Source organism: Sorex araneus, chromosome 5 (assembly GCF_027595985.1).
Source record: "Sorex araneus isolate mSorAra2 chromosome 5, mSorAra2.pri, whole genome shotgun sequence".
Classification (NCBI taxonomy): domain Eukaryota; kingdom Metazoa; phylum Chordata; class Mammalia; order Eulipotyphla; family Soricidae; genus Sorex; species Sorex araneus.
Genome location: NC_073306.1, coordinates 49789101 through 49860538, shown reverse-complemented (window position 1 = coordinate 49860538; position 71438 = coordinate 49789101).

The following is a 71438-nucleotide window of genomic DNA, read 5'->3' as shown; positions in this document are numbered from 1 at the left end:
GGGGGGATTCCCAGAGGATGAACCACTCTCTTTGAGGCCCCTTGGAGATCTTAGCTCAGAGGAGCACAGCCAGAAGAGCACTGTCTTGAGAGTTGATAGGAGCAGACCTCTGTTCTTCCTAGTTGCTGCAAGAACTCCCAGAAGTGGCTGAGACAGCTCAAAGCCTGGGGGCATTTGCCTGGCATGTATAGGGCCCAGGTTCCATCCCTGGCACCTAAAGACCTCCTGAGCACCTCCAGGTGTAACTCCAAGGGCCCCCAGCACTGCTGAGGAGGCCCCACTCCAAAATAACAAAAATACGTGTGACAGATTGAGAAGAGGCCCAAAGTCTTTGCCATTTGTGACACTAGGAGGTGGATTTTGAATCCTTTCCTGAGGGTCCTATGTGGACTGCTACCAACAGAGTCTGACATGAATGACCATTCGTGTCAGTCACAGAAGTCTTGGGAGAGTCAGGTTTAGAGGTAAGGTGTTTCGCCTCTCCAAGGCCCTGCCCTAGCAGGCCACATGTAGGTATGCAGGTGCCATGGTCTCCAGCCCCACTGAGTAGGGCAAAGCCACCTGGGACTTCAGTCCCTCAGCCCTGCCCTAGAAGGCCTAGCCCTTCCTGGATGCCTGCCAGTAATAGCAGAAGCGAAAGCTGGGTTGGGGGCAAATTGTTATGCAGCAATAGTAGCTGGGACCATTAGTGACAAATTCATGGGGTTCAAAATTGAAAAGTGTGAGACTGCTTGGGACCAGTGGTGGGTCGGGCTGCCCAGATCTGCAGCCTCTCCCCGTGACTTGCCACTCATCAAACATGCCACGCCTTGTGGGCACTGTGGACATTTCTTTTTTTTTTTAATTAATTTATTTTCCTTATAAGTTGGTTAACAATATTTGATTACAGTTAATATTCAAACACCAATCCCACCACCATTATACTTTCCCACCACCAAATTTGGGATGGTTCCATCCCAAGCCCCAATCCCTGTCCCAAGGCAAAACAAATAATATATTTTGTACTGTCTGTTATGGAAAACCTCTGAAAATGCAACAAAAGTCTCCATAGAGGAGATAGTGTGAGGATTGTTCTACTCTGGCAGGGGCCATTAAGATATTCTTTAGAATATCACTAACATGTTATTAAAGGTTGAGTGATGTGAGCTTTCATATATATATATATATGTAACTATATATATTTATATAGTTATATATATATTTCCCTCTATGATTTGTTGCTTATTATTTGAACCCCATCAACTGCAGTGTGGTATTTATGGAGAATGGGTAGGGAGTATCTTATGAAGTGTTGTGTGGCCACGAGTGCGGCTGTATCGTTCAGGAATACCATCACTCGTATGTGAGGCTCGGCCCGAGCCTGTGGGGAATGGCTTTAAGCATGACAGCGGTTGGGTTCTGGAGGTTTTCGGCTGCCGGGACTGGGTCTCTTGGGGTGGAGAGGGCTCTTACCTGCCCCCCTCAGAGGCACCCCGAGTGAAACAGTCTGTCGCAGAGTCCCGTGGCATGGCTATGGCGAGCGTCATGCTGCTCCCTTCTGGGGAAAAAGTGCTGTGTGATCTGGATGCTGGTCGATGAGGAGATTATTCTGTGCTGGCAGGAGGTGGCTTATGGGCGTGACCCTTAGGTCTCCAGAGACTGGGAGGGAAACGGGCAGAGGATCTCCCAGAGACACTGTGGGCATTGGGGGTGGAGTGGGAGGGGAGGGTGGTGGTGGGCTCGGGGTGGGGGGTTATGGATAAAGTGACAGAACTCAGTAGGTGTCTGCAGCACAAGACCCAGAGCCAGGGCAACCATGCAGAGTATTGATTCATTCATTCACTAACCCTCCTGTGCAGGACTGGACTCTGCATGCCCAATGAGTGAGAGACCTATTCCTGCCCCGGGACTTACACCCCAGTGCCCTGTGGAGGGTTGGTCCTGCCCAGGTTGGCCAGGGTAGGTGGGAGCCTCGTGGGCTGAGTAGTCAGCAAAGGTTGGTAGTTCGAGAAGCACTGATGAGCCTTATCTTCAGTGAATGGTGCCTCCAGCCCTTGCCGCCATAGACTGCAGACCCCATTCAGCCCCTATTCCTGAGCACTGAAGTCTGCATCCTATTGATGGGTATTACCACACACTCCAGGGTCATCCAGAAGACTGAGGCTCAGCCAGCTGAAGTCTCACACAGGAAGGGCACAGAGCAACGGCTGGGATTGGGCTCTTTCTGGATTCCACCGTCTCTGGTACCCACCACCCCTTCCTGTGTCCCTCAGGAACTGTGAACCTGAACCAGCAGAGATACCCCTCCGTGAAAGAAACCACGGGATCCACAGCTTGGAAGCTGAAGGCTGCTCCTGGAGCAAGAGGAGCAAGAGGACGACAGAGAGGAGGAGGCCAGCAGGGCTGTACTGCCCGGGCAGACTCGGAGAGTGGCTGTGACGTTCGTGGATAGGCCCAAATCCTTGGTTTTGTCCCCTCCCTGCTTTCTTCCCCCTCCTCCCCCCATGACACACTTTGTCATTCTTGTGGAGCCTCCTTTCTCAAAGGAATGTGTTTTCACAACACAACTCACTCTCTCTCCTTTGCTTCTTTCTTTCTTTCTCTCTCTCCCCCTTCCTCCCTCCCTTCCTCCCTCTCTCCTCTTCCTTCCCTCACCATAGTTATGTATTTTTTAATAAAAACAAGGTCAGTGCCTGTTCCAAGCTGCTCCTCTAAGGTACTTCAGTTGGACCAAGGGGCGGTGATACTGCAGCTACCTCTGCTTCCCAGCTCATGGAGGGGATCGCTTTGGTGACATGGGGTTGATGAGAAGCGCCTCTGGCAGCCAGAGACACACAGCTCAGGAGCAGGAGTGTGGGTACCTGCTCCAGGCCTTCAGGACAGTGTGCAATGGGGTCTCTCCTCCGCCTCCCACCTCCCGGTCCCTGGCCACTGGCTCTTCTGGAGGCTCAAGTGAAATTTTCCTTGTTAGAATTGGGTGTCCTTAGGTGTCTTCTGCAGGTAAGGCTCAGGGAGGGGAAGGGACTAACTCAAGGCCCAACAGCCAGGGGTTCCGCTTAGATTCCCCCAAACCTTGGATTCTTTCTCCCAGCTGAGCTCACTCATGCGAAGAGATGAAAGATCCTCAGAGCCCCCTACCTCGTTGCTCTTTCCTCAGGCAGGATTACATATGAGTAGAGAGAAATTTCCTGAGCCCAAGGGCTGGGAAAAATGGTGAGGTAACAGGCTGCTTCCATTTTTCAGTGGTTCAGATCAAACCAGTTCTGAAGTGGGGTCCTCCTGGTAACTCTGAGGCATCAGGCATGGTAGGGTGTGAAGCAGGCTGGGGGATGAAGGTTTCTTTGGCTCTGGGAAGGCTGTGGGAGGGCTGATGAGGATGAGGAGGACTTTCCCAGGGACATCTGGCCTCCAGGAGGAGCACTGTGCAGAGAGCAGAAGCCCAGAGAGCGGCTACTCAGCTCTGCAGTTGAGGCCCTGTGTGCCTGGCGTTAGAAAAGGGGAAAGGGAAGGTGAAGGCAGCCCACCAGGTCCAGGAGCTCACTGCCCCCTGGGGAGAGAAAACAAAGGCATCCCATTAGAATATGAAGTTTGACTGGGAGCAAGAAGGTGGTGAGGGGAAAGAGGAAAAAGACATAGAGACAGGAGTGAGAGCACTGAGGAGTTGGTCTAGCACTGGTGGGACAAAAAGCTTATTGGGTGAAAGGGTCCCAGTCCCAGGACAAGGACAAAGGCGTGGAGACAGGGATCAGTCCCACTGGCTGGAACACAATTCCAGGGAGCAAATTAGCATTTGCAAAGCGTGCTTGGAATCCGGGTGGAATGGGTCTTGCATGGCAAGGTTTGGGGCTCCCTCTGTAGACAACCATGGAAGGGTTTCAAGTGAGAACAGGCCAATAAGCACGCCAAGGAGGCACCTTTTGAAAGATGAATACCCCTTTGCTCCCTCGGGCACAGCCAGATCAAGAGAGCTGGCCTCTATTACAGACAGCAAACACTTAGCACACAAATCATTCCTTCCCTGGCTGCATCCACTACAGGCATCACTGGTTGATCCCTGCACTTTCTCTCTGTGGGTCCCATTTTGGGGGTTGGTTTTTGTTCTGGGGCCACATCCGGGATGCTGAGGGCTTACTCCTGCCTCTACATTCAGGGATCATTACTGGGGGCCTCAGAGGACCATATGAGGCTCTGGAGCTCAAACTCAAGTTGGGAGCATGCAAGGCGAGCATCCTACATGCGGTGCCATTGCTCAGCCCTTTTGGGGCTCTGCTGTGTGCATCCCAACGAGGCTGTAGCATCACATGGACCTGAAGGATGGTGCTGAAGCGGCCCTAGATGACTAGGGCGATGCTGTTCCTGAAGAGACAGCAACACCTTACAGAGTGCGTGCTTTCATCTTGCCTCTGACCAGCTCACCCCTTGGGACACCATGACTGGCTTCAGAGAGATGGAGAAGCTTCCACAAGACCACTCCGTCTTCTGCAAAAACCTCTCCCAGACTTAATCCCAGAACCAACGTCCTGACCCCACTCTCCTCCCAGCCCAGACGAAGGCGGGCTCACTGGGACGGGGCCACCTCGTGCCTCACCACTGTCGCTGAGCTGCTGGGCGCTCTCTCTGCTACAGCCCTGGTGGTCCCAGACCCAGTGTCAGGAGCTCCTGGAATTGCTGGCACAGGACAGACGCCCAGTTAGTTAGAAAAACATGTGGCTTACTCTTCCCTCTCTGTGCGCCACCCCCTCCCCCGCGCCCCCAGCTGCCACCACCTTCTAATTCAATTTCCCTTGAAAAACAATGGTTTCAATGAAGGGGGAAACAAGATTTTCCGAAACTTCATAAAGTTTTGCAAAATAATTACCCCCCAAACTGGCAGAGTCTTTCCCCCTTCCTCCTCAAATAAACGCCTCTAGGACGTTTTCACAGACCGCAAATCCCAGATGGACGTACCCCTCGCCGCCACCCCCCCACCCCCAAGGTTGCCCACCCCAGCTCAGATCCTGGGCGTCAGCTGGGCAGGGGGCCTCTGGGGTCTTTGTTGAGGGCTGGCCTGGAAAGAGAGGAGGGAGAAGGGGTCTGGCTGTGCCTCTGGCTGGCCGAGGCAGAGCAAAAAGCCCTGTGGATGCTGCCAAGCTAGCTTCCCTGTTGGGGTGCCTGGTGGCTCCCCGGAGAGGGAGGGCAAAGAGCTTCAGAGGAGCAATGGCCAAGGCTGGGCATGAGACAGCAGAGGACAGAGCGCAGTCTGGGCCCACGACCCCGGGCTCCCTATCTCAGCTGCCCTTGGCTTCAAGTGGCCCCTGTGGCTGGGGCCTCCAGTGGGTCCAGAGGCCTCCCAGTGGGTCCCCTTATGTGGACAGACGAGGATCTCCTTTCTGTCCACTCCCCTCGGGGAATATTTCAGAAGGTCCTGGGGATGAGGGGCGCCCGCTGCTACCTGGTTCTGCTGGCTGTGTTCGTGCCCTGCCTCCCACCCCGTCGGATCCCTGAGCTCCAGCCAGGAGCAGAGCAGCAGGGCCAGACGCCTGTGCTCGCGGCAGCCTTTCATGTTTCGCATGTCCTGCCCTTCCTGGGCACCCAGGGATGCTCCAGATGACCCTGGATGGGAAGCAGTCAAGTCCCACCCTGAGTTCACCTTCAGAGGCCCACACATGTGCTCTCTGGGGTGGCCCTCACTTTTGTTTGTTACGGTTACACATCAAGGGGGTGAGGCATTGCTCCCTGCCTGGTGCTTGAGGGCTGCTCCTGGCAGTGCTCAGGGGACCATGCTCCCCTAGGGATGAAGCTCAGTCCTCATGCATGCAAGGCATGTGCTCACCCTTGAGCTCTCTCCCGGCCCTTAGAGGGATTTTCTTCTTCTGATGGAACCCAGGGCCTCATACATGCAAGGCAGGTGACTACCCAGAAACCACAGACCTTGGGCTGTGCCCAGCTGAAGGCCGGACGATAGTACAGTGGGTAGGGCACTTGTCTCACTCCTGGTCAACTCGGGTTTGATCTCTGGCATCCCATATGGTCCCCCAAGCCCACCCGCATTGATTCCTGAGTGCAGAGCCAGGACTAGCCCCTGAGCATCACCAGGTGTGGCTCCAAAACCAAACCAAAGCAAAACAACAAAAACCAAAAAGGGGCCCTTCTAGTCCCCCCTCTGTAAGGCTGCTTCCTGCTGCTAGTGACTCGAGGACTCCCCAGCAGCCCTGCTTGGCTGACCACCCCCTAACCTCACCCTGCTCCTCGTCTGCTCGCACCCTCAGCCCACTTTTCTGCTGTAAGAGGTGAAGGCAAATGGATACTCTCCTGCCAGGTCCCGTACCCCAGAGAGGTGCCAGGACTAGATTGGGGTGGAAAGAACCTTTGCCTCAAAGGTCAGCGCAGAGCTGCGGTGTGAGGCTGGAGCAGCGTCGCCTGCCCCTGCCCTTTGCTGAGCTCTAATCCAGGCAGGAAGGGTTCTGGGCAGTGGGAAGGCAGTGGGAAGTTGGTGGCAATTTCTGTCTTCAGTTAGCACAGAAGTGGCTTTATTTCTGCGCTAGTGGGTTCTCAAAAATTGTATGATTTATACGCAGAATTCAAATGCGTAACCAGTGAGTCTGTTATGCAGTTTAAGATGCGTCCGGGTCCCTCCTGTTCTCCAGGCCTCTCCTGTTACCCATGTACAACACCACTTGTCCCATCCCTGGCTGCACTAGCCAGATTATGACATCACATGTCCTGTCCCTCGACCTCAGCGTAGATGGCCTGGTCTTGACCCTACCCTGTTCTCAAGCTGGTGAGTCTTTTCCTAGTCTGGACCCCGTCACCTGTGTCCCCTTGCTGGGGTCAGCTCCTCTGTAATCTATTGCTGGGTCTCTCAGGAATGTACCCCATCGGGTCTCTGTCCCTTAGGCTTTTCTTAGCCTCTGGCCACAAACATGTCCCCGTGGCTGCTGTCCTGCAGCCTCTCTGGGTCTAGGTGAGGGAGAAAGAGGAAGCTGCTGGCTGAGGCTTCCTTTTTCTTACTGGATACCTTTTTCGCAATTAAGTTAACCAGTTAAATGAACTAGTTTACCTAACACCCTACCCTTCCACTCCCACTATAATAAATATTCCGTCCCAGCTACATCTAAAAGGACCCCTGAAGTGTCCAGTTGTGGATCTGTCTCAAGATGGTCCCAACGACCTTTGCCTTCTGGTATCACATCCTTGTGTGGCTCTGCCCACCTCGGGCAGAGTGGATGGAGTTTGGCTTCTGAGCCCCGGAGGTGTGTCGCTACTTCCGCCCTCTCTCCTCCCTGCGGTCCTGAGAGGAGCCAGCTGCTGTGTTGTGCGAACACGCAAGCGGCCTGTGGAGAGCCACATGGCAAGTGCTGCCTGCACCACTGCCAGCCGTGGGGTGACCACCCTGTGGTGGGTCCCCAGCCCCAGGCAGCCTTCAGGCCAGTGCAGCCCAAGCTGACACACCACCACAACCTTAGAGAGACCCTGGGCTAGAAATGCTCAGCTAAGCTGCTCCCTCGTTCCTGGCCCACAGAAATTGCAGCATCATAAATGTTTACTGTTTGAGGCCACTGTTTTAGACATTTCTGCAGTTCAATGCCAAGATTTTTTTCTAGAATCACCCCAAGTGTTTTGTCTGGTGGAATTCTTCAGTTTGTATGTGATTTTTGCAGTCTTTTAACAGTAGATGGAAATAGGGTAACACTATATGGAAGTACTTAAGGTCTGCCTGACAAAACAAAACAAAACATAAAACCTTAAAAAAAAAGTAATATATCAGCCAATTTTTCTGCTTCTAGAAATTTCCTGCAGCCTCTCACTGGAGCTATCTGTCCAGTTTCATAAAGAAAGATTGTAACTAGACAGATCACACTTAATTTTTTTGGGGGGGTCACACCCAGCGATACACAGGGGTTACACCTGGCTCATGTACTCAGGAATTACTCCTGGCGGTGCTAGGGAGACCATATGAGATGCCGGGGAACGAACCCAGGTCAGCCGCGTGCAAGGCAAACGCCCTACCTGCTGTGCTATCGCTCCAGCCCAAGATCACACTTCTTTTCAATAAAGTATCAGAGTATTGCTACCAGGCTGAACCAAGGTGTCTATCAGTGACACAATGGAAGCTAAGAGCTAAGTTATGGGGTCACAGTTCCCAGAGCTCCCCCTGAGGCCCTGAGTCTGCAGTTGGGGCAAAACAGTTTTGGCTCCTGGATGGAAATGTCCTGATCTTTCACACACCCATGTGCTGTGACTCAGGTTATATGAAGTACAATCAAATACTCCCTCTCCTTTTCTCTAAAGAGAGCACTCACTAGCCACAAGAGACCTCTAGACGCCTACTCACACCTCAGCTCAGCCGAGGGTTTTCTTTATTTGAAAATAGATGTATGTCGCAGAAGGGAGTGATCTTTGACAAACATGCAGTGTTTTTGAAGTCTGCTAAGGACCAGGCTGAGCTCTGCCTGTGCACCCCCCAACCCCCGCCCCACACTCCAGATGGAACCATTGCCAGCTAACATAAATAAGAAATAATCAGAATTGATTATCATTATAATTAATGATAAAATCAAAAGAATTAAAACAGTGTGCTAGTAATATTATCACAACAGTGTGATCTAACATTTTTTGGGGGATAAGTCTTCACCAGGCTACTTTATATACTAAATCCTACAGTGGATCCAGATGGTAGGTAGTTGTGTGTGTGTGTGTGTGTGTGTGTGTGTGTGTGTGTGTGTGTGTGTGTGTAATGTTGGGAATCAAACCCAAGGCTTCACCCATGCAAAACAAGTGTCTTGCTGCTGATCTGCATCCCAGGTGTTGTGGCAGTTCATTTTGATCTCCATCTTGTTGGTGGTAAACTGAAACGCAGAGAGGTCGAGTAAGTTGCCCAAACTCAGGCAGCGCATAAGCAGAGCCGTAGCATGTAGGTGCTGGCTTTAGAAAACGCTTGGTTTTCTGTAGGTGTCTGGCCTGGAAATTTCATGGTGCAGATGTTTTAGTGTGGAGCCTGACTCGAATTGTAACATCGTTCCTCCTTGGCTCTGTGATCTGAGAGACTTATACACCTCTCTGTGCCTTGGTTTCCTCATCTACAAAATAGGAACTGTGACAATTGTACTTAGATGGCCCGTGCACAAAGCAGAACTCAGTACAGAGCCAGGTTCAGGCCATGCTGCAGGTCTCGCTGTTGCCCCTCCCAGGCTGGAGATATTCTTGGGAGAGGGACACTACTCCTTCTCCTCCACAAATCTCCGTCGGGCATAGGCAGTGCTGCCCCACTTCCTTCTCTTGACTACAAGCTCAGGGCCAGAGCCTGGCTTTGTGAATTCTGTCAGCTGTCAACTAAAAACACCCCGACTTCTAGCCCTGCAGGGCAGTCACCAAGGCCAAGAGTCCCACTGGTGTCATCTGCCCATGTCAGTGGAGCAGACTGTGACAGTTCTGAGCCAGGTCCACTGAGCCTGGGAACAGTCCTGAGCTCAGAGCTGGGCTCTGGCTCTTGCCACCCATTTGGGCAAGAGGCTTTACCATTCTGAGTTTACAGCAAGTACCACGCAGGTACAGTGAAGGTACAGGCTTTGCATTCTCATCTGTAATAGGCCAGAGGTGAGCATGAGGCTCACCAGACTTACAAGTTATAAGTCTGTTATAAGTCTGGTGCTTACAATTTAACTGTACAAGCATCCCAGGTTTTATGCCAATTTATTTTTTGTTTAGAAAAAAAATGGGGTGCAACCATTATGTGAAGCTTTATATATATATATATATATATATATATATATATATATATATATTTGCTTTTTTGGGTCACACCTGGCGATGCACAGGGGTTACTCCTGGCTCTGCACTCAGGAATTATCCCTGGCCGTGCTCAGGGGACCATATGGGATGCTGGGATTTGAACCCGGGTCGGCGGTGTGCAAGGCAAACACCCTACCCGTTGTGCTATCTCTCCAGCCCCTATGTGAAGCTTTTTTAAGTTGTGTTGGTATTACTGGACAAAATAAGGACACAATAATTATGTGGCAAAATATAGTACACACTTTGTCACCAAGAGGATATGGAGAAATATAGCAAGGGAGCAGCAAAAGGCCAAAGGCATCAGAACCTGAGAACTGGTCTACAGAGCTGAGCTGAGCAGACCATGGTGAGGGTACCGTGTGGGGTGGGTTGTGGAGGACACTCTGGGGAGGGTGTGCTGTTGGAATACTGTATGCATAAAAACCTGTCACTAGAAGCATGGAATATCCTGGAGCCTCAAGTGAAAGAATAAAATGAATGAATGGGATGAGCTGGATGCTGCTTGTTGGATGCTCTAGCTGTATCTCCAGACGTCAGTAGGATGGCGTTTCCTGCAGCAGCAGGAGCCCTAGTCTACACTGAGGACACTGAAGCTTTCCAAAGGCAGAGAACTCACTGTCCCAAGTCACCATCTGGCTGTAATGATTCCCAGGAGGAACATGGGGTTGCTGGCTCTGAGCTGGTCTTCTAACACCTACTCTGGAGAGGGTAGCCTCTTCAGCACCCCTCGGCCAGCTCCTGCCCTCCCTCCCACCAACCCAGATCACCTGCGTTCCTACACCCTGACCCACAGGGGTGCTGGGGGTTGGGGGGAGCAGAGAGGTGCAACTGAAAGAGAGGCCTAGAACTCACCTAAGGGGTTCTGGACTTTGGGATCTTGGAACTACAGATTAGACTTTTTTTTTTTTGCCATGGACTGGAATGATAGCACACCAGGTAGGGCGTTTGCCTTGCACACGGCCGACCTGGGTTCGATTCCTCCATCCCTCTCAGAGAGCCCGGTAAGCTACCGAGAGTATCCCGCCCACATGGCAGAGCCTGGCAAGTTCCCCGTGGCGCATTTGATATGCCACAAACAGTAACAAGTCTCACAATGGAGACGTTACTGGTGCCCGCTTGAGCAAATTGATGAACAATGGGTGTTCATGGAACTGCAGTGCAGTTCAGTGCTTTTTTGGGGGGCCACATCCCATGGTGATCAGGGCTTACTTCTGGCTCTGCACTCAGGGATCACTCCTGGCAGTCTTGGGAGACCATGTGGAAGGCTGGGAATCAAACTTGGGTCAGCTGCTAAAGGCAAGTCCTACCCACCAGACTATCTCTCCAGCCCTAGGAGCAGACATTCTAGAGAAGACTGGGTCCCATCTCTGCTCAAACCCCTTCTCATGTGGTGGATCCAGAGATAGCCCCCATCCCCACCCCCCTGTCTTCCTGGCAGGTTCCAACTCAACAGCTCAGGTACAGGGGTGCGCTGCTGGGCCTGGCATGGGAACAAGCTGGAGAAAAAACATCAGTACCCAGGATGGGCTTAGGGTAAGACCCTCTGTACCCTGCGCTGGTGCCCAGGGCCGTGGACCAGCTGAGGCCACTTCTCAGAACTGCCTCCCCTACTATCGCCACATGGCTTCTCAAGTCTTTCCTCAGCAAGGCCCTGATCTCTACCCAAGCTGGTTATTGAACCTTCCCAGTAACCATGTGGCAGACGCCATGGTGGCTACTGAGAGAGATGGAGGCACCAAATACTGAGAAGAGGTGCCCAAGCACACAGCTGATGTGGTGCCGGCATCAGAGGGCCCCTAACACAGGGCCTGGTTCAGGGCCCTCAACCCTAACTGCTCAGTTTGAGCTCATGGGTATCACCCCCAGGAACAAGGAGAGTTGACCCTCGAACAATCACCCGGCCTTGCTTGGAGTTGGGGCAGGGGGGCAGGGAAATCTCTGATCATAGGACCCTCATCCCACCCAAGCCAGGGAAACACACACACACACACACACACACACACACACACAGATGCGCACATGCATGCACACGCATGCACGCATACACATGAGTATGCAGACCCGTGAAATTCTAAGTCTGTGCTCTGAAAGGGGCCCCATGCAACCAACCAGTGTTGAGAATTACTGATGGAATCAAACTCTTTCTTGTATGAGAAAGGCCACAAGGGTCCAGAGATGCCAAGCCTCTTGCCCAAGGTTACACAGCAAGTACTGTGACCCCCACACTAGGACTGAGGTTTCACCCCTCAGCAGGACTCTCTGATATTTTTTTTGAGGTTGTGGCCAGATAAGTAGAGTGTCTTCAGATGGTTAACCTGTGGCTCACTCCCACCTTGGCCACTAGTCCCCTTGGGTTATAACCACCCCATACCCCCACCCCAAAGCTTCTCTGAATTGGTTGGCTCTTGCGCACACAGACCAGAGGGAAAATCCACCGGAGAAACGGGGGCAGGTGTGGGGTTGCCTCACCCGCATCTGCACCTTTTCCTTCTTCCTGTCTCTTGGTCATGGTAAAGAGACCAATGTTCCCTGTGGAGCAAGGAAGGGCCATCTGTTTGCAGGGAGGCAGGAGGTGGGAGTCCTGGGCCTGAGGCTATCACACAGGGTCCCGAGCACCCAACATGTCAGCTCTAGAGAAGCTGGTCCCGGGTCGGCCACGTGCAAGGCAAACACCCTACCCACTGTGCTATCACTCCAGCCCCCAGGGCTGGTGAGTTTTTTTCGAGAATGACAGTGCTGAGGGTTGGTGCAGGGGAGGGAGCGGCAACTTCCTGATGGAGAATCCTGACAGACCCTGCCTGACCAAGGCCAGCTTCCACAGCGAGAAGTTCTGAGCCCCGGGGAAATGGCACCTCATCTCCATGCTTTCCCCCAAACTCCTTCACTCCAATCTTCTCACGAGAGAGAGGTCCAAGAAACTCCACTACCTGGACATTCTATGAAGCGTCTGCCCAGTAATTCTCTACTGTGAAGGTGCTACAGGAAAAAAGTCTGAGAATCTGTTTAGCACCAAGAAAGAAGAGCTTAAGGTGACATAACAGCCACAGGCCCCGCTGACTCCTGGGGTGCAAGGGTAGGTAGCCCTAAAACAAAAGAAGAACATGGGGCAAAACTCTGGAAAGCTTTGAGGCTGGAGCAATAGCACGCAAGTAGGGCGTTTGCCTTGCACACGGCCGACCCAGGTTCGATTCCCAGCATCCCATATGGTCCCCTGAGCAAAGCCAGGGGTAATTCCTGAGTGCAGAGCCAGGAGTAACCCCTGTGCATCACCAGGTATGACCCAAAAAGCAAAAAAACAAAACAAAAACAAAAAACAAACTCTGGAAAACTGAATGAAGTATGGACACCAGTTAATAATGTAAAAGTGCGGCTGTCGTGCAGCTCTTATGGAATGTGGGAGCCCTGGGCTCTCCCCTATTTTTCTATAAATCTAAAGCGGTTCCGGACACTCTAACCTCTTCATCAGTGGGGGTATGAGGAACTCCCGCTTCAGGCTGGTTGCAGGAGAAACTGACAGGGCCCCGGAAGGATGACGTCCTCTTGGTCCTCTTGAAATGCTCCAGCTCCTTCTTCCCTCAGTCAAATATTGAGACACGCACTCAGGGCTGGGGACCTGCACATCTGTCACAGCCAAGGTTTTCCCCCTGCTGCCCTGGAAACCATTTCCCTAGCAATCCTGGGAGGGCAGGCTTGGGCTTTCCGGCCGGATCTGGGAGCTGGGGTGCAGTTCCTTCACCCTGTTCCTCCTGCTGAGTCACTCCCCTGTGGCTCAGGAGAAGCAGAGGGGCTGGAGGGAGCCATGTGGGAACGGGGCCATCCCAGCCTCAGAGCAGCAGGCCTGGGACCCCAGAGGGCTCTCTGCCCCCATAGGGAGCAAGTGCAGGAGGTGGGGGAGGATGTGACTCCCCGTTGCTTCTCCCCAAAAGAAAGAGGTGGGGCTCTTGGGGCTGGGGGCCGCAGGGATCCCACACACCTGGAGCCAGAAAGTGGTGGGTACAAAGTGAAGACCCCATTCTCCTGTCTCCAGAGACCTCAGAACCCCAGTTTCCTAATTCTGGCCACCCCATTGCCTGCTACACCAGCTGCCTTATTCCACTTGGCTTCTCGAGTCAATTCATTGCCTTGATGCCTTGGTTTTGACCCCAGCCACAGACCAAGGCCTGATTCCTGACACACAGCCCTGGCCACACACCAAGCCCTGACCCTGGTCTCCGATGGGCCTAAAGCCACAGCCACCGCGTCTTGACCCCAAGTGGCCATGTCAGAGACAGAGCTATGGGTCCTGGAGGAGTCAAGCTCCCTCCCCAGGGCTGGGCCAGGCCTCATCCCGACCGTGAAGGCCGTCCCCGCGTGACCGAGACACACGGCATAAAGCCCTGATCGTCCCTCAGGAGATGTGGCTAGCTGGGCCCTGTGCCACCCACAGTGTGACCCTGGGCATGTCTTACCCTCCCTGGCCTTGGTTTCCCCCTTTGCCCTCTGGTGGTGAACCGATGCTCTCTGAGGACCTTCCCAGCTCTGCCGGTCAGTGATCCGGAACCGTGAAATGCTGGCTGGGTCCCAGCTCTCGCCCCTCGCCTGAAGCCCCTCCACTCGGCTTTCCTGAAGCGTGGGACACACATGTGTTGAGTGCCTTGGCAGCAAAGGGTCAGAAAGTCAGAGAGAGTGCTCTGCCCAAACCACCCTCCTCCTCTGAGCTCCCTGGGAGCCACTCAAATCCACCTTAACGCTGAGCCTTGGTTTCCCCCTGGGTAAGGGTGGGCACCCCTGCCTTCCAGCTCCCGTGGCTTCTCCTGCCTCGCTACTGAGGGGGACAGGAGCGTGCTGGAGAAGGAGGTTCTGACTGGACGGAAGGCCTTGAGAAACCTCTGGAATGTGGGTTTGAAAGTTTGGGGCCCGTTTTTGCTGCAAGGGCCCCCCTTCTCCCCTCTTTTCTTTTCATGACTTTTCACCAACTGTTTCTTCCCTTAATCCAAACCATTGTTTTTCCAGGGTGAAATTTAAATCAAAGCCACATGGTTCCCCTGACACACATGTCCTTGCCAAATGGGAGCGTGTTCTGGGGAAACAATGAGGACCCCACTGAAGAGGCCCCTGGTCTCCTGGTGGGGGCACTGGGCAGGGGGAGGACTAGGGGAGTGCCAAAGACGTCCGGCTGGGGCTGGGATGGGCTCAGAAGTTTCTAGGCCCAAATGTGGCTCAAACTCGGGGGGGGGCAGGAGAATGAACCCCTTTTCTGAGTCTGGGGTCCCCAGAGCATTCCCATAGCATGATCTGCAAGGACCTCTGAGGGAAGACGCAGCAAGGTGAGCTCACTGAGGTTTGGGAAGGGGCAACTTGAAGCATGGCAGTACTGCGGTCTCGAGGGCAGCACAGCTGGACTGGAAACGGATGTATGTCTGACTCACTTGCTGTGCAATATTTGACAAGCCCCTTGACTTCTCTGAGCTTCAGGTTTCTCACCAGCAAAACTTGGCTCTTGTCAGACCCCCCCTTACGGGTCTGTGGAAAGGAGGATGCCAGTGAATGATGAACAGAAACTGTCAAGCACAAAGCCCCCGCCTCTGTGTGAATCTCAACCCACCAAACTGGGAAGGTTGTGCCGAAGCAGAGGAAGAGGCAGGCGGGCAGGAGGGAGCTAGCCAGGAAGCTTGATTTTGATGGAGGGAGAACGAGGGCCAGAAATGGGGAGCTGGTGGGTGAAGGTGCTGGCATGGAGGCACAGGCCTTGGGAAGGGATGGGCTGCCTGACCCTGGGGCCAGGGAAGCCTGGACAGACCCCAGTGACTGTGCTCTGGGGCTTCCCCAGATCTGACCTCCGCTTTGCATAGTCTGGCTTGCAGGTGGGGCCACAGGAGAAGAGACGGGTCAGGAGAGCAGGGGGCAGCTTCTCATGCCACCCACACACAGAGAATCATTCCCATCCCGAGAGGGATGTCCACATAAGAACCAGACACCCTCGGGCAGAGTCCACTAGCACACGCTGGTCCCCAGGTCCAGGCACGCAGAATGACCACAAACCGCACAGACACCCACCCACCAGCACTGCATGCAAACCTCAACCAGACACACGTCCTTCTGGGTCAGAACCACACCCAGGGGTGTGTGTGCCCAGACACACACGCACATTCACCCACGCGTGTGCACACGCTCAGCTGGACAGGGCCCACTGTCCATCCCTCCACGGCACAGGGCACCCTCAAGGGCCAGGCCCTGAGTCCAGACAGTCCCCACTCCCAGAACTCACATCCTAGGGAGGAAAAAAAGATAGTAGTGTTTGTCCAAATAATTCTGGGCCTCACAGAGTCACGCGCTGCTGTTCCTTTATGCTGTGCAGCGGCCTTCTGGGGCAAGGGTCCCTGGCCCTAGACCCTCTGGTGGGGCACTATGTCCTGTAGCACTGTAGCATCGGGGACAAGCCTGGTGACACCGCATGGCACTTTGTCTAACAGATTGCTTGGGAAACTGGGGGCCGCCCATAGACGTCAGGGATATCATGAAATGTACATTCCTGGACCCCCTCTCAGCCATTTGCATCACAGTCTCAGGGCCAGACCCTAGACGGTACTTTTCCAGGGCCTCAATATGTCAGGGACAAGGTTCCTTGAGAAGCCCGTGCCCAGGGTCCCAGTGACTGCTAATGGCCCTGCCTTTGACTCTACTAGGGGACACTGACTTGTTTAGTCCTGGCCCATTGAGAAACTCCACTAGATGCTCAATAAATGTTTGGGGTGGGGGATGGGTTGGCTAAGGTTGTGGACCCAATAAGGGCACTCCTAATAGATATTGGCATGCTATGTGACTTCAGGGCAAGGCAGTGCCCTCTCTGGGCCTTAGCTCACATGGTCTCTGAAGGCTGACAATCAGCTGCAACTGGGCTCTAAGTTCCACTGGAAAACCGAGTGGGCAATTGCCCATCCAGGCTGGGAGAGAACCAGACTGATGTCAGCATCTCTGGGATTCCCCCAATTTGCCTTCTGAGACTTGGGTCCAGGTCACGCCCTGAACTGGGCTGCTCGGGACGTGGGCCTTGAGTGCCCTTTCCCGCCCCCGGAGAGGCAGGGCCTGGCAAGGTGTGAGGACCCCCAGCCTGCTGGGGGAGCAGGTGCACAGGCTTCAGCTTCTCAGAATCCCTGTGCGGCGGGCCGGGTGGGTGAGCCCGTTTACGGGAAGAGGATGGGGGGCTCTCTCTTCTCACACAGCCTGCTAGGGGGGCGGCAAGTGCGTCAGCAGCCCCGGCGCCCGGCTTCTCTCCGGAAACGCCGCCCAGGGCTCTGTCACGAACCCAGGCAGGCGGGGGGGCAGTCAGAGCACTGAGGGGGAGTCAGGTGACCTGCGAGGAAGCTCAGCGGGGCCTGGAGGCTGCACCGGGGTGCAGAGTGAGGTCAACTTCCCCCTTCCCGGCTTGCACCCCCACACCAGGGCCCGGCTGGACGCTCCAGCTGCCGTCTGTCCATTCACTGGCCCTCGGCCCTTCATGGGCTCTGATGTCTGCTGGGTTCCCTCAGTACCCATAAAGCCCAAGTTCTATCAACAACCTGTCTTAAGGGGGTTTCAGGTCAGGGTGCTACAGGGCGGGTGGGGTGGAGACCCCAGGCAGAGCCTGGTGGGGAGGGCCTGCCCCCCACTCCCCCTCCCTCCTCCACTTCTCTGCATCTATTTAAAGCCAGTGGTGGCCGTGGGAAACTGCTTCAGATGTGTGGTTTCGGCTTCTTCAGCACAGGGACCGGGCGTCTGCTCTCTCGGTCTGGTGACTCATCCCGAGTGAGAAAAGCCTTTTTGTTGTTTGACGCTCGAGGCTCTGTGGTCTGACGACCTGGCCCAATGGGGCCTTCCCTCCCTGGAACTCCTGGAAGGCCTTGGAAGTGCCAGAGGGGCCCTTTGTCTCCATCTCCAGACCCAGGGAGCCGAAGAACTGAAATGGTGGGGGAGGGGGACACACCTCAAAACTGTCGCCACCCCCTCCTAGAAGCCACCCTTGATTTTTCCAAAGCCTCCACCAATCACCCATGTGTCTCATCCATAAAACAAGGCAGGGAGTCCAAACTGACAGGTTGAGCTGTGAAACGAGCGGGCTGGTGTCTGAGACACAGTGGGTGCTCAGGAAGGGTGGGGGTGGTAGCTTACTCGTGCCAAGCTCTGCATGGATGAGCCCACTTAGTCCTCCCCGTCACTCTGGAAGGCGACACTGGTGCCATCCCGTTTTACACACGAGGATGCTGAGGCAACGGGAGGCAAATACAGCCTACATGCTCTCACAGCAAGGAAGTGCAAAACGAGTTTGGAGATGCTAGGGCCAGGAGCCTTCGCCCACCATGCCAGCCTGTCCCGGGAGCTGGGCACCGATTATGAACCCCATCAAGATAACATCGCTTCTACTTTATTAATTTTGAGAGTTTGGGCTTCACCCAGGGGTGCTCAGAGGCTACTCCTGGCTCTGTGCTGGGGAGTCGCTCCCACTAGCACTCTGGGGACCAAGCGGTGCTGAAACAGGAGGCGGGTCTCCTGCAGGCAGATGTGTGTTCGGCCCCATCTGCCGTGCTGCGGGCCCTTCTGCTCAGAGTTTCGTACCTGCTGTTCCCCCTGCTCTGTGCCTCTGCCTATTTCCCCTTAGGCTCGGCACCTCCGGTACCAAGTCACATCCTCCTGAAACCTTCCTGGACGGAAGCTGCCTGGCGGGTCAGAGTGTGGTTCCACACGCTCCTGGGCACTGCAGCTGATGTAGGATCGGTGTGGGTTCCTGCCTGGGTGCCCACCTGACTGGCCTGTGCTCTCCTGTAGGGACTAGCCTGGCCCTCATCGCCAGCACCTGGAAGGTTCTCAAGCTTCTGGACTGAATAAATGAAGCCGAAGCAGCTAGAGGCCGGGAGAAATGTGGTGCAGTGGCCCCAGGGGACATTTTCCAAGAACTTGTCTCATAAAACGGAAGCTTCCCTGGCGACCTCCAGGAAAGCAGAGGGGCACAGCACCCCTTTGCCCTGGAGGGCAGGTGGACTTTCCTTCACGGACATGAGAACCCTGGGCCATTGTCTCAGGGCATTAAGCATTAGAGAATAGGTCGGAGGGGTGTGTCCTGAACCCCACCCCTCACGGTGACTGAAACCCCTGGAAAAGACGGTTTGCTTTCCTCTTCGGGGGCCCACAGTTCTCCAGACCAGGGCAGGACGGTGCTCAGTTTGGGGTGAACTGGGCTCAGACAGAAGATCCAGGGAAAAGATGACAACAGTGTCCCGGGTCTCTGGGTGGGCTCACTGGTCCCCCACCCCCGACTGAGTGAGGCTGGGCTTCTCCTGTGGAGGGTCCCTCAGTGCTGGGTCCTCCAGCTTTGTGGCCTCAGGGGAGCAGAGCCACGGGGAGAGCTGAATACTTCCCAGACCCTGCAGTGGGGGCACCGGAGCCGCTGGCCAGGCAGGACAGGTGTGAGTGACTCTGCCTGCAGAGAGAAGCCACTGGCCCGGCGCCAACACTGCCATCAGAGGGACAGAAATGTCCCGGTACATGCTGGCACCTTCCCAGAGGCCTGTGACAGGGAGCAGGCTCTGCATCTTCCCCAGAGCACAGGTGGGAACGTGGGGATCCAGAGGACCCTGAACTGGTGGGAAGGGGGCAGGGACTGAAGCCCCCATCAGCCTCTCCTCACGAGGGTCGTGACAGGTTGTGACCCTGGACTGACTCAGGGGACAGGTCGTGATAGGTCATGATGGATCATGACCCTGGACAGGCAGGGAGGGAGCAGGGACGGAAGCCCCCATCAGCCTCTCCTCACGAGGGTGCATGATGGGCCCCACCAGCAGATGCCCCGGGAAGGGAGGGTGGGGGCAGGTGGCAGTGGGCAGAGAGGAGAAACCTAGTGAAGGGGGGTGAGATGCAGGCCCTGAGCAGGCCTCAGTTTCCCCATGGGTGAGAGTGGGCCGGAGTCTCCCACCTGCCACTCCTCCAGGGCTCTCCTAGCTGGAGGCACTAGACAAGGGCTCGTAGGTGGTGACAGGGAAATGGGGGACCCAGGCATGGTCCTCAGAAGGCCTCTGTAATCCCCTCACCCCAGTGGAGCCACCTAGCCACTGCTGCACAGTGTCTGAGGAGGGTGGGCAGGGAGCATCTGAGGGACCCTTGCCCGGGCATGGACAGAGGCGTGTGCTGCTGAGGCCCCCACCCTGACCCCCGAGCCTGCTTGCACTCAGGAAGAGCCACCTGCACTGAGGCCACGGCTGCTGCCCTCAGACAGAAAGCAGGAGATCCACAGAGAACCGGGTTCCTGCCCTTCCGTGGCCAGCCCTGCGCTGCCTCCTTGCACAGCCGGGAAGGGCGAGGCCCAGTCGGGGCCCAGGACTTGTCCAACTTCCTCCCAAGGAGGCCATGCCAGGGCAGGAGCTATAATCAGAGGGTCTGACCTTATGGCCCTCGCCCTCCGCTGCTTCTGCTGCCACCATAAACAATACAAGCAAACAGACAGACACAGGCTGACTGTGGCCCAGACATCAGCTTCAGTTTTCAGGTTGCTCAGAACGGGGCCAGCCAGAGCTGATGCTGCTTCAGCCCAACCCAGCTTCACCCACCCAGGCATGCACAGTCGCCCCAGCTGCCTCCAGAGAGCCGGGAGCGCGTGGCCCTGCTCTGTTAGGCCCTGACAGGCCCTGGGCTGCCCCGACGGCCTTCAGCATGATAGTTCCTTCCCGCCGTTTACTATTCGGGCCCGATTTCTCCTCTGAGCGCTCCCTGTCTTTCACTGCGGCCTTGAGGGTAGACAGACACGAGGCCAGAGCAACCTGCTCTGTTGTCCAGCTATGTGACACCTCAATTTTGTTCAGTGCTGGAGGGTGCAAGGCTGGGTCCTTTAGAGGCTGATCAGTTTCCAAGAGCGTTTCCTGTGGGTCCATTAGGGAAGTGTGGCATGAGGTCGGAGAGAGCAGGGAACTGGGGCTTGAGGGGCAGGGAGACCCATCAATTCAGGGCCACAGAGCAAGGCTGGGCAGAAGGAGCCAGGGAGATCGGTGCTGTGTGCCCCAGTGTCCTGCTCTGACCAGAGGTCAGCATTGTGCGTGCCTGGCTGACACCTGTCCCCAGGATGGTCCGCATGGATGGGACCAGGCTCCGAGCCCCCCATCCACTCCACCCACCCACACAGAAGGGAAATCCCAACAAATGGCTGTGGTATGAAAGCCTGGCCCCGACCCCGGCCCCTTGCACACCCCCTGCTCTGTGCCTGAGAACGAGTGTCTGAACAGGCTCTGGCTGGATTCGAGGGCAGCCCAGACAGAAAAATTCCCCTGTGGTCTGGAAGAATTGTGGCCATCACTTCCTGGGCGCACTCATGGGGAGGGCCAGACAGGGGCCCCACTGTCAGGTTCTATGGAGCATGAGAATCTGGTTCCTGAGGTTCCTGGCGGGACCACAGACCCATGGTGTGAATTCCAGCAAATTTCTCTCTTCTCCATCCTCAAAATCAAATATGTGTTGTCCCGGGCCCTGTCTTTCGGGGCAGCTGTGGTTTGAGTGCTCAGAATCCCTGTCGGAACAGCAGGGGCACAGGAGAGAAGAGACAGGGGCTGCTGGCCTGGAGTAGGGCTTTGAGTCACCGGCCTGGAGATTGTATTCTCACTCTACCATTTAGTTGCTGTGTGACCGCTGGCAGCTCAGGCGGCCTCTCTGAGTCTCCATGGCTGCATGAGGAAGCCGGAAGCCCCTAACCATCACATGAGTTGAGCCTTTCCTCGGGATCCCATGCAGACACCTCCCACGCACCTGTGGGGTAGGGTTCCCTTCCGTCGTGAGAGACGGGTCTGAACCCCAGCCACCTGCCTGCAGAATCTAACAGCTGCCATCAGAGACAGATGATGGTGCAGCTTAAAGGATAGTTTCTCATCACGCCAAAGCCCCCATCCCTGAGCTCAGCACATGGGAGATGTGTTGTCGTCATCTTAGTACTGTCCCTCTGCTTCACTCCCTGGTTAATTGCTGGCCTCACTTCCTGTACCCATTGGATCCTCCGTAGTTCCCCCATGGGGTCCACACCACCCTCTATGGAGGCCTCCCTTTGGCCCCTCTGCCCTCCAGCCCTTGTTCTTATACCCACCCCAGGCAGGGGGCACCTTCTGAAGACACTTAGCTCAGCTCCTCATTCCACAGCTGGAAAAGAAACCACCCGCCCAGGGCCCCACACAGAAGCCATCAGGGCCCCCTGCACCCTCAGTCTTAGACATTTTCAGGGACAGTCATTTCCGACACTGGGAGACTGGACATTGTGTGCCATTGGGACCCCCACACTTCTGACATGCAGTTTGTAGGTGAAGGGTGGCCTGCCTACACGAGATATTCCAGAATGTCATCCCTCAAAATGTCCCTGTTAGAAATGGGGGCGGAGGTGCCAATCTGTTTAGGGTGCCTGGGGGATGGGGCAGGGATGCTCAGGAGAGCTTTGGTGCAGTCCCCGCCTCCACGGGATGGGCACTGAGGATGTGTGCGCTCTGTGGACCAGGGGCTCCGGCCCTTACTTGTTGGCACTGGACTCTGTGGCTTGACATTTCATCCCAGGTGGGTGGGTACGAAGCCAGCTCAGAGGGTCGTGGTTGTCACCAGGCGGAGGATGGCTGGTGGTCTTCAGCTGTGAAGATGGCTTTGGTTTTCGGTTGAGAATCACACCCACATCAGCGGCCAGCGGGAAGGAAGCCGACCTGGCCAGATTCGGTGTTTTCTGGAAACCCCACAGAGTGGTGAAAGGTTTTCCAGGCCCCAACCTCAAGCTGCACAGGCAAGATTTTAATCACTGAGCCGTCATTAGGGGTCTGCCATGACCTGGATCCCACCCTGAGCCCTGAAAAGGCTGGGAAGGAAAGCACTGTGGGCAGGAGTGGGGGGAGGGCGGGGGTCCAGCATCCCCAGGAAGTGGGACAGAATGTTCTGGGACTCTGACCCAGGCACACCTGCCCTCTGTGTTCGCCCCTTTGCTTCTCACAGCCTTCTGTGGCACTGCTGTGATTTCACCTCGCAGCTGGGAAAGCTGAGGCCGCTCGGCCCTGCCGCCACTCGAGACACGAATCTCTCAGGCCACAGACCTGCGCCCCCAGACTCCTTCCCCGACACCTACATGGTCTTGGAGCACTGCTTGGCAGGGCAGGGCCTGAATTGGAGCCCAGGGCCAGGAGGACCAACCTTGCCCCCACTCCTTCCAGTGTGGACTTAGGAAATGTCTATTGACAAACGAGGCTGTTTTGGTAAAAATAAAACTGGGTGTTTGTGCATAATATAAATACCAGAAAGAGATGTACCCTGAATATTAGTATTCTGGAGAAGAGGCTAGAATTTGACCTCTTTTTTTTCCTTTTCTTTTCTTTTTTTCTTCCTTCCTTCCTTCCTTCCTTCCTTCCTTCCTTCCTTCCTTCCTTCCTTCCTTCCTTCCCTCCCTCCCTCCCTCCCTCCCTCCCTTCTTTCTTTCTTTCTTTCTTTCTTTCTTTCTTTCTTTCTTTCTTTCTTTCTTTCTTTCTTTCTTTCTTTCTTTCTTTCTTTCTTTCTTTCTTTCTTTCTTTCTCTCTCTCTCTCTTTCTTTCTTTCTTTCTCTTTCCTTCTATCTTTCTCTTTCTCTCTTGTTTTTGGGGCCACACCCACCTGTGCTCAGGGCTTGTTCCTAGCTCTGTGCTTGGGGAACTATATGTTGTGGTTCTGGGGATTGAACCTGGGTCAGCTGCATGCAAGGCAAGCATGCTACAGGCTTCTATCTCTATCTCTCTAACCCTAGGATTAAATTTTCTTTTCCTGGTGGTTTGTGTTCTCTAGATTGCCTCTAAGAAGTTAGTAAACAGCCAAAGGGAAAAGCGATCCTATCAGAGCAGTCTGAGGCAGAGCACTGTGCTGGGGGTGACAGGTCCCCACACGGGGGCTCTCTGGAGCGCAGACACAGACACAGAGGGGAGAGGTGACTCAGGCAGGCCCAGAAGATACCACTTGAAACCTCTTGGGGTTCAGGGGTGCCACAGACATCACTGTTTTAGGTGCAAGTGACCCCAGATGAGGACTTTGGGGTCAGACAGTCCCAGGAAACTCAGTTCCCTGCTTTGACCCAAAGTCAGACCTGGGCAAATCTGACCTGTCTGGACTCTCTGAGCCTCAGTTTCCTCATTTGTAAAATGGGCCCCTGGAGGACCCTCGGGTCTGTTCTAAGGAACAAGTGAGAGTGTGCCTACAATCTGCCTGTCGCAGATATGCAATAGGTGCTCAAATCTTTCCTTCCAGGCCCCAGGGGCCTTAGTCAGGGCTAGCGGTGAGGCTGGGAGCTGGCTGGAGGGGACCGGTCTAACTAACTCTGTCTTGAGGTAAAGATTGTGTCATCCCAGGAGATGAGAGAGGTAAGCTGGGACAGGGCCTGTCCTTCAGCCACACCCACTGCCTCTTCCAGGCCAACCAAGGCCCCATGCAGGAAGTCAGGGGTTTCGGTGCTCCCAGAACTCCATGTCCCTGTGACATCTGTTGGTCTCCTGAGGTATGGCCCTAGCACCTTCTTTGACGGGTCTCTCCCTCCTCCACCCCCAGCCCCGGTTGGGACTGTGGAAACCAAGAAGACCTGTAAAGTTCTCCTTCTCACTCTCCTTCTGAGTCAACCCCCCTGGACTCTGAGGTGACTCAGAGGAGACAGGCCGAGGTGCACCGCCGTCCCTGGAGAGGAGCCCTCCCCCCAGCCTCAGCGCTGCCTCGGGAGCTCCTGAGGAAAACCAGAGCTGGAAGGGAGGGTGGGTGGAGGAAAAAAGGAGCAGGGAGGAGCTGGGCAGCAGGCCAAGCCTTAGTGGTCAGCTCAGGGCCATGGCTGTGACAGAGTGGCCTGGTGAGCCATAGCTGGTGCGAACCCCAAGACAGCTTGGGACCCTCCGATCCTGTCTCGCTAGAGGCCCGGCTAGGGAGACACTGAGAAATCGGGAACAGCCCATTATCCACATGAGTTCAGTGGTTCGGTGGTTCAACAGACCCTGGTGAGGGGCCCTCTCTGGGGCAGCTGCTGCATGGGGCGTGAGGTGACTCAGCCTTGGGGACCACTCCCAGGGGCTCCCACACTGGCAGCGCCAGCAGACGTGGAAACAAATAATTAAAGACATGAATGAAACTCTTTGAGATAAAAATACACAGAAGACAGAGGGGCCACTGAGTCCACAAACCTAGCGTTTTACGTAAATTTAACTAAAGGGAGATCTCATGTATCTCCACCCAGTGGGGAGGAGAGGGGAGGCAGGAAGGGGGGTAGGGGGTGATCTTGAGGGAGGCTGCAGGCTCCACCCGCTGCCCGGAACCTCCTGTCTGCCTCCCACGTTTCACTCTTCCTCTGACGAGCGCTCCCCTCTCCGGATGGGCCTCAGGGATCTCATCTGGATTCAGGATTCCATTTCTAAAACTTCAGCTGTGCACCTCCCCACCCCATTATAGGACCCTCTGCAAGTCACTCTGAGTCTCAGTTTTCTCATCCACCACGTGAAGGGCTGGATTTGAAGACCATTATGATAAGGAACCTTTGCAGACATTTGCTGTGAGCCCAGTGCTTTGCATATGTTACTTCATTCGGTCCTTACATCTGCCCTGGGAGGTAAGCACTATTAATAGAGGACGCCTTTTAGCCAGTGAGTGTACCCCCAGTGGTTGGTTAATAGAAACTATTTAAAGCAGGACATCTTACAATGGATAAACTCAGTGCATTGCTGAAGGTCACACCTGTACCTTTGCTTGGTCACTTTTGGGTGCAAGGGCCAGGCTGGCTTCGGGATAGAGTCCCTCAAGCCTCCTGTTTCCTGACTAAAATGTGCCTGCGTGCAGCACTGTTGGTTCCCACCTGGGTTCCTTGAAAGTGGGGGGAGACCTTAGAGCATTTTGCAGGAGCCCCATAGGCACTTCCTTCTGGACCTTTGCTAATGTCCCTGGCTTTAACGGATGCTTCATTACTTAGTGGTGGTTTGACAATCTGCTATCTTGCCCACACCTCATTTAACAGTTGTTGTTCTCTTCCTTATCACACCTCTCCGAGACCCTTTGTTGTCCTAGGAACACTGGTTGAGTGGCAGGGGAGGGACAGACCTCAGGAGTAGCCTCCGTGGCACCTGACCGCCCTGAGCTGACGAGAACTTTCAGGAATCTATGGCATCCACCTGTTCATCTTCCAAAGGAAAGGGAGAATGGTGAAATCCCGAGGAGCCACGGCTTCCGATGGATGCTGGCTGACAGGCGGGGGAGCCCGGGAACGGTCACTACCGGATGGCCAGCCAAGGCGCAGCTGAAACTCTCCATTCTGTTGCCTCCTCAGCATCCTGTGTGTCCTCTGACTTGTGCTGGGAGGACGAGCAGATGCTGAGATCTCCCTCGGGGGACTGAGGGGCATGTTGCAACTCAGTCCCTCTATGTGAGGAAGATTTCTATGCTCAGGTCCCTGTCCCCATGGGTTTTGGGTGCCTGTGAAGTTGGGCACGAGCAGACAAAATGGCCTTCATCTTCCTTTAGGAACCAGAAAGTGGGGTGGCACGGGCGCCTGACTGCACTCTGGGGCCGATGCAATCCCAGAAATCCCAGGGGCCTTCTAGTGCCCTCCTGTTAAGCCTCCTCAGGCTCAGACTTTATCTAACGGTCGGGGCACCATAAAGGCACAAAGGACTGTGATTGGGGAGTCAGACCTCCATGGGCCAGTCTGTCCCTGCCTCTTCTGGCTCTGTGGTCGGAGCCAAGGCCAATGGTTCTAAGCCTGCTTGGGGAGATGCCACCTCCATCCCAGGTGGGCAGCTGCCCACGAGTGCCCCGTACGCAGCAGGACTGGGATGGGGGACAGTCTTCAGAGCCCCTGGAACAAGGAGGCTACTGGTAGGGTGGTGCTCAGCCCTGGACGGGGACACGGCAGGCCGCGCAGCGCAGCTTCCGGCCGTTGGTGGCTGTGGAGAGGGACGCGGTGAGTGGGGGAAATAAAAAGAGGCCAGATGCTGTCCAGGGCACCGCACGCAAGGGGCGCCTCACTGCACCCGCCCCCTCCCAGGCTCAGAAAGGGGAAGGCGGCCCAGACCGGGAAGTGGTCGGCTGCTGATGACCACCTCACGGGGACCGCGCCAGCCCGAGCAGGAAGTGGTCGGGCCCCTGCCCAGCCCCCATGCCGAGCCGGGCCCTGCCTGAGCTCACATTGGGAAACAGCTTGGTCTGAAAGTCCCTGTTCTCCGGTCTGGTCTGGAAGCAGCCTTTTATTCTTAGAAACCCGGACCCGGCCCGTCAGGACTTTGTTTGTGGGCTGGGGGGCTACAGACCTGGGTTCTCATCCCAGCACAGCCACTTCCTTAGGCTGAGGCCTGAGCCCAGTTCTTCCCTGTCTGGACCTATCCCCCATGTGTCAGACGAGGTGCTCACTCTCACCTGCTCCCCAGAGCGGCACTGAAAAGTGGGGGGTCCCAAAAGATCTGAGTGGAAAGTCCCCACAGACACCTCTGGCCCAGGCACCTGTTAGAGTCTCGGTGCTGGAGCGGGAGGGGGAGAGGGCGGGCCTGGCAGGGCAGCCAGCAGGAGCAAGGCAGCACCACGCCTCGCTCTGCACCTTCTTGCCTCTGGACCTTAGTCGGATCAGCCTTTCTGAACCCTCTCCCACATGGAGGGAACAGGCTTTGCTTCCCAGGGTTCTGGTGGGGCTCCCCACAAGTGATGTATGTGGGAATGGGGGGGGGGAGATTATTCCATGACCTGGAGCAGCATCTTAGCCGAGCAGGAGCTGGACGGGACCCCAGATCTCATGGGTTCCTGCTCTTTGTTACCCCCGCCTGAGGTTGCAGACAGAGAATAAGGCTTCAGCCCCAGGCAAGCCCCCAAATTGGAGGAGAAGGGGGAGGAGGAAGAGAAGAAGGAGGAGGAGGAGAAGGGGAAAGGAGGTGGAAGCGGAGAAGCAGAGGAGAAAGGGGAAAAGAAAGAGAAAAAAGAGGGGAGGAGGAGAGGGGAGGAAAAGGGGGAGGAGATGGGAGAAAGAGGGAGTAGGAGGGGGAAGAGGAGAGGGGAGGGAGAGGGGAAGAAGAGGGGAGGAAGAAGAAGGAGGAGAGGAAGGAGAGGGGGAGGAGGGGGAGGAGGAGGACTTTGCTCACTTTTCCTTCTCCTGGAGTAAGAGGTGACAAATGTCTCTCTGATTCCAGAGAATTAGGGGCCAGACTCCTGGCAGCACTGGGTGTGAAGCATTTCCCTCACCCCTGGCAATCCCCAGAGATGCTATCATGAGCTCGTGGCCTTTCCTGGGACCAAGCAGCCTCCATGGTGGGACCCTGAGGGGAGGGTGCTGGTCAGACATGGCATCCCTTCCTTATTGGCTTCTGTGCTGGCTGACACAGCCCACATGCCCAGACAGAGGGCCTGGATGGAGGAGCTGGCAGAGAGAGAGAGGTGAGCCATGGAGGGGATGAACAGGGCTCCATGGCTCTGAAGAAGACCTGGGAACTCCCAACTCACACAGACTTGTGGTTCTGTGTCCGTGTGTGCGCGCGCACGAGTAGGTTTCCTGTGGAAAGGGTCCAGACTGCATCAAAATTTCCAAGCAAAAATGTTCCCATTCAAACCCTGAGTGCTTTTCCCATTCTCCCATTTTACAGATGGAGAAAGAGAGGCAGAGAGATGGAATATCTCTTAGTCCACATTGACAGCATGAAGCCGGGTGGCTGGGTGCTCCTGTTATGATCCGAGAGAATTTCTGAGGGAATTTCTTCCTCTTGTCTCGAGACTTGGAAGGGGGGAGGGACAGAGAAGAGTCGTCCTTGAGCCAGCCTGGGGCTTCATCACCACCAGCATGATGACCACCACAGCTGCCTGAGCACTGCCCACTACCTGGGCCCGCCCTGGCTTCCACCATGCTCATTAGATACTTCCTGCCTCTGCTGCTGGCACGTGGAGTGCCTGGTTCCGGCCTTGTCTTGAGCCCCACGGGCCAGTCTCAGGAAGAGATTAGAACCACCCGCAGTGTTCTGAAGTGGTGGCAGGGCTGATGGGGTGGCATCTGAGCCACACTTGGGCGCCGTCATGGCAGCACCGAGTCTCCTTCCTGCCAACAGAGGGCAGCAGGTATAACCAGCCCAGTCCTTCCTCCAACAGCAGGAAGAAGGAATTAGGAGGAGAAGGAGGCTATACTTTGCGGCAGATGTGAATACAGTTATTGATTACCCACGAGCTGAGGCAAACCCTGGGGCCCACCACATGGTGAAATGTCTCTGCTGGTATTCTTAACAGCTTGGAGAAACAGATCAGAGAGGGGACATTCTTGCCCAAGGCCACATAGCAGGTGATCAGCAGACAGGCTTGGGATCCAGATCACCCGGATTCTCTCCCCAGGGGAATGGTAGAAATATCTGACATGCTGGAATATACACTAGACCTGTCCTTACCTACCGGGACGGGGGAGGCCGGAATAGCAGATATCAAGTTACCGACCGGGGCAGCCCTCTGTGTATATAGCCAGGTTGCCCCCTGGTGGCTAAAACTGGCAGGTGCCCAGAAACAGGTAGGATTTGGTTAATTCATCAGCCTGGAGGATCCGTTATTCCCTTACTGGCCCTGGTCATGCAGAGGCTAAGGACCTAGAGGATTACTTTCCGTCTGGGGGCTTCTATTCAACTGGTGCAGGGTGGCCCAGAGCCAAGCCCAGAGAAGGCTTTCCAAGCCCAGAGAAGGATCACAGCCAGTGACCCCTCTGCATCTAACACTACGCTCACCCCAGCTAGCTCCAGCCCCTGGGTATTCTCAGCTGTTCAGATTCTCCCTCATCAGCTTCTAGGAAACAGATTTGAAACCAAGACATCTTTTCTTTTTCTCAAAGTCATACAGTTAGAAAAATAGAGCAGGTGGAAATTGAACCCCAAACTAGCAGTTTCCAACTGGAGGTCTTTCAATGTCATCAGTGTGGCAGCCCTTATTTTTTGAAAGGATGGTCAGTTTGGACTGGAGTGGCCTTGGGAGGGGCACAGCGGTGGTCATCACCCTCTTCCATGTGAAACAAGACTCCTTGTGGATCCATCATGCACTGACAATCAACACAGCAAGGCCCATCGAGAACCTCCTTCGTACCAGGTGCTGCCTTTAATGGTTTGATGTTGGGTCATTCATTCACTTAACAAGTATTTATGAGTGGGGGTGAGCTCCTTGCTTGTGTTTTAGGTGCAGAGATAACAAGAAAAACAGAATTTCCTGCTTTTGGCTCTTGAGCATTCAGGACAGAGGAGTCAGACAAGTCAAATCAACAGTAAAAATGTATTAGAGATAACTTCTGGAGAAAAGTTAAGTAGGGAAGAAAGATTAAGTTGGGAAGGGGGAGAAATTTTAAGCCAGATGAACAGTGGAGGGTCCTCGGAGATGGAGTTTGAAGTGAAAGCTACAGGAGAGGAGGAAGTGACTCATGTTCATGTCTGCAGAATGTTCCAGGGAGAGGAGACAGAGTACCCAGACCTAAGCCTCATCAGCACAACCAGCCTTGTGCTAGAAACCACATCACCCCCATTTCCTAGCTGCCCATGATCAGGGGGCACTTTCTAAGCCCTGCAGGGAAGGGTCAGGACAAATGGAGAAACTGAGGTCCAACAAAGTCACAATGGAAATTAGTTTCAGAGCAGGAGACTTAAACCTGGCTCTCTTGCTTCAGTGCCAGGGTTCTCTGGGGGTGAGTTTTGAAAGGGAGATGTGACATCTGGAAACCTCCAACACTAAGATCCCCAAAGAATTCAAGAACGATGCTGGTTTCAGAGGGCCTACGCATCCCAGGACAAGAGTGCGTGCCAGTTGGAACCGGAGGCCGTGCCTGGCCTTCACAGAACCAGGGGGAGGAGGCAGAGCTGATCACACCTCCCTGCATCACTCCCAGTGTGCACCCCTTAGCCGGAAGGGGTTCTCCTGCTTAGAAGCTGGGCCTCAAACTCTCTGGCAGGGAGAGTGGCTGAGGAACACCAGTGACTAATCCTAGCTTGACTAGCCAAGGGCCAGAAATCAGAGGTCAGCCTGTGGTTGGGTCGGAGGTCAGCCTGGGTCTGAGGTTTGTGGTTCGAGCAGGGGTCAGTCTATAGCGAGGGTCAGTCTGTGGCTGGGATCAAAAGTCAGTCTGCGGGCAGCTCAAGAGTCGGGCTATGGCTTGGTCTAGGGGTCAGTCACAGAGTTGGTCTGCATTCAAGTCGGAATTTTCTCTGTCCCCAGAGTCAAAGATTTGGTAGGCCAAGGATGAACAAGGTCAAGGTCAATCAAGGTTAGCTAGGGGGTATATCTGTGGAATAAATTTTTGAGCTGCACCTATAAAACTCTGGTCTGAGAGTCTGGATGAATCAACTCCCTCTGTTGTCCATGTCGACTTTACAAGTCCAGAAGGCCAGTCCTGTGCCTGTCCTTGAAGTTTGACTACATTTATGTTATAGTAGTTTGGGTGATGTAGCTGACCCTGCCCTCACTCCACCCCACCCCCATTTAAGAGATGGGGAAACTGAGCTGGGACCTGTCCAACTACAAAACTTTTGAAACTTACCTTGCACTTTTATACAAAATTAACTCAGTTCCTTAGACCACCTCTCAGGTTCTACCAAGCCGAGCTCACCTGGGCAGGGAGTGAGACAATGATGGAGGGAAATGAGACAATGGTGGAGGGAAATGGACTCTGGTGGAGAGTGGTGTTGGCACATTGTGTGCACGAAGCCCCGTCATTAACAGTATTGAAGCTACAGTGAAGGCACTGTGTATGTGTGTGTGTGTGTGTGTGTGTGTGTGTGTGTGTATGCGTATGTGCACGCGCCCATGCATGTGTGTGTGCATGTGTGTATGTGTGCATATGTGTGTGCACGCATAGGCATGTGTGCAGGATGGAGGGAGCAGGGGTGGGGAGGATGGACCAAATGAATTATAGACCTAGACAAGCTGAGTGGGAAGGAAGGAAAACAGAAACAACATAGAGTGTGATTCAACATATATGAAATTTTAGAAAAAATAAAGCTCTATCAAGGATTAACACTGTCCAGGAAGTAGGAGCAGAAATAGATTGACTACAAAGGGCATGAGATAACTTTATGGAGTGAAGAAAATGTCTATTTTGACTGTGGTGAAGAAAGGAAGAGAGAAAGAAAGAAAGAAAGAAAGAAAGAAAGAAAGAAAGAAAGAAAGAAAGAAAGAAAGAAAGAAAGAAAGAAAGAAAGAAAGAAAGAAAGAAAGAAAGAGAGAGAGAAAGAAAGAGAGAGAGAAAGAAAGAAAGAGAGAGAGAAAGAAAGAAAAAGAAAGAAAAAGAAAGAAAGGAAAGAAAGAAAGAAAGAAAGAAAGAAAGAAAGAAAGAAAGAAAGAAAGAAAGAAAGAAAGAAAGAAAGAAAGAAAGAAAGAAAGAAAGAGAAAAAAGAAAGAGAGAAAGACAAAGAGAAAGGGAGAGATGGAGGGAGGGAGGGAGGGAAGGAAGGAAGGAAGGAAGGAAGGAAGGAAGGAAGGAAGGAAGGAAGGAAGGAAGGAAGGAAGGAGTGAGTGAAGGAGGGAGGGAGGGAGGGATGGAGAGATGGCCGGAGGAAGAGACGAAGGAGGGAGAGACGGAAGGAGGGAGAGACGGAAGGAGTGACGGAGGGGAGAGGGAGGGAAAAGAGAAAATAAGAGAGGGAAAAAGGGACAGGGTTGGGAAAAGGGGTGTATGGATGTGACAAGGAGAGCCCAAGGCAACAGGCCCAGGGTGTGGGAGGCAAGCACTGAAGGGGGGTCCAGCAGACTCAGGCGCAGGCTGGCATACCCCACTGTACAGGCCCACTGCAGTTCTGGCCGCTCCTCTGAGAACAGATGAGAGGGCTCAGAACCTGGGTTTCTGATCGCCCATCAGGCGGTCTTGCCCCCTGAGCAGGTTCCTGCCCCTCCCCCCCAGCCATTGCTCCTCTAGAGGGAGGGACTGTTCCTTCACTGTGGGCTCACCTCCAAGTGTGCCTGGCACGTGGTGCAGGCTCCCTCAGTCTGGAGTGTTTGTTTTATTCTCATTGCGTCCCTGAGCAAGCAAAGGGGAAGGAACGGAGCCCAGCTCAGCTGGCAGAGCCGTCGTCCGGGAGCCCAGCTCTCTAACCGTCACAGCAGTGCATCACAGCGCAACTCTGAGCCGGGCCTTCAGGAGGGCAGTGACCCACAGCAGCCTCAGGAACTCCTGATTGCCTCAGGCGCAGGGTTCACCTCTGCCCACCCAGGTAAGCCCCCACTTGCTTCCCCTTCAGAGCTCAGGTACTGGAGCCAAGTGGTCTGGGTTTGGGTCCTCGCTGTTCCATCGCTACTGGGGTATCCTTGCCAGAGTAATCGGTCCGTGCCTCGGTTTCCTCACTGTTAAGGGCTGGAGCCTGGCATTACCTACTCCAAGAATTGGAATCAGAGTGAGTGCAGGGGCGCGAGGAAGAGGGGGGCCAGAAGGCTGAACTACATGCTTTGCACGTGGGAGTCCCAGGTTTGATCCGCAGCATCTCATGGTCCTGAGCATGCCAGGTGTGCCCCCAAAAGGGGGACTAACGGGGTGAGCCTCAGCAATGTGGGCCAAGTGAGTCATAATGCCACATGGCACTGACACAGTGACAGTGCTGGCATTGTCATCAGCAAAGGGTATCCATCCAAAGGCCCAGCCCCCTGGCCACCCAAGCAAGACCAACGGGCAGAGCTCCCTGCCTCCTGCGTTCCTGGAGCTGGCCCAGCCCCTCCCCCTCTCTCCCCAGCTCAGAGCCCTTCCCCAAGCAGGGGCGTCCAGCATGGCCTTCAATCAATAAGCCCAGCTGCTTGTGGCTTTGGGGTCTCGACCACCAGCGCTGGTCCAGACCACAGGTCCAGCTGGAGTTGGGAGCCCATGGAGGTGACAGTGGGGACGCGGGGGGGGGGGGCAGAGTATAAGCTGGCTACCCAGGCACAGGGTTATCCTTATCAGATGAGGCTGCAGTCAGGGTTGGCCCGGCGGGAGGCAGAGGGCTATGGGCTGTCACCATGCCCCTGGGCCAGCCTTGCTGGGCCATCTATGTCAAAGCATGCTCTCTGAGCCTCGGTTCCTTGTGCAAAGTGGGCAGACCTGGGGTAGCATGGGCAAGAACTCTCCCTGTTCTCTGCCTAATTGCTGTTATATGAGGGACGGAGCTGAGGCCAGGCCTAGCTGTGGCCTGTGCCCCCAAAGTACTTATGTGCTCTCCCACCCAAGGTCTCAGGGGCATCCTGTGTGTTTCTCCATCTTGTGGGTGAGGAAACTGAAGCTGCTATGGTCCGAATTTCACTTAGAGAGCTCAGTTGCACTCCCCAGCCCATTTATTCCACAATGGGGAAACTGAGGCTCTAGGAAGTGAGTAAACCTGACCTGAAGACTGCCTGTAGGAGACTGGGCCCTGAGCTTAGGAGGAAACGATTTCCTTCCCAGACCTAGACTCCCTCTGTCCCTAGGTTGACCCAGAAGTCAATGTGGGAGTATTTGGTTTCGCTTCCTGTTTTATTAAGCCTGACAGCAAAGGGCACCCCAGGACCTTCTCAACTCAGCCCCCCTCTGCTGCCCTCACCCATTCTCCCTCTATGTCCATCTGCCCACCCACCTCCCAGGGGCTCCAGGAGGTCTTTGTAGAAAGCCTGGCCCAGCATTCTACACTCTTCACCCTGGCAGATGATGAGCCCCACACCATGCCAAGGCTGGAACAGGACTCGTTCCCAGCACAGCCCAGGGCAAAGACAGCCTTCGCCCCTCATTCATCTGCCTGAACCCACCTCCAAACTGCACCAGGGGGGCTGGAACAATAGGAGAGTGGGTAGGGTGTTGGCCTTGCATGCAGCCAACCCAGGTTCAATCCCCAACATTCCATATGGTCCCCCAAGCGTGACCAGGCATAATTCTTTTTTTTTTTTAAATTCTTTTATTAATTCACCATGTGGAAAGTTACAAAGCGTTCAGGTTAAAGTCTCAGTTATACAATGCTCAAACACCCATCCCTTCACCAGTGCACATATTCCACCACCAAGAATCACGATAATTCTTAATTCTTAATTCATAATTCTTGAGCACAGAGCCGGGAGTCATCCCTGAGTATGGCTAGATGGGGCCCAAAGCAAATAAAGTAAAAATTTTAAAACCCCAAAACTTCATCAAAACCAGTGCCCAGACTTGACTCCACAGGGGTTCCTGGGTAGACGCATTCCTGGGTGCCAGTTCTATAGCAGCCACTTCCCAAGTCTCCACCCAGTCGCCTCCCAAATGACACCCTGGCCTTCACGTCCTCCTGGCCCACCTCCCACAGTGACCCTGCACTTTGGACCCTGCAGCCTCCTCGTGAGAGGGGGCATCTGTGAGGTATGCACCCCCACCCGACCCAGCCCTTCCCTTCTCCCCTGCCCAGCCTGGACCCGGACTCCCCACTCCTGGAGCAGTACTCACGGGTTCCCCTACGGCCCAGCCCCTGTGTCCATCCTGTATTCTGAGCTGGGCTGCCCACCCCAGGGACCCCATGGGATGCTGCTTGCCTCCAATTCCCCTGGCTACCAGCAGGTCTATTACTCATCTCGGTTCTATTATTCATTTATTCAGTGGGTTTCGGGGCAGCAGGAGGCCCTGGGGGCCGGGGGTCGGCTGTGGGCCAGGCCCAGCCCCTTGTGGACACTAATGCTATCAGGGTTCTGGAAAGGTCAGCACTCTGAAGGCCTTGGCTGCTGTGGCTACTGTGGTCAGTCCTGGGGCAGGAGCCAGTGTCCAGAGGCCATGCTTCCCACCCGCCACCAGCCTCTAGCCGCCAGGAAAAACTGCAGGAGGAAGAACTAGGAAGAGGGCTTTTGGAGGGTCCATCAGCACCCAGCAGCCTGAAGAACAGGCAGAGCCAACCTGGAGACCCCCATTTGTCTCCACCCAACCACTTCGTTTCTCTCCCCATAACTTCTAGGCTCTGAGTCATGGGCAGCAGGAAGGCCAGCAGGACAAAAGTGTGGCAATGTAATGTTCCGACATGACCCGTCAGCCCCCGGCACCCTCATGCAAGGCAAATACTCTCCCACTGAGCCACATCTCTAGCCCCATGACTTTTTTAAAAAGTGAAAAACGATTCCCCTTCCTTGTCTGGTTGTTGTTGCAAGGGCCAGATGCACGCGCACTTGGCTGTTGTCCTCACACACTTTGTGGTACTGCTTTCCCGGTGTTGGACACTCTAACTGTGGTGCTCACACATTTGGTGGTGACACTGGGGATCCCAAATGGCCCTGCTTGGTAAGTGGGGGTGATGCTGGGGGTCCAACTCTCAGCCTGAGCTGCTCTGCCCCTCAGTCATCACTAGCGCCCATAATTATTCACAGTTGACAGTTTTCTACTGAAATTGTAATGAAAGAGAAATTCGGTGAACTTATCCATTTGCCAGAGCTTTTTTCTTAAGCACATACATTGAGAAATAAGTTCCAAGGAAAGTATTTTTTTCATATCTTTGGTCCTGAGATAATCAAGACAAAGTTTGGTCAGACTTAGTAGGTATAAACCAAGGTATACACCATCCAAACCTACCCTGGCACTTTCTTATAAAGCAGAGCTGTGCTAGTCACATTAGCCTATAATTAGCTTTTCTACTCTGTGGTGTCTCTTGAAGCTTTCTCCAGATCCTTATGCTTTTGTGTGACTTAATTCTGTTCAGCCACGGAGTATTGCTCCATCACACAGTTCCATTCTCTGCCCCCCTTTGATGGACATTTCCGGAAGCTCCAGGCAGTTGCTTTGCAGACTTCCACATTGGTGTCTATACCTTCTTCCCAGAGTCTGGCGTCTGAGGGGCTGGGGACAACATAGTGAGATGAGAACAATCAGAATCTGAGGTCCCATCTCCAACCAACCCCAGACACGCCCAACTCCTCAGGGCATAGAGCTTGGTCCCAAGGGCCTCGATCTGCAGAGTTTCAGGGTTTAAAACAAGCAGCGAGCTCCTTCATTCCTGCTCAGCGAGCCTCGGCCAGGGCGGCCACAGCCAGGAGGGGAAGCTGAAAAGCAGCTCCCACACTGCCCCCAGAGCCTGACTGGTCCAGCGGCCCTGTACTGTCCTTCCTCTCGCAGTGGGGCCCCACACCACAGCCTCGTAGGCAGTCTCTGGGGCCCGGCAACCATTCGACTGCTTTGCTGCCCAATTGCATCCAGTTGATGCAAACCTAAAAAGCTCTAAAATCGAAGCAGGAAAATTGGATCCGCTATTGATCTTCATCACTTGGGGGACTTCTGTGACCCATAGAGCCACAATCCAGCCAAGAGTAAGTGTCCTAAAAACAGAGGGAATGGGAGGCGGTAGGAGTTGGAGGCGGCAGTAACGGTAGAGGGATGGCTGGAGGGGGGCAGGATGCCTTTGCTTGACCCCAGAAAACTTTGCAGGACGAAGGTGTACAGGTAGGAAGAAAGCAGTGGGAGAGGGCAGTGGGGGAAACTTCAGGGAACCCCATTCTCAAGGGTCTTGGGGGAGACAGCCTCAAGCCAGCTTTGTGCTGCATCAGCACACAGAGCCAGGCCCAGGAGCACTGTAGGGTATGGCCTGGCCTGCACGAGCTAAAGCTCATGTTCTGGAAACAGAATCCTGGACTATGATGCAAGACTTTAGACAGGAAATACACCAGCAGCATGGCTCCAAGAAAGATTCCTGCTCCACCATGAGTTCAGGGTGTCAGAGGGGCCTGAACACACACATTGTGAACTCAGGACCCTCCATTTCCAATCTGTGTTCTCAAGAGTCTTGGGGAGGGGAATGGAATTTTACCACCCACTCACATACACACGGTGGGACCACAGCTGAGACCAGCACCACGGAGGAACCCTGGGCCAGTAGGAAGGAAGGGATAAGCACAGCCTAGCAAAGAGTTCAGGGCACTTGAGTTGCTTTTCAGAGTTATAGGTTCCAAAGGCAGATGCACAGTCTGTGCAAAGGCCCTGTGGTGGATAGCAGCTAAAATACAAGGACCTGAAAGAAGATGGCAGAGGGTGGAAGCACAGAAGTGGTTTGGAAGGAGACCAGCCAATCGCCAAAAACCACCCCCCCCCCCCAACCTCCCCAAACAGTGTGGGTCAGGAGGCACACAGCAATCCATGTGTGCTGGTGTAGTTCCAGTGATCGGAGAGGCAAAGCCTAGTGGGCAGGGGCAGCCAGGAGAGAGGCCTTAGCTTCCCAGGCCAGACTCAGGATTGGTTTTGATGGAGGAGGAAGAGCCGAGGTGAGTACCATCAGCACAGTTGCCCCAGACCCTCTGCCCGAGCCTCTCACCAACTCTCAGGTCTGGCTGAGTGCTTGGCCACCGAGTGCTTGGTGCTGCGGGGTCTAGCATGCAGCGCTCCCCAACCATCTCCTTCTGAGCCTGGCGCCTGGCAGAGAGAGCTAGTTCTGGAAAACAGTGTACGTTCGGGTCAGAGGCATGGTGGGGGGGGGGATGGGAGGAGATGCGTGCCTTATACCTGGCAAGCCGGGTTCATTCCCAGAATCACATAAAGTCCCTAAAGGAGTGATCCCTGAGCACAGAGTCAGGAGTAAGTGCTGAGCACAGCTGGGTGTGGTCCAAACTCCCCTTCTCCCCCCCAATCCCCTCCAATAAACAAACCAGAAACAATGCATCATCAATGATCTGGAATTTGGAGTCAGGCAGTCTTGGGCTCACATGCCTGCCCAACATGGGGATGAGTTCTTGGACTTCTCTGAGCCTCAGTTATTTTAGCTGTAAAATGGGGTGAATGAGCACTGGGTTTGAAGGTTGCATCAGACTGCACAGAGCAGATTGGGAGCCTCCTGACTGAGCTCTGGTGGTAGGGGCGTGTCTGCACATGGTCTCAGACTAAACGCTATTACCATCCACTCAGCTAGGGGGGGGCCGAGGTCTCGCCCCCAGGGCCTACTGAGCCCTTGTCGACCTGGCTGCCCTCATTGATCCGGCCAGGACCCCCCTGGGAGCCCCTTCTGTGTGGACAGGTCCTCCACTGCCCCTGAGCGGCTGCCCTTTGCCAAGTTCATGGTCTGGAGCAGCGGCCAGCTGGGCCTCCTGCTAATGAGCCCCTCACACGGCCCAGCCCACTCCCCCCACCTTCCCTTGACCCCTGACCTGCCCAGGAACGCTTCCTCCTCCACAACTGCTCTTGGTGCTGCTACTCTGGGCTTGCCTCTTCTCTGCCAGGCCTTTATCTGCAGCACCCCCACCTATACACCCCCGTCCCTGCTATGTGCACACTGCGGGCCAGGGCCAGAGGAAGTCAGGGTCAAACCTCAATTGACCCCCCCTCCCAGCAGAGAGGACCTGTGTGTTCCCGCCACCCACCTCCCACCCACCTCCCCCACTGGTACCACTATGCATATGTTAGGGCCCCAAACTCCACATGACGGCTGTATTTGTTGGTGAGAATTATGAAGAAATAACTAAGGTTAAGGGCCATAGAGGGCTGAGAGTTAGCTCAAAGGGCTCAAAGTGCACACAAAGCCCTGAGTTCAATCCTTGGCATCGCGTAGCCCCCAAGTACCCCAAGGTATAGACTTCAAGGTCCCCGAACACCACTGGATGTGGCCCTGGTGAACCATTATCACCAGGCCTTCGCATTGAGCCATCCCAAAAGGTTGGCTGAGTATTGCTGGGAGTCGCCCAGATCCCCTGAGTATTGCTTGGGAGGCCCCCAAATAAATACAAAAGGCCCTAACACTGGGGCTGTGATCCAGTAAGTCAGTGAGGAGACACTGAGTGCCCGTCCACTGGGTCCACAAAAGGGGTATCCTGAGCACACACAGAACAGAGTTCTCCCCCCACTCCCCTTACCTACGCCCTCCACAGGCAGGGAAGAGGCCTGAGGAAGAAGCTTCTCATGCACTTCCAGCTCCCGGGGCTGCGGGAGGTAAACGCCTATGGTTTAAACTGCACAGTCTGGACTCTGGGGATACAGTAACACAAGCAGACTAGGACACCGGCTTTGGGACCCTGGGCAAGTGAGCCACGGGGAAGGTGGGAGTTGGCGCTCAGGACCACCCTGAGGCCTGAGAGTCAAGACCACAGCTCCCCGCTGCCCTGCTCAGCCCCTACTGACCCAGGGCCACCTCTAGCCATGGCTCCCAGCTTTTCCTGAATGTGTTCAGCACCTGGGATGTCCTTGTACCCTCCTCTAGCACCCACGTCATTCTCTCCTCCCCAGCCCATCACTCCCCACTCCCTCTCTGGCCCCAGGTGGACCAGAGCTTACACACGTGACCTGAGGACCCAGCATCTTTCTCTTCCTGTGGTGCATCTTCTCTCCTCCAACACACTCCAGGCTGTGCTTGGTTCCTCCCTTCCTGGGAAGCCCAGTGAAGGGCAAGGTGAGGCCAACCATGACTCTCTCCTGCCCTGGGAAATGAGTCTGGGCCTCTGCGCTCACCTGCAAATGCTCCTGCCTCCAGCACTTACATCTCTCAGGCCAGTGAGGGCAGAAAGTGAGTGGGCAGGGGGTGGGGGTGACAGGTAGGACCCAGCCCAGTGACTGCCTGGGCACTGCTGTGCTTGCTGCCAACACCCCTCTGAGGCCAGTACTGTGACCATCCCAGTGTCAGAAGCAGAGAGAGCATGTGACTGTGGGGCATGGCAGAACTGGGCAGGGGGCTGTGAGCCTTCACCGCAGCCCACAGGTAGCCCACCCTCCTCCTCCAGGCCCACCCAAACTGCCAGAGGGGCCTCTGCCAGGCAGCTGCACTGACAGCCTCGCTTTCAAGTCAAGAGCCCAGTGAGAAACTGACCCCCAGGACAGGGCTGACAGCACTGGCACTTGGGGATTGAGCACTGTGCAGTCACCGCAGCATGGGGGGGAGCACACACGGCCACCCAGCCCTCCTGTCGAAGGGTGACATCAGCGAACCCTGCAAAAATGCTGTCACCCAGTCGCCTTTCCCAGTCACCCTCTCAGTTTCTGCCCCGCATGTGGCAGGAAGTGCTGCTTTAGGAATTCCATCATGCTCTCGTGGAGGAATGCCAGAGACACCAGTCACCCACCACTGGGCACCCCTACCCACACAGAACTGGACTTCCCCTGAGGAACTGCGGGGCTTCCTCCTCTCCAACACCAGCACTGACGTAACTGACCATATCTTCCTTTTTTGCCTTGAGTGCCAAGAAGCTCAGAGTTGGAAGTCAAGCAACATTTTTTTATCTTTATGAAGTTAGTATTCTCAGAAAACTTAGCTGTCTTTTTCTGTTTTTATTTTTTGATTGTCCATTTCTAGACATTCTTCCTTCTTCCCTTCCCTCCCCTTCCCTCCCCTTCCCTTCCCTCCCCTTCCCTCCCCTTCCCTTCCCTTCCCTTCCCTTCCCTTCCCTTCCCTCCCCTCCCCTTCCCTTCCCTCCCCTTCCCTCCCCTCCCCTTCCCTTCCCTCCCCTCCCCTCCCCTCCCCTGCCCTCCCTTCCCTTCCCTTCCCTTCCCTTCCCTTCCCTTCCCTTCCCTTCCCTTCCCTTCCCTTCCCTTCCCTTCCCTTCCCTTCCCTTCCCTTCTGTTCTTCTCAACCTCTGTCCATACCTCCCTCCCTCCCTCCTCCCTCCCTCCCTCCCTCCTCCCTCCCTCTCTTCTTTCCTTTCTCCTTCCTTCCTTCCTTCCTTCCTTCCTTCCTTCCTTCCTTCCTTCCTTCCTTCCTTCCTTCCTTCCTTCCTTCCTTCCTTCCTTCCTTCCTTCCTTCTTCTTCTCTCCCTCATCCTGTATCAGGTCTCTTCCACAGTAACCTTCCCTAATGCAGAGGTACATAAGGTGAAACACTACAAACACTCATATCATTACAATGCAAAGTGCAGGGTCAGATGGCAGGAGCACATACCTGGCTGGGGGCTTCACCCCATCAGAGTGTGGGGAAAGCTCTCCTGAGGGCTTAGCCCTGGAGATAACGAGTAAAGGATAAGAGGAAATCTACCAACAAGGCTTGGGGAACAGAGTGGGGTGGGGAAGAGTGAGGGAACAAAGGGGTCAGCTAAAAACCCTAGCCCTTAAGAAGATGGGCCCCAAGCCCAGGATACAGTGGACCAGGGAGGGTAGTGGCAGATAGGCCCACTGGGCAGGGCCAACCTCATAGGGGTTAGAAGGCAGCACTAAAGGCATTTTTATATTAATAACATCATAATGAGGTACAGTAATGCCTGGGATTTGGTGGTAACTATAATCCCACTCGGAGGAGAATTTGCCAGAGGGGCTCTTGCAACAACCGAGGCACAAACCAGCTGAGTATGAAGGGATGGAGAGTCATTTTGATTTTTAATTTTGGGGAACACACCAAGCGATGCTGGGGGCTGCTCCCAGCTCTGAGTTCAGAGGACACTCTCCAGCAGTGCTTGGGGGACCAGGAAGTATCAGGGGTGGTGTTTAGGCCTCCTGCATGCTTGGGAACCATCTCTCACATCTCCTGAGAATTTTTGTCAGGAAAAACAATGTGAAGGTTGGTACAATTGTAGGTGAAGACAAATATGGAAATAAGTACTCTGATGGCTTATCTATACCCCTGAACTGAATGGAAAACACCTTCTAGGATGGGGCTGGAAGCATAGTGCCTTTGAATAGGATCGCTGGCTTCTCTGTATGACCGGTGATGCTACAACGTAGACACCTGGTCCTCATTGCTCACTGGGCCCCAGTAGTCTGTGTGAGTGGACTTTTTCCAGCACTAGAGAGAAGATTTGAGAGTGGCTCCGCCCTCCAACACCTTCCAAGAAGTGATAACGGCAGACAGTTGAAACAAAACATTGGGCTTTTGATGCGATCAACTTTCACTGCTGATTAGCTTGACCAAAGTTGCTTGATTTGAAAAGACTGTCTATGCTTCTTTAGATACACATCACCCCACTGCTGAATGCGGCACTGCTCAGGAAGAGCCCGGGAGCAAATCCTCTGGCTACTGGGAGAAGGGGTGTTCTGGCCTCATTTGGGGGAAACACGAGGTGTGGGAGAAACTCAGACACTGCAGGTGGGGCTGCGAGAAGGGGAGGCAGTGGGGGAGCTCTAGTGCAACCGGAAGCACGTCCCTTCACCCAGCTGGGCCTCAGTTTCCCTCTGTAGACGTGACTCTTCAAGGACCTAGTCATTCTGACCTTTGTTCTGGATAACTACGCAGACAGACGAACTGAAGGAAGTCCAAGTCCAGGGTCCCCAGAGTGTTTCTTCCGCCCGCCCCCAGCTTCTGACTACCTCCTCAACAGTGGGAATGGCGACAGAGAGTCGTGGCTAAGCCATTAGGGCTGGGCTCCACCACAGAGTTAATGAAGCTGTGTGGCTTTAAAAGCCAGGCTGCTGCGGGGCTCCCCAGAGAGCCCTGCCCCCATCTTGCAGGACCACCCCCTCCCCTGAAGGGCAGCAGAGCTGAGAGCACCCCCCTACCACCACCAGTGGGGCAGAAAGAGCGACCTCCTGCCCCAATCCCAGGCCAGAGCTCTCAAGATCTGGGGTAAGGTGGGACTCTCTTTCCAGGTTAAAGACCCCCCCCCCCACACAGGTCAGCCTTGCTTCCTCCCAGGGAGGTGGTCCTGGTATTTGGCTTCAGGATTGGATCAAAGAGGCGGTGCAGTGGAAGGAAGTGACAAAGGAAGACATGCAGTTTCTGGAACTGGCCCTGGTCCAGGTTTGCTGTGTGACTTTGGGCAGGAAACTTCCTACTAGGAAGCCTCCATTTTCCTGCTCGTGCCCTGGAGCGTGTGTCTAGGCCATGCAGGCAGTCTGGTTAGACACACAAGAGGTTACAGGGCTCGGCCATGTCCATTGCGGTTGGGTGTGACCACAGTGGTGGACGCAAAGAGATGGCCACAGGGCCCTCACGGTCAACATTCCTGGTGCAGTCTCCTGACAGGGAGCTCACCAGCACCGAGGTGGGTCATGCTTTTCTGTGCTGTGGGTCTCTGTCCAAGGTCCCCTGTACACAGGAGAGAGTTGTCCCCACACAGGAGCCTCTGAGAGGTCACAAGAACCAAGGTAGCCCCAGGACAGGGGATGGCCCTGGGTGACGGTTTGGGGGGAGGTGGGGATTATTTAGATTGAGGTGGGGATTTGGGGTGAGGCTGGGAAAGAAACGGGAAGGTTGAAACCCCATCTCATGTCCCAGAACTCCAGGTCCTGGCCCAGCCTCACACAGGGCCTGGGGCCACTCTAGGAAGGTTGGGCAAGCTGAGGTCAGCCTGAGGTAGGCAGGAAGGACTGGCCCACGAGTCTCCCTCTGCAGACCTGAGGGAGGCATGGAAAGGCCAGACGGGCTGTGTGAACGGCTTGTCGGGCGGGGCCTGGTTTGGGGTGACCCTCGAGATCCACGCTGAGAAGGCCTGAGGTGAGGGAGGTGCCCAGACCAAGGCCAAGCCTTCCCACTCCCAAGGCCCTGCTAACCAGAGGGTTTTTCCAGCCTGGGCCGGCCTTGTCTGCCCAGGAGACACCTCTGACTTCTCCATTCCCTGCACTGGCCAGAGTGTGGTGGGAGGACCGACCTCAGGCTGGCCTGAGGGATCCACCACAGTGGCCGCACTCCCCTCGCCAAACCCCAGCCCTGGGTTCCCCTTCTCCAAGTCACGGCAGAAAGAAGGCCCAACTTCCTGTGGGTGGGCAGTCGCCCGCACCCCGGGCCGGGGTCCACCCTCCTTTTCACAAGCCCCCTTCCCGAAACTTTGCGCCCCCATGCTCGAAAGCTCTTGCATCCTGCTTCTGCTCATGTCCTCCTTGGGAGCCTGTCCTTACCAGGAGAAGGGGATGGGATGGATGCTCTCCTGCCCTAGAATAGCTTTGGTCCAACCACTCAGTGCTGTAGACTGGGCGATACATAGCAAGGCAAGACACAGAAGTTTGTGTTTTGTTCATTTTGCTTTGAGGCCACACTTGGTGATGCTCAAAGGTGACTCTGCACTCAAGAATTACTCCTGGTGGGGCTGGAGCAATAGTACAGCAGGTAGGGCGTTTTTTGCCTTGCATGTGCTGACCCGGGTTCGATTCCCAGCATCCCATATGGTTCTCTGAGCACCGCCAGGTGTGATTCCTGACCCAAAAAGCAAAAAAAAAAATTACTCCTGGCAATGCACAGGGGACCATATGGGATGCTGGGGATTGAACCTGGGTCAGGGGCATGCAAAGCAAATGCCCTCCCCACTGTACTATCCCTCTGATCCCAAGAAGCAGAAATTTTTAACGGTGCACTTTCACGTCCGCTCTTTAAATAGGAAAAAGTCCAAGCTGGTCCGCCCATGGGTGAGAGACCCCCTCAGGGGTGTGTGGGAATCTAAAGCTAGGGAGTGGACCTCAGGGAGGGGGCTCTCAGCTTAAGGGCATTTAAGTTCCCTTTCCTTTAACCACACTTGCTGTTTAATGCCTGCTCCTTGTGACATTCTCTTCTCTTAGGTGGGTCAATCTTCCTCCCCCACCCACCCCTACCCCCTGCCCCGTCCTTCCTCTGAGCAGTAGCCTGGAAGCAGCAGCATCCGGCGTGGAGCCCTCCAGCCCCTCACCACCCTGTGAGATGTGTACACTTTGGCCTTGGCACCCTGTGAGCATGGCTGCATGCACACAGCACCAAACACGGCCTGCAGTTGAGCTAAAATTTCAACAGATGTTAACATAATTTGACCTCCTGCCCTAGATTAGTCACGGGCCTGCTGGATTGTTCTGGAGCGTGGCAGCCTCCCCAGCAGATGGTGGGTGAAACTTCTGGTCATGTTGCTCCTATAAACCAACTTCCCAAGAATTCTCCAGCTCCTTTCACTCCCTCAGACAAGGGTTTCTCCGGACAGGAGTCAAATGACTGAGCAGTCGAAAGCCAAGGAACAGAGACAGGTGGGCCCTTGGGAGCTGGGCAGCCTCAGTCGGCTCCAGCTCTCTGAACTCAGTTCCTTCATCTGGAAAATGGGGATAATAACAGTACCCTTTCCTTGCCTTGCAGGATGCCAACCCAGGGTTTGATCCCCAGACCACATATGATCCCCAATCCCCACCACAGTGATTCCTGAGCACAGAGCCAGGAGTAAACCTTGAGCACCACTGGGTGTGGAGATAATAACAATGACAACAACAACAACAACAACAATAATAATAATAATAATAAATAGTGCCCTTGCTTCAAGGCCCTTGCCAGCTTTCAGTGAGGGAGTACAGGGAAAGCCCTTCAAATCAGTTCTCATCTGAGACCTCTAGGAGAGAGACGGCTGCGTGTCAGGGTTTGTGCAGAGTTTGGTTTGATCTGGTTTTGCCAAAGCAACTTCTTCCTGGGGAGCATCCTGTGCTCCCAGCTTTGAGAATACAAGTGCTCTCCTCTGCAGAGCAGTTCCCTCTTTCCGAAGAGCTCCTCAAAACCAAGACAGACAGAAAAACAGACACAGACACAGACACACACAAACACATACATACAAACACACAGACACACACAAACACACAGGCACACACACACACACACACACACACACACACACACACACACACACACACTGAGTGGGCTCCAAGCTGCAGCTGGAGGTAAGTCTCCCAGGGCAGATCCCTCTGTGCACCAGACCTCGAATTTCACCGCCCCAATCCCACACAGACCCACAGACCCACCTTCCTCCTTCCAGGCCAATTACGTTCCCAACAAGCATCCATCCAAACCCAGTTCTGCTGAATATTGTGGAAAGAGTCCCTGCTGCCGCAGAGTCAGAGTGTGTGTGTCTGGGGGAATGAGGATGCAAGTGGAGGAAGCAGAGCTGGAGACAGGTGAGGGGAGTCAGGCCCACAGAGCCGGGCACTTTGGCACTCCTGCGCGTTGGACCCACCAGCGTCTCCTTAACCACCTGCCCTGCCCCTTCCCTTCCCTTTTCCAGCAAACCCCACTGCAGCCTAGAGTGGAAGTAGCACTAGGGAGCCTTGGGGGAGAGCAATAGACAGAGGGGGCCCCCACTCCTGCTGGACACAAGGGGGACCAGCAGCAGAGGTGACTGCCTTCCCAACCCAGGCCAGCTCTCCCAGAGGCAGGGGTGTGATCTAGAGAGAGGCTCTGGGGTGCCAGCTGGGCCTGGCCCCATTAGTACCATTTCCACTAACAGCTTTGAGGCCTGGGGCTGGGGGGCAGCGCTCCCGGGCTCCCCTGGGGCCCAGTCTCTGTGCTACACAGACACCATCATCCCCTGCACCAGGACAGCAAGGTTCCTGGTACTCAAAGTCCCAATGGCAGGGGTCTTCGTACCCAGGGCCAGCCGCAAGGGCAGTCATAATACAAAGCTTCTTCCCTTGGTACAAAGTTTTCAGGGTGACTGGTGGTTCCCGGGCATTTGGCACTTAGGGTGACAGGTTTTTCTTGCCCAGCACTTCTGAACAGTTGATAACTACCCATTTGGTAGCTGGGTAAATGGAGGCTCTCTGGGTTTGCCCTGAAGTAGACCTTGAGACGTGGGTCTGCCGGAATGAGTATGAAGAGTAGAAAGCCGCAGATTCGAGGCACTGCGCCAAGTGCCAGGAGCGAGAGCAGAGCACCAACACCACCATGGGGGAGCTGAAGGCCCTGAGTCTCTCTGAGGGTCTCCCCCGGGCAGCAGGATCCAGGTTGACCTATTTCTCCACCTCCATGAAAGGCTCTCAGGCAGAGCAGAGGAGCTGGGAGGGAGATGCCCTGAGAATGAAGGAGGGAGTGGGTGCCAGGATGTTCAGAGAGGGAGAGCCATCTGCACAGGGTCACACAGCTTGCCAGTGAGAAAGCCAGGATTTGAACCCAGGTCTATCCAATCCTAAATGTTAAGCCCTGGGTAGAAAAAGGAGCAGGACAAAGGGACAGATCTGTCTGCCATGGACTCTGCTCTTGACCCTCATCTGAGACAATTCCAAGAGAGATATCAGGGGCTCATGCTGTCTGGAAACCCTCTTCCGCTCAATCTTGGTCTCTAGGATGTCGGAGAGTCAGAAAAGACAGATCCTGGCATAGGGAAGGCAGAGAGCCTGGGACAAAGCAGGGAGACAGCAACGCTCAGAACCAGAGGGTGAAGGTGTGAAGGAACAAAACATAAGGAGACCGCAGCGTCTCACAGCTCAACGCCCACAAGCAGGGCTGCCAACCTCTCACCTTCTCCTGAACTTCACCCACCAGGTCCCAGAGAAACAGCCCAGAGCCCTTGAATGGGGCGAAAGCTTCATTTTGCTTTACAGTTGTAAAATGCCACCGACAAACCCAGATTTTCAGGGTTTGGGGAAATAGTTCAGCACTCGGCGATACATACTTTGCCAATGCTGAGATCTGAGTTTGAACCCTGACTCCCTGAGCATCACCAAGAGTAGCCATGGTGGCCCCACACTCCACTGAGTGGCCCTGGAGGTCTCTGATATGTCGGGGCACAAAGCAGCACTTCATCCTTGGTCCCTGGCATTGGACTGCCAGGCCCCCCAATATGCCAGCAAACAATACATTAAAACCTAATTTTCAACTTTGCTTGAAAAAAAGTCAAAGGAACTGGCAAATTGCAGCACCTTTCTGCAGAGAGCTGGCTGGGGAGCAGCTGCCCGTGGTGGACAGGCCTGGGCTCTTGTCTGTCTCCATCTCCAAGCCCCTTCCTCCCTGGCATACACTCACTGTTGGCTGCCCCTTTACAGCTTAAAGTTCGGTCCTGCCCACTCCACCATGATCCTCGGGAACATGGAAGTTTGAAAACAGGTACCTGGCCGGGGAGTTCCAGAGGCCTGAGTTTAACTAACTGGTTAACCGCAAGCACATCTCCCCTTCCCTTGCTGCTTCCTTTGTGAAGTGAGGCGACAGACAGGTGATCTAAGAGGCCTTCTTGTCCCCCCAGGTCCTGGGACTGATGAGAAGGCCTCGGAACTGGAGTTGATCTTACTTATTGCCCAGGTCCAGATCCAGGGCTCAGCTGCGCCCTCACATGTGCACCTGACTCCCCTGAGATGTATAGGCTGCCCCCAGATCTCTCTCACTCTGGGTATGGTCCTCAGGTTCCTCTTTCTGGGCTCCCTGAGCATGTCCAGCAGGTGGGCAGCTGGTGGAGGAGTTAGACATGGTCTCTGCTTCTGTGGACTGAGAAATCCACTTGCCACTGACAAACTGCAGTGCCCACAGCTGGCCTGGACATGCAGAAACACTTAGAGGGGGTGGGTGGGCACTCAGTCTCAGAAGGAAGGCAAGGCCAGGGCTGGGCACAGAGGTGGCTGGACAGGAAATAGAATCTGAGTCTGAGGACATTCAACTCAACCCAAATTCAAGGGCCTCCTCGATGCCTCGTGCCGTGCTCTGTGTCCAACCTATACCCCCTAAAGGTCACTCTCACCCTTACTACAGCTCTGTGGCCAGTACTTTCTGGAGGGGGCCTGGTGAGAACACTTGTGAATGCCTCCACACCCCCTCATTTTTGTGGGATTGCCTTCCTTCTTGCCTGAGCTGTTATGAAAATCAAAAAACAATTCTCTATCAAGAGCTTTCCATGTGCCAAGCACAGTTCTGCCATTCATCTTACCCCCGTGACACAGTTCCATGCACATACAAACACATACACACATATGTGCACGCACATGCACACACCTCATACCCTCATACCCACAAGGCATCCAGTCCCCTTTCTACACTCACACACCCATCATGCCCCAGGCCAACATCCACCCTGGGCCTGACAAGGTCCCAGCCCCCCGTCACTCCCCTCCCTGAGGCAGCCTCCTTCCCAGCATGCCCTGCACCAGCCCCATGGCGCTCAGTCAGGCTCCCTGAAGCCACAGCCTGCCCTGACTCCCACAGCCAAATCGAGTCAAAGACCAATTAATATTCTGATACCTGTGGCCAGCTGAAGTGATGTAGAGCTGATGATTTCTTTTTCCATTTTACTCCAACTGTGGTTTCATTTTTTTCCCAGCCCTCCTTTGGTCAGTGGTTTTAGGGGCACTAAAGTTCACTTTTGTGGGTAACCTGCACTGTTAGCTGTTGATTTAATTAACTCAGCCTTTCTCTTCCTTGACCAGAACAAGGCCAGCCGGGCTGCTTTGCAGACACCCATTTGGACCGCCAAGGGCCAGAGGCGTCTGGCGGGAGAAGCCTGTGGTCCCTGGCAGACACTCGTCAGCCCCTGGCTGTTGTCAACCACTCTGTGTTTTCTGAAGCACTTTCGAGCCACCATCTCAGGAGGCTCAAATAGATTTTGCTCCTGTTCCACAGGTGGGGGAAACTGAGGCTCCAAGAAGTAAAGCTAATTATCCAGAGCCTCAAAGCTAAGGACAGCAGAGTTGGGCTGGCAAAGGGGGCAGGAATGCCTATTTCCAGAAGTCTCTACTTCCCAAAAGGTGACCTCAAAGGAAAACAGGAAGAAGGATGGAGAACACCAGACCCTGGGAAGAGCAACAGGAGGAAGGACAGTTTTGAGAGAAGACGCCAGATGAACTCATTCCTGGGGTTCTTTGTCGCTATGGCGAAGACTAGAGTCTTTTGTCAGTTGAGAAGTTTCCAGAATCCTAACGTGAATCCCTCAGGGGCCAGGTGAGAGGAATATTCAACCCCCAGCATTTGGCCTCTGAAGACCTCTGGCCAGCAGAAGACTCTAGCTTCAGAGGGTAGAGAAGTCAGGGAGAGTGGGGCCAGGGCAGGGCTCTGAAGAGACCTTAGGAGGAGAGTTTCCCAGCTTCAAAATCAGGCAGGGGGTGATGAGGGGAAGCAGAAATTCTAGGTAAGGGGTGGAGAAAGTCCCCCTCCTGGTGTCTGGGTCTCAGAACACTTGAAGAGACTCTCTGTGAGCTGTGTCAGGCCCGTTCATACAACCTGGGTCCCGGGGCTCTCACTGATCTCAGAGAGAAGCCTATCTGCCTTCTCCTTTCCCCACTCTGCCTCCTCCAGGAAGCTCCCTGTCCCTCACCAGTGCCCACACCCCAGCACTGTGCCCAGGGTTCTGTGAGCTTTTTTTTTTTTTTGCCACCAGGGTGAATCGTCAATTGATTTGTTATTTATCCCACTGACAACAAAGAGAGTGAAAAGGTAATAATTCTGGGCCCTGGGGTAATTCAATTCCTGTAGCACCGTCAGCTACATTAACTTACTTCCTGGATCTCAATTCAATTAGAGCAACATTCCCCAGCATTAATAAATCAATACTCATACCATTTGGATATATTTTGAATGCCTTTCATTATACATTGCAGGTCGGGGATGGTTGTTGAATTGGAAGTTAATGGGACAGGACAAGGCAGGTGGGGCTGCCTGGGGAGAAGCTTCTAGCCGTTTGCTCTAATTGCCCTGCTGCAGAAGAGGGCGTTGGTAAAACAGAGACTGGTTAACTGAGCAAGCTGGCTGGAGTGAAGGTGAGCTGCCGCTGCAGTCTGGCTGCTCGGGGCTACAGTGGTTGGAAGGCCAGTGCTTATCCACCCATCTTCTCATTCATTCATTCATTCATTCATTCATTCATTCATTCATTCATTCATTCATTCATTCATCTATTCCTCCTCCTGCCTCTCTTCCCACTATTCCTCCCATCCCTTCTCCCACCCCTTTCTTCCTTTTTCTCATCCCTCCTCACATCCTTCCTGCCGTCTATCCTCCCATCTGAGTCTTCCTTTCATTATCTCTCTATTCTTCGTCCTGGCTCCTTCCAGCTTTCCTTTGATCCCTCCTGCCTCCCTTCTCCCATTCTTCCTCCAAATCATCCCTTGTCCTCTGTCTGTTTCCTTCACATCCTCCCTTCTAGCCTTTATTTTCCAATATGCACTTTCTCCAATGCGGCATCGTTGGGAAGGCCGAGTGGAGAGAGGCTTCTAAAATCTCAGGGATAGGACGAATGGAGAGGTTACTGAGCCTGCTCGAGAAATCGACGATCAACGGGATTTCATGATTCGTGATTCGTGATGCACTTCCTCCTTTCATCCTTCCATTCATTCCATCCAGACCACTTCACTGACGATCTAGTAGGCACAAGGTCTCATAAAGGTATATATTGTACCCATTCTCCAACCTCAGAGATACAAACATCTAAGCCAATAATTCTGACATGTTGGTCAAGAGCCACAGCACAAGCCATCAATAACTCCTGTGTGCCAGAGGATCCGAAGCAGGGCTCTGAGGAGAGCTTCGGCAGTGAGGTCTTTCCCGAGAGACAGAGAAGGTGGGAGTCAGTCGCCAGAGGAGGTGAAGCCTCTAGTGCATTTTCAGGCATGGGGTCTTGGCCACATGGCCTGAGAGAGATCAAGAACTACAAAGATTTCCTGCTTCTGAAAAGTTGTGTTTTAAAGTATATTCAATATGTTGGAAATAAATGGCCTTCCTGGGGAAAAACACAAAACAAAACAAAACTCCCAAGAAACTGGGAATATGGCATAGAGGCTTACAAGAATAGGCTTTGATCTAAGTCACCTGGGAGATAAATGAAAATATGGCTTCTCAGGGCCTCTGTAGAAGGAGTGTGACCCGGGAGGTCTGGGAAGAGATTAGAAGCCAAGTCAGCCTTGTCGCCAGCCAGGCCCGCCTGAAGAGGCCTCTCTGTGGAGCAAGCCTGCCTGCGCCTGAGGCCAACCATGACTGGCACAGCAAGTCTGCCCTCCCTGAGCCTACCTGCCTCTAGGATAGATGGTTCTGATACCGTTCCTTGAGAGGGGCGAGGGGGTTCTGGACACAGCCTTTGAACATCAGAGACACCACGGTTCCCATGGACCAGGGAGGGATTCCCTGCCAGGCCGTGTGGGGGCTGGCATCAGCAGTCCCTCTGCTGGCATTGCTCACCCCCTCTTTCCTCCACCTTTGTGTGCACTCACTGTTGCTTCCTAACAAATCACCGTCAAATGCAGTGGCCTGAAACAACCTAGCTGGATGAGCCCACAGCTTCTGTGGGCTCAGGCCTCCAGGAGTTTCGAGCCATCTCTGAGAAGGCTGCTGAAGGCTTCACAGGGTCTTGTAGGTCCTCCAGCCAGGATGGCTTCCTCATGGGCCTTCGCAGGACCCTTCAGCTTTCCCTGCCCAATGGCAGAAGCGAGGAAACAGCCTCACTCCCTGGGAACTCCATTGAGCTGGCAAGGGTCCTCACAGCATGGCAACAGACGTGTCCTAGAACCGGTGATGGGAGTAAATCAGCAGGACATCACATGTGTCCTATCAACATCCAGAGGTCCTGAGCCAGCCGTCCCGGAAGCCACCAGAACATCACTTGTTAGCAGTGAACCAGCAAGTCTAGTTTGACTCAAGACTCAAGTTTCACCCCTTGGAGAGAAGAACATCAGAACATCTGCAGACCCAGGCACTGATCCCATAGCTTTGCTCGGATCTTGCTCGTATGCTCTCTACACTCTGTGCGAGGCTCTCCCCGACTCTTCTATCTGGGAGTGGGGGGCAGCCTGCTCACAACGCTGTGCCCACTTGCTCTGCTTTCTTTTGCTCCGTGGCATTTGCTGTCTGACATTCTGTGGTTTAAATTATTCATCTTGTTTATGGTCTGATTCTCCCCACTAGGACAGGCTGCATGAAATCAGACACTGGGCCCGTTTCATTTCCTGCTGTCTCCCCAGCGCTCGGAAGACCTGGGCACATAGTAGGACTCGGTAACAAATTCTCCAGCTCAAGGACAAAAGCCAAAGGAGGGGCAGAGTCTCTCTTGCCTTTGGAGTCTGACCTGGGCGGGTCTTGTCCTGTGCCAGGCTGAGGCAGCCAGCAAAGAGGCACTGTTCTGAGGGCCCACCCTGGTCCCAGCCCAGACATTAGTCTTCAGTGTGATGCCAGACATGTCCTTTGCCCCCGACCAGCCTCAGTTTCTCCATCTGACAGAAGTGCTCTGGATCTCTTCTTCCACTTAACAAGTATGTCCCAGTGTTCTAAGCCCCAGAGAGAGCACCAGCCGTCTGGGCTATAAGTCTCTAGAATAAACCATGGTGGTCCCTTCCAGCTGTGGTGTTTTTTCTGTCCTTCCCTCAGCACCCCTAGCAGATGCTGCTGTGGACTGAACTGTATCTTGTGTCTCTACAGTTTTGTAGGTCAAAACCCTAAGTCCCAGGGTTGGGGATGTGGTAGAGCATATATCTCACACATATCTAAGTCCTGGGTTCAATTCCCCCATAACTTCTGGCCCCCCCAAGCACAGCAGGGTGTGGCCAGTGGCTGCTGAGGTCTGCCAGGTGTGGTTTCCACAATAACAAAACAGAACAAACCCTTGACCTCAGTGTGACCAGCAGGGATGAGGTGACAAGGACAGGGCTTTAATGGTGTAACTGGTAGTTTCATAAAAAGAGAGCTGGCGCTGGAGCGATAGCACAGGAGAGAGGGCATTTGCCTTGCACGCAGCCGAGCTGAGTTCGATTCCCAGCATTTCATGTGATCCCCCGAGCACCACCAGGAAGTAATTCCTGAGTATAGAGTCAGGAGTATCCTCTGTGCATAGCCAGGTGTGACCCAAAAAAGAAAAAGAGAGAGAGAGAGAGAGAGAGAGAGAGAGAGAGAGATCCCTCTGTCTGTCTGTCTGTCTGTCTCCCCCTGACCCCTAGCTGCATAAACATATCATCAGCCAGTGGCAGTCTGCAGGTTGGGAAAAGACCCTGACTGAGAATCTAACTGGGTTCCAAACTCCCTTTTAGGCCAGGAGGTTTAGAAGGCAGGATTCTCTGGGAAAAGGATTCTCCTGGAGAGAGGGCGTCTTGAACCAGCATCAGGGGCTGTGGAGAGGGAGCTCTTGCTCACCAAGGGGCCAGGCCACACTACTCCTCCTACCTGCACCTCCTTCTCTTCACTCTTTGCTCTCTGCCCTGCGGCTCCTCCTCTCTCCTTAGCTTTAGTGTCATAGCCACCTCTACCAGGAAGGCCTCTCTGACCTAGCATCTCATTCAGGCACCACTTGCCAGTTCACTGGGCCTCAGGCTGCCTGTGAGCACATCTCCACAGTGGGCTCCAACCATTCCTTCACCGTCTGTCTCCACTTGGCATTTTCTGAGAGAATCCCCCACGCAAAACCCTGACCTGGGTGCCCAGTGCTTGGCCCTTTTCTGGTTGGGGCTCCAACTTCAGTGATGTAAAATTCTTTTTTTTTTTTTTTTTTTTTTGCTTTTTGGGTCACACCTGGCGATGCACAGGGGTTACTCCTGGCTTTGCACTCAGGAATTACTCCTGGCGGTGCTCAGGGAACCATATGGGATGCTGGGAATCAAACCCAGGACGGCGGTATGCAAGGCAAATGCCCTACCCACTGTGCTATCCCTCCAGCCCCCAGTGATGTGAAATTCTTTACCAAGACCATGACTGAGGTATCTATCTGACTTCTCAGGGTACAGTCCTGGCCTCTCAGCTCTGAAGCACTTCCCCAAATAACCTCTTCTTCCTGTAGCTCCATGAAAACGAGTCAGCTTGAAGAGAGAGGGAGAGGCCAGGAGAGGGGGACAGGGATTACAATCCCCAGCTCCTCCTGCTCCTGGGGGCAGCCCTGAGGGCCCCCAAGTAGCCCTGAGGTGGCCTAGTAGTCACTGAGGAGGTACCTCTGGGCCTTCTGAGCACTGCTTGTGAGCCCTAATTATAATAATTTTTAAAAAGAGTCTATTGTGTTCCAGAAGAAAGGAAGACCGTGTAGCCCAGAGCTCAGCTCACCCAGCTTGCCCTGCCTAGCCCCTTCCCCAGGAGGCCTTCTTGGGTCCAGCGTTTTCTCAGCTACCAGCCATGGAGTTCCACTGTGTGCCCCATTCTGTCCTGGCCCTCACCTGCATATTCAAAGGTCCTGGGGAAGCTGCTCCCTGCCCAATTTCCAGATGAGAGAGCAGAGGCCCAGAGAGTATGGCTCCTTGTTACCATCACCCAGCTAGTAAGTGGCAGAGCTGGACATTAAACTATGTCTTCACCTTTAACCACTGAGCCACAGGGACCCTTCAAAGTCTGGATGTCACACCATGATTCATTCATGCCCTCTTTCATCATTAGTAACTGGGCTGGCCTTGGACAGGAGGGATCATGGCTAACAGAAAATAAACACACACATACATATTCACATACACTCACATACTTGCTCACCCTCTTACAATCATACATATCCACTCACATCCACACACACATTCAAACATACACACACACTCAAACACATATATATATACACACATACACACATACAGGCTCACACAATTCCACACTCACAAATACACATTCACACACGCTCACATATACTCTGACACTCTCTCACATATTCACATACTCACACACACATTCACACTCAAACATACACATTCTCACATACTCACAAATACACCCTCTTATACTCACACACTCACATGTACTCTGACATTCTTCTCTCACATGTTCATACACAAACACACACACATACTCTCACACACATTATCATTCTCACACTCACACATTATTATATACCCACACCTCACACACATACACACATACACACATGGTGATTTCTGAGAGGCCAGTGTCTGAAGCCGTGGAGCAGGTTGACAGGGCTGAGGCTGGGATGAGTTACACTGGGGCTTCTCTCCGGGTTGGTGACACTTAGCTAAACCTGAGGGACAAGGAAGTGGCCACCCAGAGGTCTGAACAAGGGCCAGGGTGAGGCATGTAGTAATTTGAAAAGGCAGAGCACCCTGGGGAGGAGAAGGAGCCAGGTGGCCTATGCCCTGGGACAGAGTGCCGCTGCCCCCGTCGAGTGGATGGCCAGAGAGCCCAGGCCAGGTGCTGTGCTGCTTCCAGGGACACCCCAAGTCTCACCAGGAACCCGGACACTGGAGGCACGTGGTGCCATCATCTCCATTTCTGCACAAGCCACGGCTCTCCCTCCAAAGAAGGGTCTTGAATCCTAAATCCAAACCTGAGACACCAGCCCGGTGAGCAGCAGCGGGGCCAAAGGCCTGGCTATGTCCCAGCCTTATGTCAGCCCTTTCAGGCCTGTGCCACAACCAGACACCCCCAGGACCCTCAGCAGCCTCTACAGAGGCAGAACAGAAGCCGGGGCCCTCTCCTCCACCCCATCAGCTCCCCCTTATCACACCCAGCACCCCCATATCTTTGGACAGACGCTGAGCAGTGGCTCTCGGGGGACGATAGAGAACTGGACTGCCCTGGTTACTTTATGATCTGGCACAGCTTTAATGGTGTGGGTGGTGGTTAGGCCTTGAGCTGAGCAGTTGCCCTGTGCCTCTGTCTCTTTGAGGGAGACTCCTGAGGGGACAGTCCAGGACAGTTATAAGCACAGGGACTTTGAAATCTAAAACTGAAAAAAAAATCTGGGTTTAAATCCTGCCCCAAACCCTTGTGGGGGCAAGTTCCCACACTCCCAAATTCTCAGTTCCCTCCATTGCAAAATGGAGATGCATAATCTGCAAAATAGGGGTGCATGATTGCAAAATGGGGGGTGCATGAACCAAGGCACCTAGCGATTAAAGGACAGGGTGCAAATAAAAAGTTCTCTCTGGTATGTTCCATGGGCATTCACCTGCTCTCGTTACCCACTGAAAAATTTTTTATGATGATGTCCCCCGCCCTCCACCCATGTCACTGATGAGTTGTGTGTGAGCCAGCATGAAGCTTGTACTTTGGGCTTGGGAACAAGAGTGATTTCTAGTTTCCTGTAATAAGCCCACGTTTGCATCCAGTGTCAACCGAAGGCCCAAGGTCATTGCTGAAGCTTTGCAGTCTCAGGACTCGGATACAAGCCAGACCCACCAGGGGCTGAAGAGGGGTTTTCTGAGGATCTTTTACCTCTACGGGAATTCTACAGATCCAAGGGACTGCAGGTGTGGTCTCCTCTGAAGACACAAGACACATCTAAGAAATCAGGAGTCCATCTCCAGCCTCCAGACTGAACCATGCCTCCATGCCTTTGCCTAAATTGCTCTCTCTGACAGGAACACCTTTCCCACCCCAGTGATATCTCTGCATGCCACTGACATGTCATCTCCAACACGAAGCTTTTCCTAGTTATCAACCTGCCCCCAGTCCCCATGTAAAACTAGCTGCAACTTTGATGATCCTGGGACCCTGGGAACCCTCTCTCATTAGGCATCAACCTCAGTCTTTATGTGTGTGTGTGTGTGTGTGTGTGTGTGTGTGTGTGTGTGCGCGCGCTGAGAGCTCCTTGGGGCAGGGCAGGACCTGGTCCATTCTGTTCCCACCACTGGGCCTAGCAGAGAGACAACACAGTAAACACTATTGCATGAATGAATCAATGACTCAATCAATCAATCAGCGATAAGCCACACTCCCAGGCACTTGACAGCTGACAGACTTGTCCCCGTCTCTTTGTCGTTCCAGATCAGTCTCTCCCCAAGTGAACCATCCAGGTTCGCTGGCCCCTAGAGTCACTAACGAGCATTGATTCTGATCAGTCCATCCATCACGCCGCTCCAGCGCCTTTCCTTAAAGAACATTAGGGAGCAAATGTATCATCGGTGACTAGAGGCCCAATAAAGCAGGCACCTCGCAAACTTTAGTATTCAACTCGTAAAGGCCTTAAAAGCATTTTTCAATTATGAATGGCCTGGGGGGAGTTGTTCTTTCTTCGCCGGGGGATGAATAAAGATGGAAAATAATAGGATATCAATATTGTTGCAACTTAGCAGGATTAATCTGGAGAGTTAAAGCCGTCGCTTCTCCCTGCTGTCTGCACGCTCAGGTGCACGAGGGAGGACTTGGCTCAGGTGCCCCTCACCAGGAGCCCCCTGGGCAGGACTGTCTCAGCGGGTCTGCACCTCAAGTGCCATGATCCTCTCTTTGTCTCCCTTGTGGCCTCACCCCAGAACATTCCCGGGCTCTGAGCCACTATCCACATGAGGCGCCTGAGGCTGGCCTTCTCATGATCCCTAAGACTTGAATGCTTAGGGTTTAAAATGGGTCTTTATCTTGATTGAGTTATACTTCCTCAAATCCATGCATGTGATCAAATTTCAAAGGATTATATTTTAAAGGATTGCCACAAAAAATAGGGAAAGAGGAAGGGATGAATGTAGCATGGAAGTAAAAAGGGGTTGAGTGGATGTAAAGCTAGCTAAGAGTACACTTATATACTACTTCTGCAACTTTCTGTGAGGTTCAAACTATTTCAAACTAATAAGTTAGGGCCAGGGACATGGCTCAAAGGGTCAGGTGCATAATTTGCATGTGGGAGTTCCAGGTTTGATCTCCAACATTGCACAGTCCCCCAAGCACAGCCAGGAATGGCCCCAAAATACTGCTGGTCTAATGCCTCCTAAAAAGAATCAAAATAATAAATTATTATAAGATAAATTTAAGGGTCGAGGAAATAGTATAGGGGTTAAGTCACTAGTTTTACATGCAGCTGACCTCCCTAGATCACATATGGTCCCTCAGAACTGCCAGGGGCCACTCCTGGCCCAACCCCTCTAAAAAATGATAGTAAATTTAAAATGTGATGAATGTTTTTGGCAGGAATAAAGAGAATGAACCTTTACTAAAGGAAGAATAAATAGGCAAAACAGACACAGAACAATTTTGCATTATCTAATGTGGTAGGCAGAGCAATGCTCCCCTACCAAGAGGCCCACATCTTAAATGCTAAAATCCATGAATGTGTCAGGTTACACGATTAAGGGAACTATGGTAGAATTCAGTTCGATCAGCTGACCTCAAGACAGGGATATTATCCTGGATTATCTCGATGGGTCCTATATAATGACAAGGACTTTATAAGTGGAAAAGGGAGGCCTCAGAATCAGAGACAAATGTGAGGATGTTGCCTTTGAAGGTAGGAGAATGCAAGCAGCTACTATAAGTTTGGAAAGACAGAGTAACAGATTCCTCCAAAAGGAACACTGTCCTGATAACACCCCGACTCAAGACCACTGAGATCCACTCGGGATGTCCCTCTTCAGAAGTGTAAGATAATAAATATAGAGGTGGGATTTTTCTTTATTATAGCCACTGAGTTTGTGGTCATTTGTATCACAGAAACTATAGGAAATTAATACAGCTTGTAAATAATCTTTTTAAACTAGGGCTGTAGAGATAGTATGTGGGTTTAGATGCTTGCCTTGCACATGTTCAACTCTGGTTTCATTGCCAGCACTAAATGTGATCCCCCAAGAACTGCCAAGAGTGGTTCTGGAGCAAAGAGTCAGGAGTAAGCCGTGAGCACAGCTGGTGTGGCCAAAATAAACAAAAAAAATTTTAATGAAATAGTTTAAAATTAGATATGTATACACTCTAGGACTAGACAATTCTGTGTCTAAAGAAAATCTTTGGCTTGCATTAATTTATAGGTAGGGTATGGAAGTATCTACAAGAATAGTCATAGTCATATTAATCAAAATAATCCAATGAAATGTCCTTCCAAATGTCCTTCAATAGAAAATAAATAAATCCATTATTGTATATTTTTACAATGAAATATTATACACCAGTAAAAATAAATCATAACTAGACACAAACACATGGATTACACAACACAATGAAAAATAAAAATCACACAATATAACATAATAAATCTCAGTAAAGGGACCACTATGACAATGATAGTTGGAAATGATCACTCTGGACAAAAATTGAGTGCTGAAAGTAGGTAAAGGGATATACACGATAACCTTCCAGTACCTGTATTGCAAACCATAATGCCTAAAAGGAGAGAGAGAGAGAGAGAGAGAGAGAGAGAGAGAGAAGGAATTGTGCCTGCTGTAGAGGCAGACTGGGGGTTGGAGGCTGAAGGAGGGGCACAGGGAACAATTGGTGGTGCGTAATGTTTACTTGTGAAGGGATGGGAGTTGGAACATAGTATAACTAAAACCCAATCATGAACAACTTTGTAACTACGCATCTCACGATGATTTAATAAAAAATAATAATCATAATAAAGCTCAGTAATACTCTGCTTAGAGTGTCTTTTTAAGGAGTAAAGTTATATTAAAAGAGAATAATTAGTAAAAAAATGCTGTACATTGGTTACTTATTGAAAGAGATACAGAGACATAAGAGAAATCTCAAAGTGTACATCAATTTCCTTTGCTGACTGATAATGGAAGGCAATTATTTTTTATTTTATTTTATTAAATTATTACATATTGCATCACTTATTATTGTTAATATATAATTTATAGCACAGCAGCAGGGCGTTTGCCTTGCATGAGGAAGACCCGGGTTCGATTCCTCTGCCCCTCTCAGAGAGCCCGGCAAGCTACCGAGAGTATCTTGCCCCCATGGCAGAGCCTGGCAAGCTTCCTATGCGTATTTGATATGGCAAAAACAGTAACAACAAGTCTCAAAATGGAGACGTTACTGGTGCCCGCTCGAGCAAATCAATGAGCAATGGGATGACAGTGACAGTGATTATCTAAATCATATGTATGTGTTCTATACCCCTTTGAATTGTTGTCATCAGTATCAGTAAAATCCACGTTCTTCCAGTGGAAGCTTCTGAGCATCCATTGCTCTGTGATATCACACTTTGTGTGAGCAAGGCACTATTACACCTTTACCTCTGTTTTACAGTCCGGGAGACTGAGACTGGGAAGGATAGAGTGTTATAATGACATCTACCTGCCTACTTTCCAAACCTCAGCTCTATCTGCTCACCCCATCTCTCTGCGATGTAGTCTGACTGAGTTCCAGGAAACAATGAGACAGCAGAAAGAGAAAACAGGAATGTCTATCTGGTTTTTGAACATCAAAATAGATAAGGATTAGGTAAGGAGTGAAAGCAACCTGTCTCATCCTCAGATTATTCTTGGGTGGATGTAAGCGTAACTGTGTGTGTGTGTGTGTGTGTGTGTGTGTGTGTGTATACAGTGGGGTGGTGATGAGGCTTGGGGAGAGTCAGCACAGTGAGAGTAGTGTCTGTCTTTGTCTGCCTCTTTCTTCTTGTGTCTGTCTCCTTTTCATTCGCGCACCCTCTCCCGGCTACCCACGTTGACCAAGTCCCGAGGAATGGGACAAATAAGATGCAAAAGTCTTTGTCAAAATCTAAGCAAACTTGAGGGCTGGAGTGATAGCACAGCCGGTAGGGCATTTGCCTTGCACGAAGCCGACCCGGGTTCGATTCCCAGCATCCCATATGGTCCCCTGAGCACCACTAGTAATTCTTGAGTGCATGAGCCAGGAGTAACCCCTGTGCATCGCCAGGTGTGACCCAAAAAGAAAAAAAAATCTAAGCGAACAAAATCTACACATACATAGATTATAATAATCACAGCCAAGTTGGGTTTTATCCCCACAGGGATGGGAAGTTTAGTTTAACATTTAAAACTCAATTGTTATCATTGATTCTATTATTAGAGAAAATTAAAGACAAAAATCATATAATTATCTCAATAAATAAAGTTATTTGCAAAAGTCATAATTTATAACACCCATTAATGATTGTTAAATCTCTGAGCAAAATAATTTAAAGAACTCTATACAACCATAAGAAACATTATATATAGTGGGAAATTATTTAGAAGCTTCTTCTGAGATTATTAATATATTATTAATATATTACTAATATAATAATCTCACTGAGATTATTATATTTACTATTAACCCTTATAATAAATATTTTACAGGGTATCATAGTCAAAACAATAAGATAAAAAATAGAAGCCAGAGAGACAATACAGCAAATAGGGTGCTTGCCTTGCATGCAGCAAATCTGACTCTATCCTTGGTACTTCATATGGCACTCTTGGAGGGTTCATCCCAAGCTCTATCAGGAGTGATCCCTGAGCACAGAACTAGTAGTAAGCCCTGAACACATCCAAGTGTGCCCAAAAACTAAAACAAAAGGAGAAATAAGTAAATAAAATACACAGAGGTTATAAAGAAGCAAGCGACCATGTAAAATTTAAAGCCATTTGCAGATAATGAAAATCTATAGATAAATTTAGCAAATAGCTAATTATATATGTCAGCAGGGAATAGAAAATTAAATATAAAATTTATAATAGAATAAAAGTAATGAATAAAATACATAAAATAAGTTATAGCAGATTTCTATACAGAAAACTACAAAACAATGTCCAGAGAAATCAAAGACCTCAAATCAAAGGAAGAGTATACCATGTTCATGGATTAGAAGATTCAATATTATACAACTATGTATTCTGCATAAGTTTATATGTACACTAAATGCAATCCAAATCTAAATTTTAGCAAACTTTTTGGAAGAAATGGGTCAATTCTAAAATTTTTAATGAAAATGCAGAGGTTAAGATAGTCAAGGCAGTTATAAAGAATGAAGTTAAAGAACTTAAATTGCTAAATAAAAAACTTACCATAAAGTTCAAGTTATGAACATAGTATGATATTAAATGCAAGGAATAACAAATAAATTAATGAATCATAAAAATAAAGAAGAGTCCATATTTTTGCACATCTGGTTTTATAAACCAAGGTTGTTCAAACTATATATTAGAAACAATAAATAGACCAATAAAAAAATAAAGAGGCGGGGCTGGAGCGATAGGACAGTAGGTAGGGTGTTTGCCTTGCACGTGGCCAACCCAAGTTCAATCCCTGGCATCCCATCTGGTCCCCCAAGCACCGCCAGGAGTAATTCGAGTGCAGATCCAGGAGTAATCCCTGAGCATCGCTGGGTGTGACCCAAAAAGAAAAAATTAAAAAATAGAAGATTCTATTTCTTGCCATTATAATCTCATAGATAATTATTTTATTCATAGCACAATCCTACGTGACAAAAGGAAATCAGATAGGTGGATGATGACTGTCATGAGCCTGATGAATGCTTCCTTGAAAAAATACTGGTAAACTGAGATCTGAAGAGAAAACAGAGAGCTCATGTGCACCTGTGGGTGTGAGAAAACTGGCCCATTCCAGAAACTTAGAGGAGCCTCGTGATTCTGGAACACAGAGAATGGAGAATCTACGTGGGAGCCTGGGCCGGAGAGGTCAGATGCCAGGCAGTCGCAAAGACCCCAGTCAGGATAGGATCTCTTTTCCACCTTGGTAAGTCTCCTCACGCCTGAGCAGAATTTCCTTCCCAAACACTGAGCCCTACGGGAGTAGGTAGGCACTGGCCTGTGTCGCTGTAGGGGCAGTAGAAGGTGCCCACAGGTCTTTGATGAAATGGGAGAAGTAGGACCTAGAGACTCTTTTTCCAGGGTATTTCCGTTCATCCTGGTGCCTCCAGGCTACCAAAGACTCACAAGACTTCACTCAAACCTCCCTTCCTCTCCTAAAATGCAAAAATAGAGATGCACTTGTTTTAAACTCAAGGCCTTATCAATGCTTCATTGTGCTCCTAGTCTCCCAGGGAACGTGGCCACCAGAGGTCAGGGTCTGTATCTCAGCTGCTAACACAGGGCCTAAAATCCAGCAAGCGACACTTGATGGAGTGTTTCTCCACAGGTCTGGACTCAGTTCCCAGCTCTGCTTCAACTGTCTTTGGTGACTTCAGGCTACTTAACTGGATCTTTGGGGTTCAGATATTAGTTCGCCAAACAGGAATGATAACAGCTAGCTTTGTCCAAGGATTGTTGTGTTATATGAGACAAACTGTGAAAAGTGCCTCAGGATCTGGCAGATCCAAAAATGTTATCATTATAAGAATTCTTTGTAACTCTACTCTCTCATCTGTAAAACAGACAAATACATATCGGTGGAGATATTTACAATCTGCCTTACACATTCTGGTAATGGTTAAAATTATCCATCAGGGGGCTAGAGCGATAGCACAGTGGCGGGGGGGGGGGGGGTGTCGGGAATTTGCCTTGCACGCGGCCAACCCGGGTTTGATTCCCAGCATTCCATATGGTCCCCTGAGCACTGCCAGGAGTAATTCCTGAGTACAGAGTCAGGAGTAACCCCTGTGCATAGCCGGGTGTGACCCAAAAAATAAATAATTAAATAAAAATTTAAAAAATAATAATTAAAAATATACATCCATCAGATATATGATGCTTCTGTCACTTTGCACATCCAGTTGTGCTCAGTGCTCAGGAGTCATTTGGGGAACAAAGTGGTGCCAGAGATCCAACCTAGGCCCCCCACATGAGAAGCATGCATTTCAGCCCATTAAACTATTTCTCCAGCCAACTTCTGTCACTTTTCATGTGACTAAATTCTTGAGTTCTGAAAAAGCTCAAACAATGTACTATTATACTTAGTATAACATCACTGATCCACAATGATTCAATAAATGGTGAATTTACCTATTATCAATAGTAAGCATGGCTTGGTCCAGAAATTTGCCTTCTCAGCATGAAAATCTTGACTTGTCCATCTAGAGATGACTAGTTAAGGCAGAAAACATTGGAGAAACTTTTCTCATCATGACCTGTATGTCTTCTCCCATAGGGCATTTATTTCTAGAGTGTTCTGCTTCCTCAAGTGTCTCCCAGGATTAAGAGGAAACCGAGATTTGCTGATCTCCTGACCACCAAGATTAAGAAAGTAACTCCAGTTCTGGTAGCACACGCAAATACTGGTGTCAGCAAGAGAGGCCTGTCACTTTAGGTGAGGCAGCCATGGAGGCATGGAGTTAAGCAGCCAGAATCTGGAGGTGACAGACAGAGTCCAGGGGAACCAGAAAGCCAGCACAGTTCATTTGGAAATGAACTTTATGGTACTGGTGAACTCTGAGGCACACCGGAAACCACTCAAGCTACTCGATCCTTGGCTCCAGTGAGGGTTAAGTTCCTTCATAAAGATTTGATAAAGATTTAATGAAACAAGAAAAGTTCTTGCTCCTTCACCACCTCCACCATATCCCAGGTCATCTCACCTCCCACCCAACCAGAGTCAGCCTTACTGGTTTTCTAGCTGCTTTTCTGGCCCCATAATTCATCAGGCCAAGTTAGGCTAAGGCACCGTGACAAATCCTTTCCATGCCTCAGTGGCTTGTAGGAACAACAGATTCCTTTTCATTCACACTGCTTGTCCACTGCTGACCAGATGGACTCTGACCCATGCAGGCTTCACTCTGTAGGCTGAGTAGCCAAATTAGCCTTCTTCTAGAATAATGCACAATGCACATAAGCACAATGAACCCTTCTCACCCTGTGCCGATGTTCCCAGGACGGCACAGCAGAGTGGGCAGGTTAAAACCCACGTCTCACCCTTGTCCGATCCCTGCTGAAGGCAGGTTATATACTCTCACCATGTAGCAGGTTCGGTCACTCATTGGCAGTCCACTCTGGATTGGGCACTGTGGCCTGCACCTGACCCCTGGCATCTGGAGTGCTCTCTGAGAGCCGGGGAGGTGGGAATTATCCCTGCTTTGTAGATGAGGAAGCGAGGCTCACAACAGTCATCAGGGCAGCTACGATGCCTGTAGATCTCGCTTGGGAGAACTGAGAGAGAAAACCAAGAGCGGGCTGAGGCAGGACTTGGGAGTCCCAGATTGCCACCGGCATTTGGAAGAGTAATGGCCCCCAGGGGAGCCCCTTCAGGAGCAGCACAGCTTTGATGTACAAAGGGTGTGAGCAGGTTGAAGATTTGACTCAGACACTATTCTAGATTATCCCCTGAATTACTTTAACCCTCTTTCTAGGAAGGAGGGAAGAGTAAGGGAAATCGACAAAGGGTGTGGGGAGAAGCTGCTGGGCTTCTGGCTCTAAACATGGAAGATGGAGCCCAGGAACCAAGGAATGCAGTGGCCTCCAAGAGCTGGAAAAGACAAGGAAAATCTCCCCCAGTGTCGGGCGGAATGAGCAGGCCAACACGGCGACTCAGTGCAGTGAAAGCTCTGACCTAGGCACTTGGAAGATAATAATGGACTGGTATTGAAAGCCAGTAAGACAGTGGCCAGCTGTCACAGCTGTAATGGGGACAATAACCCAGCCCCTCACCCAATAGTCTCCCCACTGACGGTGCCCATGAGCACAGTGGCTGCCTCAGAGAGGCTGGAGTGAATGAGAGAGTGTGACTCAGGCCTGGCAGGAAGTCAGAGGATTCATAGTAATTCCAAGAGAATGGATGGGATGAGACCAGACCCGGGTGGAGAGTATGGCAGGGGGAGCTCTGAATGCCAACCCCTGAAGCACTGCCCAGAACCCCATTTCCTCCACTGGAAGGACCCCCTTGCTAGAGCAATAGTGGCCCTTTCACACACAAATATGGAACCTGCAGGGGAAAAATAAATGACTCAACCAAAGCCACTCAAAACACGGATGACAAGGCTGACCTGTCAAATCCCATCCCCAGGCCCTGCGCAGCACTGATCCCTGGCCAGTACTTCTCTCCTTGTCCCCAGAGCGATGGCACCGCAGCACACAGGCACTGGAGGCCAGGTGCAGGTGCTTGAGGGACTGGCTGGTGTGGCATTGAGGCTCGCTCCCTGCCCAGGGGACCCTCCACAGGGAGCTGGAGACCCCACTCCCTCCCATGCTGTCTTGTGTGACTTGCAACAAGTTCCTCTCCGATCTTCCGTTTCCTTATTAAGGGACTAAATTTGTTCTCCATAAAACTTATGTGCATAATCTGCCATCAGGTCGGCCTGGCTCTCTGGCCCCTCAACCCTACCTGAAGGGGGCCCCATGGCTTCTCAGCAAGCTCAGCTCCCATCCAGACCCTCGCCCTGCTAGGGCTCAGCCGTGAGTACTGTCACCCCGTCCTTACCTTTGACTCTTTACCACCACCAGTGCCTGAGCCTTGAGCCTCACTGGCCTCATCTAGGGGCCCCACCCTGAGGAAGAGAGGGCAGGTCTCAGATCACATGAGGCCAGAAGGCACCTGGAACCCTGCCTGAGCTCCTCTGCCCCCTTAGTCTCCATCATAGACCTTTCTGGCCCCCTCTAGGCCTGCTAGGATCACTGCCCAGCTCTAGCCCCTTGCTGGTCCCTGTGCCCCGTTGGCTGGCCTGGACTTTCTCCTCAGGCCCTAAAAGCCTTTACATTCCCCATCAATCCCAATACCTTGGATGCTTCATCTCCAGGGGCAGTCTAGCAACCCAGATCTCCCAAATACTACCCCAGAGAAAGGCCTACCAAGGAGAGAATGCAGATATGAGGACCAACACCCAGAGAAGGTCATCAATGACCTTCCAAACACACAGCAAAGGCATAGAGCCCCCCAAACTCCACATGTCCAGGCGACCAGTCCCCAGCACCCCTACCACTGCCCACTCACTCCTTCTGACAGCCTGAAGGACAAGGAGAGAGCAGCCAGCCCCATGACCAAGGGCCGGGACCACAGCGATGCTATTCTTTCCTCGAGTGAGCTCCACCCACTGGAGCCAGATTTAGCCATTTAATGCAGCCAGGCCTGCCTGGCCCTGCCTCTGAGATTAGCTCTGGAACGGGGCTTTGAATGCCTGCCCAGAGACACTCAGCTTAAAACACCGGGAACCAGAAAAGAAAAAAAAAATCGACCACATTTAATGGAGCCGTCAGAGGGCGGGTCTGGGCCGTCCATTATGCGGCCTGCCTGCCCAGGGAGCCAGCCACGTGGCCGCCTGACCACAACATTAAGGCGACATTAACCCAGAGGCCAGGCTGGGGGAGGAGCCGCCAAAGCCCAGGCCTGAGGCCTGCCTCCCAGGTCCCTAAGGCGCAGGGCCCTGGAATTCTTGGTGCCACTCAACAGGCAGCAGGACACGTCCCTCTCCAGGAGTCTGGCCCTTCTGGGTGTGGGGCACTGCCCAGGACAAGTCCAGAGAATGGGAAGGTCGGAGACATCGAGGCACTGCCCAGGATGGCCCTCTAGGTCCTACTGTGAAGGAAGAGGGGGCGTCAGAGAGGCCTTCCCTGCACCCCATGTCCCCCAAATCCTGCCCTGGCTCCAGCTCACAAGCTGTCCCTGCTACTTCCTTTGACTCCATAAACATTGCTCTCACCCACACCCAAGTTGTTCTAGAACATTCTCTCCCCAAACGGGGCTGGGAAACCTCCTTATCTCAAAAGGCTTTCTAGGAAACAAGAGGAAAGGGGATCAACAGCTGAGTAAGTTTGGGGTGCACCAAGAATGACATCCCAAAGGTACTGAAAGTCTGAGCTGTCTCGAGTCAGGCTGACTCGTTCACACCAGCCTCCCCTTTATCCCAGCAGAACATCACAGCCAACACAGTGCTGGGCAGTGACACTGCAGGGGTCTGAGGCCCTTAATACCCCCAAGCCCCAGCAGTTCCACCATCTCCCATGAGGAGGTTGGAATGAGCAGTAGTATTTGGAGGCCCCTGCACTCCCCTGCCCCACCCTGGTGCTGACAGGACAGGTGTCTAGCCCACTAGAAAAGACTTACCACCCTTTTCAGGGTTTCCCCTCAGACGTGGTCACTTAAACCCGTGCTCCTGAGTCTCCTGGTACATTTATGAACCTCCCGGAGTCTTGGCCAAAGCTTTCAGCCAGGCCTTGGGAAACCCAGAATCTTCCCCTGCCCCTCTGCCAGGGGACCCAGGGAAAATCATGACCACTTTACATTGGTGGCCTCTGGCCCCAACCTTGGGACCCCTTTACATGGACCCACCCACTCACCCCCAACAAAGTGAGCCGGTTTGTATATATGATTAGGTGCCCAGAGCAGTACAGACAAGGTGCCGGGAACCTGATGTGTGCCTTCCTGCAGGCCCATCTGGAGTGCTGAGTGTCACTTACTGCAGCCTCTCTTCAGGAAAGAGAAGTTGGTTGCATGCATGAGCCTCCTAGACAGGAGAGAAGCAGGTAAATGGCACAGCCAAGCTCCCTCCATTTGTGGGAACACCCCCTGCCCCCGGCCACAGAGCTCTGCATGTGACATCCACCCCACCCATTTCTACCCCGGATGTCCTGCAAGTATGGTGACAATGCCCCTCTTCATGCCCCCTCTGTCTGGGTGAACCTGTGGGGATGGCGCATGTGAGGTGCTGGGATTTGAGGGAGCAGGTTCTCAGGGGCATCACAGTCCCACTCACTCCTGTGGGCTGTCCTGTGATCGAGCCCAGGACACACAGAGAGATGGCGGGAGGCGCAGCCAGCATCAGCCTGCAGAGCTCCCAGAGCATCAGCTGGGAACTGACCCCCCACAGGACTCCAGACTCGGCCACGCTGCACTGGGGATGAGACAAGGAGACAATTAAAGCACAGGGCCAGTCACCTCCTCCAAATCCCCTTGGCTTGAAGATCTGGGTCAGCCACACCCCAGAGGGCCCCTCCCTCTATATTCTTTTTTACTCTTTTGGTGTTTGGGGGGCCATGCCTGGTGATGCTCAGGAATTACTCCTGGCTCTATACTCAGGGATCATTTGGGGGACCACACAGGATGCCACAGATGGAACCCTGGTCAGCAGTGTGCAAGGCAGGCACCTTAACCACTGATTGCACCACCCATTCCCCATCCCCTCTCCGCCCTCACTTCTGAACTCTTCTATGCCTCTGTCACATGATAGCCATCTGCACACCCCCTCTGCTCAGGCATTGCCAAGCCCACTCCCACTGATTATACCCGAGTGTACTACTGCCCCCGTGGTTCCAGCACCTTAGGGCTTTGGGGGAGGGGATCCCTACTGTGCTGTCTCCACCCAGCTCTGAGCTCAGGAGCCTGATCTGCAGGGACCACCACATCCCATCCCTGACTGCTGGGCTTCCCAGTGGGTCCTGCCAATGGGAGTCCCAAGCTGGTAGAGACAGAATCAGGCCCTGGGCTGGAGGATGCTGGAGACTGTCCACCTCCCTGAGAGACGCTACTGGCCCACGAAGGGAATGGATCCCACCAAGGTGGATCTGAGACCAGAAGGCCAGTTTCAGCCCTTTTACATTTGTGGGGGGGCACAAAGGTGAGGGCATGGGACAAATAAAGGAACAGCAAGAAAGAGGGCTTCCTTGCCTCTCGTGGGGCTGAGTCCTATGAGAGGGATGTACAGTGTTCGCGTTCGCTTAACCCAGGTGGCCTCCACCTAGGATGCTCCTTAACAAGGCCTCAGGCCAAATCCAGGCTAAAATCAGGACCATCTATAGCCATTGGGTTGTACAGTGATGGCTGGAGTTTGACTCTTGCTTCTCTGGGGCAAGTCACTCAATGCCTTTGCTTCTTTATCCATAAAGTGGGGAGAATGACAGTACTGCCTCACAGCACATGCAGAGCCAATGGGGTAATACTTTGAAAGGTCCAAAGCAATGTCTGGTTCTCAACAAACATCACATGTTTGTTAACCCCCAATCATCAGCAAGTGTACAATCTAGAGAGATACTGGGACCAGGGCTGCCCTAACAAAATGGCATAGACCAGGTCACTGAGAGACAACAGGGAGTTATAGGAAGCCATGGTGCACCACCATGGCTGCCTCTGGCATGAGATCCCAGTCTGGTTCCTAACGGAGCCTTCTCACTGGGTCAGCACTAATGGCACTCACTGGGGTTCCACCCTAATGGCAGAACCACCTCCCACAGACTCATGTCTTAATGCCATCACCTCTGTGGGGTTATGGACAATGATCCTTCCAGTTCCATCTTTCAGACACGCATGCCCCACTCCTCAGTCCCTCCAGCTCCCTACCCCACCTGGGCACTGCTTCCAGTCCCCAGCCCTGCCTCTGAGCAGGTGCCACACCCTGAGGCAAGCTTCACAGCTTCTAGAAACCTCCAGAGTTCAGGACTTAGGCCAGACCCTTCCTGGCTCCTGTCTGCTCCCCACACCAAGAAATCCACTTTCACCCACAGGTCTGTGGTCCAGGGTACTCACTCATCTCTCAAGAACCCATTTACTGAGCTCCTACCATATGCAGATGTGGCCTTGGGCACTGAGGAGACCTCCCAGAGATCTGAGCTTCCCTGGGAAAGAGTCTTGGGCAGAGACATGAAGGAAGCGGGGGAGCCACACTCTTAAAGCCAGAGTCTTTAAGACTCTGGGCAGAAGCCTGGAGTGGGAGCACCCGGCACGCCGGTATGTCCCCAGGAGGGAGGCAGGAGATGTGGGGGAAGATGACTTAAAGGGCTGGAGCACACACTGTGCATGTGGGAAACCCGGGTTCAATCCCCCTCACCTCATGGTTCCTGAGAAAGTTATCCTGAGCCAGAAATAACCCCA